The sequence below is a fragment of the Microcebus murinus genome, chromosome 3, assembly GCF_040939455.1.
Source record: "Microcebus murinus isolate Inina chromosome 3, M.murinus_Inina_mat1.0, whole genome shotgun sequence".
NCBI lineage: Eukaryota > Metazoa > Chordata > Mammalia > Primates > Cheirogaleidae > Microcebus > Microcebus murinus.
This window is the reverse complement of record NC_134106.1, coordinates 54539664-54611752: the sequence shown is the minus strand read 5'-3', so window position 1 is coordinate 54611752 and position 72089 is coordinate 54539664.

Genomic DNA, 72089 nt, shown 5'->3' with positions numbered 1-72089 from the left:
GATTTAGGCAGGTGTTCAGGATTATTACCTTATTATCCTCTTCTAGTCTAAGGCATTGCATTAACTCTTTCCAGCCTGGAGCAGCAAGATAGTCTAGCATGAGAAGCTGAAGAACAGTGACCCTACCTTCCAGAACTTTACACTGAAGAGTCTCCTGCCTCCCAGTCCCAGAGGTATAGGACCCAGACATCAGCATGGGATGGGCCCAGCCAGGGTGTCTACCTGGTGGAGCTGTTTGTCCCATGAAATGAATAAATATATGGAACACTTAAGATACATTTTTAGAATCTTTATAAACCAGATATGTTAGAATCACAGCCCCAAAGGGAAGGCTTACCTATAAATAACTTAGGGACCTTTAAAAATATTGACCTGAGCCTAAGTGTAATGGCTTAGGTCCTCCTTCTACCCAGGGCTGACTGTGTGACTTTTCTGGAATACTGCAGGTAATGCAAAGCCCTGGGGAGACCAGCTGCTGCCATAGACACTTGCTCTCTTAGGTAGATTGGAGAGCTCTATTGCTATCGATGGCCCCCGGACCTGCGGACATTGCTCCAGCCTCTCCCTGCTCTCAAAGGAAACTGCAGATGCCTGCTGCCCTTCCTCCACATTTCATCTAGCCTTTCGAGCTCCTGCTGGGCACCAAGCATTTCTGCTTCACCTGCGCTTGACCGTAGGTGGATCTTTCTGCTCAGATGACTCCATGTGCCGGAGAGCTCGATAACAGCCACTCATCGCCAGAGACACAGCTGGCTTCTTTACACGCTGATCCCAGAAGGACCGGAGAGAGAAGCACCTGCTGGCGCTTTGCTCCGTCACTGCTTGAGAGCCTTGCCTGCTTGGCCTACAGGCCTGCGACAGGAACATCTCCCCTTCCCTCACCTGCAGGGCCCACGTCCAAGGCGGCTCTCTTGGCTGTGCAAAGACCGTTGCATTTTGGGGACAGCCAGTCCCATTATAGGGTGGCAAACACCAATCTGCAGCATAACTCAATTTGTATCAGTGTTGAATGGCCTCCTCTAGGGTCATTTCCTAGTTTCCTTATTTCCCTGGGGACGAAGCTCAAGTCCCTGTTTCCAGAGGGAGTCAAGTCCCCTGTCTGCTTCTGCAATCTGAGTGAAGTTTTAAACTCCATGCCCTATAGATCGTGCAGGAATCTGGTGTGATTAGATTGATGCACTTGACAGAAATCATTTTCAGTGCTTGAAACACTCATTTAAATGTCTGTGATCCTGGAAACCCTCGAGGGGCTGATAGTGACGGCAGCCCTGGCCAGCTCCCCGCTTCCCACCTGGCTCCCTTCTAAAGTCGCTTAACCCACACACGCAGGCTCAGTTTCATGGTGCCCAAAGGAAAAATTCTGATCTTGGAAAAGTAGAGTTTAAGCTATTCTTACTCAAGACTCTGATTACCTGCAAATCACTTGCTTCTCCTGTGGCTCCCGACTTGTGTTCCTGTTTTGCCAAGGTGGGACATTTTCTCGTTTCTGAGAGCCAGGCATCTCTCATGCCTGTGTCAGGTAACTGGGCCTCTGCCTTGCTCCTTACACCCAAGCCTGAGAGCTGAGCTGTTTCCGAGGCCCTTCAGGCCTGCCCTCCTCCGCCTCCTCTCTTCTTCCTCTCAGGAAAGGCCCTGCTCCCGAGCCTGAGTCCATGGCTGGGCTTTGAGTTTGCTAACAGCATTTCTCAGTTTGCAAGGCCTCCTCCACCTGACTTCTGGCCATAATGGGCAAACCCTCTGTTGCCTTGTTCTTCCGATGCCACATTTCACCCACCACCGTGGAGTTCCTAGCACTTGGTCCATTCTAGTAGGCAGGTCAAAACTCAGTGCTGGCCTTTTCTAGGCTTCCCTATCTGATTGCAGTAAAATGGGTCCCACCCTGCCATGCCATAGACATGACAATAGATTATAGGCTTGAGTGGGTATCTCTTGAGCAATCACACACAGAGCATCATCTTGAAGACATTTGCTGTGGCACAAAGTAGCCACGGAAGAGATGTTGGTGGAATAAGTTAATGAACAGAGCTTGTCTGCCCATCAGAAGCTCTTGATCACTCAAGGAAGAGGGTTTAGATATAACTGTGTGTCACAAAGGACTCCTGTAGCTTGCTCTACACAGAGGAAGATGGCCCTGAATAAGTACAGGATTGTACTGCTCAGGCCCTGTGAAGGTCAATTTTATGTGTCAATTTAGCTGGATTAAAGGATACCCAGATAGCCAATGAAACATTATCTTTGGGTGTGTTTCTAAGGGTGTTTCCAGAAGAGATTAGCATTTGAATTGGGTAGACTGAATAAAAGAGATCTGCCCTCACCCATGTGGGCCTGGATAGAACATAAAAGAGGAGGAAGGGCAAACCCATGTGCGCTCTCTCTCTTCTTGAGCTGGGACATTCGCCTTTCCTGACCTCAGACATCGGAGCTCCTGGTTCTCTGTTCTTCAGCCTCAGAGTGGGAGATCACACCATCAGCTCCCCTGGTTCTTGGGCCTTCAGGCTCAGGCTGAATTATGCCACTGGCTCTCCTGGGTCCCTAGTTTTCAGACAGCATGTCGTGGGCTTAATCAGCTTCCATAACCAGGTGGGCCAATTTCCATAATAAATCTCCTCTTCCATGTCTGTCTCTATACCCTTTTGGTTCTGTTTCTCTGACTAATACAGGGCCCTCAATCCACCTCTGGATCACAGACATCCTTGGGGACAGCCCACATCACAGGCAAAGCCGAGTTCCTCCTGGCAGTGGACTCAAGGACTTGGAGGTGAGGGTGAAGGTGAGTACTCAGGGCGATGGGGGAAACAAAGACAAAAGCACACACCGACCCAAAGACCTGGTGTGTAGGGTTGGAAGGACATTAAAGCCAGGGATTCTTTTTCTTAAAGACAAGAAAAGGAAAAAATGAACTGGAAAAAAATAGCTCAGCCAGTCCCTACCAGTGGTGGCAGCAAGTTCCTCTCGCAGCTGTTCCGCTCTGCCCTGTTTCTGCACTGTTGAGCTGCAGAGCGATGGGGACAGAGCGGGGCACGGGGGAGCAGGCAGAGAGGCTTCGGTACGTGTCCAGGAGCCTCTAGGCCATGAGGAAGGGAGCCCCTGAGGGACCTAAGGCTGCCAGCCTCCTGAATGGTATCCCTGCTGACACTCAGCCTTGGGAGAGAAGAGGATCCCAAGGGCTCCTCTGCTTTTAGTGCTGGCCCGAGGAAGGGTGCACAGCAGGGGGAAGGAAGGCTGGGTTCTTTGTCCTCTCAGGCCAGAGGAAACTCTATGTAGGTGTTCTGAGTGAGCCATGTGTCAAGAAGTAAGGAACAGCCAAGGTGTAACAAGATGAGGCTGCTGTCCCCTCAAATCTCTGCACCCAAGTTCTAAGAGATTCCCCATAACATACAGTTGCCAGATAAAATATAGGACACAGTTGAATTTGAATTTCAGACCAGAAATGTGTAATTTTTAAGTATAAGTATGTCCCATGCAATATTTGGCATATACTTATACTTTTTTTTTTTTTTTTTTTTTTTTTGAGACAGAGTCTCACTTTGTTGCCCGGGCTAGAGTGAGTGCCGTGGCGTCAGCCTAGCTCACAGCAACCTCAAACTCCTGGGCTCGAGTGATCCTTCTGCCTCAGCCTCCCAAGTGGCTGGGACTACAGGCATGCGCCACCATGCCCGGCTAATTTTTTTATATATATATATATCAGTTGGCCAATTAATTTCTTTCTATTTATAGTAGAGACGGGGTCTCGCTCAGGCTGGTTTTGAACTCCTGACCTTGAGCAATCCGCCCGCCTCGGCCTCCCAAGAGCTAGGATTACAGGCGTGAGCCACAGCGCCCGGCCCATATACTTATACTTTAAGCAATTTTGTCATTGACATGAAATTCAAATTTCGCTGGGCTCCCTGTATTTTTATGTGCTAAGTCTGGCAACCTTACCCACAAGCAGACAGCTCATCCAGTCCCAGAGGCGTTTGACAAGGGGGCCAGCACAGAAAAGAGGGCTCTGGCCTATGAAGGGGAGTGAAATCACGAATATATCTGTTTCTGTGGTTGCACCCTTGCTGTAATCTACCCTCACCATTCCTCACTCCTCGGTCATATCCCTCATCATTGACTGCCCCTCCCACAGGAAGCTGTACGACTGACCCCCCTTGGGGAGAGATGCTGAATTGTCACTTTTTCCAAATGTGTCATGTGAGCGTATTTTGATTTTTCAGTGTTCAGGACAGAGGTGCTCCCTTATGCTTCTACAGCCTTCTACATCCACTGTGTGTCCCCTCCACACATCCACCCCACAGCACAGTGGTCAGGTACAGTGTGAGAGTTAAACTGTAAATTCAGGAGTGTACAGAACTAAAGGAGCCTCAGAGATCACCAAGGCTCATCTCACTCCTTATGTTTGCTAATAGGGAGATAACTGAGCTCCTGAGACTGAAGGGACTTACCCAGGAACACAGCTTGTAAACAGAGAGAACTGCACACAATTCTGGCTTCTTCGCTCCAGAACTCTCGTTATTAGTACCGTGTTTCCCCCAAAATAAGACAGGATCTTATATTTATTTTTCCTCAGGAAGACACCATAGGGCTTATTTTCAGGGGATGTGTTATTTTTTTTTTAAGTACGGTACAACAACCTACATTTATTCAAATATAGTTAAGTCGTCTTCTTTTGGAACATCATCATAACTCTCCAAACCCCGAATTCCATCCTGAATTTCTTGCTACTCTATTTCATTTAGAACCATTGGCCCCAATCTCTCATGTCGAGCAATAGAGCTCTCGTGGGGCAGATGAGAAGGGCCGCTCATCTTTACTGCTCCGTGACGAAATGCATGCGTTGTGCAGATACGCTGCGTAGCCACGCCCATCACTAGGTCTTATTTTTGGGGTAGGGCTTATATTGCGCAAATGCTTAGAAATCCTGCTAGGGCTTATTTTATGGGTAGGTCTTATTTTCAGGAAAACATGGTATTAGTACCTTGCACAATGGTCAGCAAATACAGTTGTGCTCAGAAAATATTTGCCTAACAAATGCATGAGTAAAATATAAACCAACAAGATCAATGCTGTATGACTTGACTGGCCAGTTGTACGGTGCCTCCTCTGTTCTGGGTCAGCTTCCTGGACCCTGAAATGCGAAATGTATGTGATGAAATCCAGCCATCTTTCCAGAGAGATGTTCCCTGATGGGAGAGAACATGTGGCAAGAATGCCATTGTCCTTCCACAGAGCAAGACTGAGTAAGTCTGGGCTGAGTTCGGTGGTAAGAAAAAGCAACCTCCTCACTGCCCAAAGCCTACCTTAAATTACTGCTTGTGTAATTATGGAAACTAAAATAAAAGAATTATAAAATATTTTAGCTGGCTATGTGATCTTTAACAATGTAATGACTGCTCCAATCTTTGGATTTCTCATTTGTAAAAAACATTGGGGGGGCGGAGCAAGATGGCGGACGAATAACACCGCCAGACAGAGGGTCTCTACAGAAAAGACCAATTCTAGCAGAAACTAGAGGAAAGAAGCAAGAAGACGAGCATACAGCGGACAAGGGCCGGAAGGAGGGGTACCTGAGACCCCGGGAGACTCCACGGGAGGAGGCTGCGGAGGAGAACTGGAGGCTGAGACCACCGGAGCAGCCCGGAGACCAGCGGCAAGGGTAGGTGGAATTGCTGTTTCCCCTCCCCTGCATTCGGGACTGCTGGCGGGCTCCCCAGTGGGTGGAGAGACCTGCGGACATCAGCCCAGAGACTGCCGCCGCTTGCCAACGGTGAGCCTGTAGCAGACGTGGCACCAGGTTCCCAACTTCCTCCGGGCACCTCCGTGTGCACGGACCCGAGCCGCGCGGCAGGCGCCATATTGCCTCCTCCCCCCCTCCGCCGACCCTACCGCAGCTGCCCAGAGAGACAATACAGCCACCAGCCGGAGGCACCTCCAGGGAACGGGACCTTCCCGTTTGGGACCCCGCCCGCCCTCCCAGGTGCTGCTGGCACCGTGTTCCCAGGAAAACGGTGCCGACTCAGAGGCTGAGAGACATAGATCCAGCTTGGGCTCCCTGTGGGTGAATTAGGACCGGAAATCCTCTCCCTGGTGGGAATACAGTTTGAACTCTGGGACCCAGAGGTCGGACCTGCAGACCAGATCCCCTGCACCGAGGGCTAGCATTGCCCCGGGCACAGAAGGATTATACCCGAACAGCCTACTGAGGGCTGTGTGCCTCCAGGGGCGGATCAGCGTCCTAGAGGGCAACCCTCCTCCCAGGAGGAGGCCGTGCGCCCAACCCAGGTGGCGTTCCTGTGCAGGGAACCTCCCCGCCGGCACCACAGTCCGGGGAGGCCTGGTGGCTTGTGGTCTGGCCTGCTGGCAGAGGCCCAGGAGTAGCTGCAGAGTTGGGGAGGGTGGAAAGAAGCGAGGCCTGCTGCAGACTGCGGGTCTCAGACAGCCCCACCCCCACCTCCAGACTTTCTGGCTGAGCGGGACCATTCCAGCCCTGCCCTGACAGCTTTCCCTGTAAGCTGAGAACAGAACTTTGACCCCTGCTAACGGCCTGAGGGCAGGCTTACCCAACCCAGCTCCGCCCAGAACGAGAGCTGATAACAGGACTCAAAATCAACACCATAGCCTGTTCCTCCAAGCAAACGCCACCTACTGACAGGGGCGGCATCTTGCACAGCCTTTCCACGGCATCCACTGACTCAATATACAGGGAGTGGTCCAATTTCACCCACAGGCACCACCTAACGCCTCAGAAACTAAACAAGGTGTGTGAATACCCAAACAATAACCTAAGGAAAGAAACAACAACTGATCGACATGGGAAGAAGTCAGCGAAAGAACTCAGGAAATATGAAGAACCAAACGGAAAACACACCCCCAAGGAGGAGCACCAGCCCCCTAGAAACGGACACCGACCAAAATCAGGCAACCAATATGACAGAAAAGGAATTTCGTATGTGGATCATAAGAACACTCACCCAGCTGCAACAACAACTCAATAACCAACACCAAGAAAACACAAAAAACCTCCAAGAAATGGAACAAAGGTTCAACAAAGAGATTGACACAGTGAAGAAAACTTTAACCGAAGTCCTGGAGATGAAGAATCAACTCAGAGAACTACAAAATACTGTGGAAAGTCTCAAGAACAGGGTAGATCAAGCAGAAGAAAGAATCTCAGAGCTTGAAGATAACACCTTCCAATTAAATAAATCAGTCACAGAAATACAGCAGAGAAACAAGAGAAAAGACCAAAGCCTACAAGAGCTGTGGGATTATGTGAAAAAACCTAATGTGAGGGTCATAGGTTTAGCCGAAGGGGAGGAAGACAACACTCAAGGGCTGGACAAGCTTTTTGAAGATATAATAGAGGAAAATTTCCCAGGCCTTGCTCAAAATCTCGATATACAAGTTCAAGAAGCCCAGAGGACCCCTGGGAGATTCAATGCAAACAGGAAGACGTCACGTCATGCAGTCATCAGACTGACCAAAGTATCAACTAAAGAGGCCCTTCTAAGAGCTGTAAGACAAAAGAAGCAAGTGACATACAAGGGAAAGCCAATTCGAATAACATCAGACTTCTCTAATGAGACTTTACAAGCAAGGAGAGACTGGGGCCCCATTCTCACTCTTTTGAAACAAAACAATGCCCAGCCTAGAATATTATTCCCTGCAAAACTAAGCTTCATATATGAAGGAGAAATAAAAACATTCTCAGACAAGCAAAGGCTCAGAGAATTCACCAAGACAAGACCAGCCCTACAAGAAGTACTTAAAACAGCGTTACGCACGGAACATCATAATAATAACCCACGAATATAAAAACAACCAAAACCCAAAGACATTAAAGGCCAGATATTACAATGGCTCAAGACAGAAATCATAGCAACAACATCCAACCCAACAGAATGATCAGTAATCTACCTTACCTATCAGTTCTCTCAATAAATGTGAATGGCTTAAACTCTCCACTCAAGAGACATAGGCTGGCTGAATGGATAAGAAAATACAGACCAAGTATATGCTGTCTTCAGGAAACACATTTAACCTGCAAGGATGCACATAGACTAAAAATAAAAGGGTGGAGATCAATATTCCAAGCAAATAGAAACCAAAAGAAGGCTGGTGTGGCAGTTCTAATTTCAGACGATTTAGTTTTTAAACCAACAAAAGTAGTAAAAGACAAAGAGGGTCATTATATAATGGTGAAGGGCACAGTCCAACAAGAGGAGATAACAATTTTAAATATATATGCACCCAACTTAGGTGCACCCAGATTCATAAAGCAAACCTTACTGGAGCTAAGCAAATGGATTAATAGCAACTCCATAATCGCCGGAGATTTCAACACCCCACTGACGGCACGAGACAGATCCTCCAAACAGAAAATTAATAAAGAAATAATGGACTTAAACAAAACTCTAGAACAATTGGGTCTGACAGACATCTACAGAACATTCTACCCAAAATCCACTGAATATACGTTCTTCTCATCAGCTCACGGGACATTCTCTAAGATTGACCATATCCTAGGACACAAAGAAAATCTCAAGAAATTTAAAAAAATAGAAATCATACCATGTACTTTCTCAGATCACAGTGGAATAAAACTAGAAATCAACCCTAACAGAAACTCACATTTCTACACAAAAACGTGGAAATTAAACAACCTCCTACTAAATGATTACTTCGTAAATGAAGAAATCAAGACGGAAATAAAAAACTTCTATGAAGAAAACGACAATGGAGAGACAAGTTATCAACTCCTCTGGGACACAGCTAAAGCAGTTCTGAGAGGAAAGTTTATCTCCATAAATGCCTATAACCAAAAGGCAAGAAGATCACAAATAGACAATCTAATGAAACGACTCAAAGAGCTGGAAAAAGAAGAACAGACCAACCCCAAACCCAGCAGAAGAAGTGAAATCAACAAGATCAAATCAGAACTAAACGAAATTGAAAACAGGAAAGCTATTCAGGAGATTAATAAAACAAAAAGTTGGTTCTTTGAAAAAATAAACAAAATTGACACGCCATTGGCTAAGCTAACGAAAAGCAGAAAAGAGAAATCTCTAATAAGCTCCATCAGGAATGAAAAAGGAGATATCACAACTGATCCCAAAGAGATACAAGATACAATTTATGAATACTACAAAAAGCTTTATGCACACAAACTGGAAAATGTGGAGGAAATGGACAAATTTCTAGAAACACACAGCCTCCCTAGGCTCAACCAGGAAGAAATAGATTCCCTGAACAGACCAATCTCAACAGCTGAAATAGAAACAGCAATTAAAAATCTCCCTAAAAAGAAAAGTCCCGGTCCAGATGGCTTCACACCTGAATTTTACCATACTTACAAAGAAGAACTAGTACCTATCTTGCAGAAACTATTCCACAACATCGAGAAGAACGGAAACCTCCCCGACACCTTTTATGAAGCGAATATTACTCTGATACCAAAAACAGGAAAGGATGCAACAAAAAAAGAAAACTACAGACCAATATCCCTAATGAATATAGATGCAAAAATTTTCAACAAAATCTTAGCTAACCGAATCCAGACACTTATCAAAAAAATAATCCACCACGACCAAGTGGGCTTCATCCCAGGGATGCAGGGATGGTTCAACATACGTAAATCTATAAATGCAATTCACCACATCAACAGAAGCAAAAACAAAGACCACATGATTCTTTCAATAGATGCAGAAAAAGCTTTTGACAAAATTCAACACCCTTTCATGATACGAACACTTAAGAAAATAGGCATAGAAGGGACATACCTAAAAATGATACAAGCCATATATGACAGACCCGTAGCCAACATCATACTGAATGGGGAAAGACTGAAATCATTCCCACTTAGAACTGGAACTAGACAAGGCTGCCCACTATCTCCACTTCTATTCAACATAGTGCTGGAAGTCTTGGCTACAGCAATCAGACAGGAAAATGGAATCAAAGGTATCCAAATAGGGGCAGAAGAGATCAAACTTTCACTGTTTGCTGATGATATGATATTGTATCTAGAAAACCCCAAGGATTCAACCAAGAAACTCCTGGAACTGATCAATGAATTTAGTAAAGTCTCAGGATACAAAATTAATACACAGAAATCAGAGGCATTCATATACGCCAACAACAATCTAATTGAGAACCAAATCAAAGACTCAACTCCCTTCACAATAGCAACAAAGAAATTAAAGTACCTAGGAATATATTTAACCAAAGAGGTAAAAGACCTCTACAGGGAGAACTATGAAACACTGAGGAAGGAAATAGCAGAGGATGTAAACAGATGGAAATCCATACCATGCTCGTGGATCGGCAGACTCAATATCGTCAAAATGTCTATACTACCCAAACTGATCTACAGATTCAATGCAATACCTATTAAAATCCCATCAGCATTCTTCACAGATATAGAAAAAATAATTTTACGCTTCGTATGGAACCAAAGAAGACCCCGAATATCAAGAGCAATTCTAGGCAACAAAAACAAAATGGGAGGCATTAATATGCCAGATATTAAACTATACTACAAAGCTGTAGTAATTAAAACAATATGGTATTGGCACAAAAACAGGAATATTGACCAGTGGAACAGATGTGAGAATCCTGATATAAAACCATCCTCATATAGCCGTCTCATCTTTGACAAAGCAGACAAAAACATACGCTGGGGAAAAGAATCCCTCTTCAATAAATGGTGCTGGGAAAACTGGATAGCCACCTGTAGAAGGCTAAAACAGGACCCACACCTTTCACCTCTCACAAAAACCAACTCACGCTGGATAACAGACTTAAACCTAAGATATGAAACTATTAGAACTCTAGAGGAAAAAGTTGGAAACACTCTCCTAGACATCGGCCTGGGCAAAGAGTTTATGAAGAAGTCCCCAAAGGCAATCACAGCAGCAACAAAAATAAATAAATGGGACATGATCAAACTACAAAGCTTCTGCACAGCCAAAGAAATAGTCATGAAAGTAAACAGACAACCTACAGAATGGGAGAAAATTTTTGCATCCTATGCATCCGATAAGGGACTGATAACTAGAATATACTTAGAACTCACGAAAATTAGGAAGAAAAAATCAAATAACCCCATTAAAAAGTGGGCAAAGGACTTGAACAGAAATTTTTCTAAAGAAGACAGAAGAATGGCCAACAAACATATGAAGAAATGCTCAACATCTCTAATCATCAGGGAAATGCAAATCAAAACCACAATGAGATATCACTTAACCCCAGTGAGAATGGCCTTTATCAAAAAATCTCCAAACAATAAATGCTGGCGTGGTTGCGGAGAGAGAGGAACACTCCTACACTGCTGGTGGGACTGCAAACTAGTTCAACCTCTGTGGAAAGCAATATGGAGATACCTTAAAGCGATACAAGTGAATCTACCATTTGATCCAGCAATCCCATTGCTGGGCATCTACCCAAATGATCCAGTGACACTCTACAAAAAAGACACCTGCACTCGAATGTTTATAGCAGCACAATTCATAATTTCAAGGCTGTGGAAACAGCCCAAGTGCCCATCAATCAAAGAATGGATTAATAAAATGTGGTATATGTACACCATGGAGTACTATTCAGCTCTAAGAAACAATGGTGATATAGCACACCTTATATTTTCCTGGTTAGAGCTGGAACCCATACTACTAAGTGAAGTATCCCAAGAATGGAAAAACAAGCACCAGATATATTCTCCAGCAAACTGGTATTAACTGAGTAGCACCTAAGTGGACACATAGGTGCTACAGTAATAGGGTATTGGGCAGGTGGGAGGGGGGAGGGGGGCGGGTATATACATACATAGTGAGTGAGATGTGCACCATCTGGGGGATGGTCATGATGGAGACTCAGACTTTTGGGGGGAGGGGGGGAAATGGGCATTTATTGAAACCTTAAAATCTGTACCCCCATAATATGCCAAAATAAAAAAAAATAATTAATAAAAAAAAAAAAAAAAAAAAAAAAAAAAAAGAAATATTTCAACAAAAAAAAAAAAAAAAAAAAAAAAAACATTTAAAAAAATAGTTACCAGGAAAATAAATATGATTTCACTATTCTAGGCACCTTCTCCCAGTAGATACTTAGCAAATGCCCATTAGCTTCTTTTCTTTTCTCAAAGAGCACCCTACCTTCTTAGCCAACAGTTTTTAAAGGCATATTTTTTCTGTGTTTTAGTAGGCCACCATCGTTTCTGAAACATTATTTCTCAAACGATGGTCCCTGTCAACAGCAGAAGCAGCAGTACCTGGGAACCCACTAGAAATGCAGATTCTTGGGCTCTACCTCAGACGTACTGAATGAGAAACTCAAGGGCCTGGCTCAGGAGTTGGTGTTTTAATAAGCCGGTCAATTGGTTCTGATGCATGTTCAGGTTTGAGAACCACTGTGCAAGGCTGATGTCCCCAAAAGTGAAATTTATATCTCATGCATCAAAACCCACTCCTGGCTCTTATTAAGATTGCAAACCTCTAGGCTTTACCCCAGACTTGCTAAATCAAAACCTCTTCTAAGGGAGCATGGGAATCTCCTTTTTTAACATGCCACCCAGACAACTCTGATGCACTTTTAGGTTGAGAACTACTTGACAAATTGGTGTTGAAATAGCAGGTGATGGCACCTTAGCATTTGTGGAGGTGGGGTAAGAATCCCTGTTTCCTTTTCTTTGTGTCCCTGGAGACCTGGCAGGGGGGATAGCTGCATAAGCAAAGCCAGTTGGCTCTAGAGGAGTGGCCTCCTCTAGTGGCCTCTAATGGCTGTGCGGTTCCCCTGTCACATTGGGGGAAGCATATTTGTTGGTGACCAATGGGAACACACGACACTGCCCAACCTGCTCTCTAAACCTGGCTGGGTCAGACCTGGTCACCTGTCCCTAATGGCCAAACCCAAGTTGGTCTAATGGATTATTGTTTTTTTGTTTTTTGTTTTTGAAATGCACAAATATGCAAGTCAAAATAGCATCCTAAAAACATTTCTCTTGCATATATAAGTCCTCATCTTATCTGGTTAGAGACAGCCAAAGGAAGTCATAAAGTACACCTCCAAAGCTAATTTGAAAGAACTGACTGCTTTCATGGAACCTGGAATGCTGGTTGACAAGGAAACTAGGAAAAAAAATTTTTAATCAAATTCTCTTGGGACTTTGGGACTGAATTGTTGGTCTTTTTTCCTTTCAAACTGTCCGTCTTCTCACAGGTGATAAGGTATGATGGTAACTCAGATATGGTCTCTATCTACAAATTCCTTAAACCCATCTTCCCCTGGGGGCCTATGTACAGCTCTCACCATGTAAAATAAAATGATAAAAGTGAATGATTCAGGCCTGCCATAATGCACTAGCTTAGACTCAGAAGTCAATGCCCACCTGACATTATCCTACTGGTAAACACCCCACTTGCCACATACTTACTTACATTTGGTTCTTAGCAGTCTGTGGAAGGGTTGCATTGATAGATGAAAATGCAAGATCACCCTGGGAAAGAAGAAGACTTGAAGGTCTTGTGGTTCTCTGAAGTCAGTCCATCATGATTAGCAGCTACTTTACTTTGGGAATAAAGAATGACATCAGCATTGATATCAGTAATAGCAACAGCACTAACAATAGTCACCTTGATTGAGCATTTGTTGACCAGTCTGGATGCCAAGTGCAGAACATTGGTCATACTAATTTACCTTCAGGACAATCCTTAAGGTAGGTGTTACAACTTTATAGGCAAACATAAAAGTCCCAAGAAAGATGGACAACCTGTTCAAGTTCACATAGGAATAGACATGGGCTTTGAGCCCCAATGCTCTACTGACACCCCTTTGTTTCATTACACCCCCTTCCTTTTTTGGACTATTTGATGCTATAACATGATGATGGATTTGTTAATACCACTTTTCAAGTCTAATCTCTGTTGAATCCAAGGTTAGGACATCCATTCATTTATTCATTCACTAGAATCAATCATCTTGCCTTAGTACCTGGGCTCAGGGAGGGGCTGAAGTCACTCACAGGTTTCCTTCACAATTTGACATCCAAACCTGTACAGTAGTTGCTGCCAATTGCTGGTTTAGAGGTTTTCAATTATTTGTTGTATAATTGAGTAAATGCATCAAAGATCTCTTATTTAAATATAAAACATCAGGACATAAATATCACTAAGCAGTGACTTGGTACCCAATTCCTTACTGCTTGGGCCAAAGAATCAAAACCCCTTTCTTTCAGAGAAGAAAATGTATAAATGCCCATGAAAATCAAGAGTCTCTCTAAGCTCTATTTCTCCAATTATTCTTTCCTCCATTTAACCCAGTGAATTGTGACAGGTTCTGAAATTTTCCTTCCCATCTTGCTACCAGCATCCTAAATGGTAAAATTATTTAACATAGTCTTATTTTGGTGGAAGTAACAAGGTTATCTCTTGTGAGAGTGTAGAAGGCATTTCATATTTTTAGATGGAAAACTAACTGCTAAACTCAAGCTGGCCTAGACTTTTATGATAATGTGGGCAAAGGTGCATCTGTTCCTGGCATGATTGCATCCCCCCTGCTATCCACCGAGTAATGTCACATAGGTTTTCATCCGGCTTGCAATGGAGGGTCCCCAAAACTTAGATCGTGCCAACCTACTAAAACAGGGAAAGGAGGTGGATAACTTTTAAAAACTTAAAAGAGCACAGGGAAATGATAAGAGCGATAATAAGGTACTCCAGAGATGCGCTTTTCTTTCTTTCTAGGAAATGCAGAAACCAGAATAGAGAAACAGTTTGTCTCGGTGGATGCTAAAGCCAGAGGAGAGAGAAAAAGACTAGCTGCTTCCCTTCTGGCCAGTGTCTCTAGGCAAGACGTAGCACGGCAACAGAGGACAGAATGAGAGTTGGCTTTTTTCCCACCTAATTGATTCACAGCAGCATCTCTGCCCTTTTTCTCCCCCTAGTAATCTCTCAGATGGCTGGCGCCGAGGGTTGCCTGGGCGACGTAGCTGTGCAACAGAAACAGAAGTGAGTAAGAGCCTCCTGCCCTGAAGCCTGTGGTCTCCCAGCCCTACAGCCATGTCCCCACCTGCTGCCACCTCCCTCTCCACTCCCTCCACACCCCCAGTGAGTCATGAAGGGCTTGACTTGGGAGAACATTTGTAGAACTTGTTATGTTTTGCATTTGTAAAAAGCTCCCCAGGTGACTGTGATGTGTTGGTGTCCCCCATCCCCAAGGAAGAGCCACTGACTGAGTTCCTACTTGGCACCCCTACCCCTGTCTCCAGAGGGGTGATGCAATTTGCCCAAGATCACACAACTAACTATGGTTTGGGGGAACCCAGGACCCCTGAATCCCAGTTCTGTGCTTTTCCTGCCTAAGCATTGCTCCCTTTGTAAGACACGGGCTTTGGGGCAACACCAAATAGACAAATATCACATGTTCACACTCATATATGGGAGCTACATAAGTGGATCTCATGAGGGTGGGAAGGAGAATGGCGGTTACCAAGGGCTGGGAAGGGAAGTGGGGAAGAAGGATGAAGAGAGGTTGGTTAAAGGGTACAAAAATACAGTTAGGAGGAATAAGTTCTAGTATTTGATGGTACAGTAGGGAAATTATAGTTAACAATTATTTATTTATATTGCAACATAGCTGGAAGAGAAGATTTGCAATGTTTCCAACACAGAGAAAAGATAAATACTTGAGGTGGTGGATATCCCAATTACTCTGATTTGATCATTATGCTTTGTAGGTAGGTATCAAAATACCACACATACCCCAAAATATGTATAACTAGTATATATCAATAAACGTAAATAAATAAGAAAACAAGAGTATAGAAAGAGAGCATCCTGCAGGGTTCCAAGAGAAGGAAACAAATAAAGAAGATTAAATGTTGATTTAGCATTCCCCACCTCTGAGGCAATTACAGCTGCTTCTAAAGACTTGCAAACTTAAGGACGGGGACTATGGGAAGAATGTGGCCTGAGCATCCTCCTGTGGAGGAAGAAGGGCCCCCGCATTCCAGCTTTGAGAAGCCTCAGCTGGGCAACCAGGAAGCAGGGCCCCAGACTCCTGAGCCTCCACCCAGTCCTCTAAAAGTTTGACCCACTCCCTGCTCCCTCCCCACTTCAGTTGTATCTGAGGCTTTTCCAGCTGGAAAGAAATGTTATCAAGAGGTCAGGGAGTAGCACTAGAGATGATTTTAATGGTTTGAAATACCTCTTGTATTTTCCAAATTTTTTCCAGGAATTTATATTGTTTTTATAATTAGACAGAGACTGAAATGCTCTTTTAAAAACAAAGGCAACGATTCTTAGCATAGTTCTTAACAAAATGAAACACTCCGGCCTTCAGCATTTTCATGGCTCTCCCGAGTGGGGCAACGGCAAAGCGGTGGAGAGATGCCTCATTCCACCTAAAGTAACGGAGCCACAGGATTGAGAGAGGGTCAGAGGGGGAAAGTCTTCGCTGTTGCCAGCCTGGTTTCTTTCTAGAAGATATTTCTTCTAGAAGGGGGTTTTCTTCCTATCCACCATCTCTCTCTCTCTCACACCCATCTATTACTTTCTCTGTATTGAAGCCCACTGACCTCTCTAAACTGTCAGGTTGACGTCTCAGAAAGATCGATCGATTTCTGGTGTTTTTGTTGGTGGGAGGGTGAGATGGGTTATGTACATTTATTTTAAGAGGCGAACCTGTGAGTATTCGAATTGCTTAGAATGTGAAACAGACGCCCAGGCCAAATGCTGGCTCTTCCTTGCAACTTGGCCCCTGAAACCATTTTAATCTGCCCCTTTTCAAGACTCAGAGCTGAAACAAAGGATGTAAACACGTAAGGAGGTGAAACCTTAGCAGCTATTTTCAATCTGAGTTAATTGTTTCTTGAAGTTCTGCAAGTGATTTATGCCCTCTATAAGCATGTTCCACTGCCACTTGGCCCCCCCAGGAGCAGAAATGTATCTGATTTCACAGAGGGGGTGGCTTTTGCTGCGTGCCTGCTCCCTCCTGGAGCCCTGTGGGATGCTCTTTCCCTGGCGTGCCTGACCCCGCCTGCGGCACAGTCACGACGTGTGGCCAGGGAGGCCTGAGCAGCCCAGGCAGACGCCCACGAAAACTGCAAGGACCCCAAGTCTGCAGAAGAGCCTCCTAAGGGACAGGGACCCCGGTCCTTTGGGTATGAGAAGGGCTTCTGCCCTTGAAATGGGAATAAGGGACGTGGCTCAGTATGGAGTCATTTTGGCCCTGGTCTCCGTGTGCATTTAAGTAAAGGGCTAGCTCTTTGTGCACCTTGTCCAATTCAGAAGAAGGGATAATGACATGGTAGGTGTTAATTCAATACTGGGAGGAGGGTAGAGTAGGAGTGGTGGGTCTGAGATTTATAAACAGACATCATCACGTGAATTAGAAAAAGAATAGAAAACAGTCATAAAGGCAGGAGGCTTGGGATATGAATTCTTTTGTCCCTACAGACACAGCCTACATGTAGCGGAATGTTCCCTCTTGGAATCTGCCTCGATTTAAATATCTGAATTATCTATGGATGAAATATCAAATGGCAGAGTTTTAAAAATATCCCTTGGAGAAAGCTTCATAACTAGTAAGCACCAGTTTTCCATAACAGGTACACACAGTATGGCAGGAATTATTGTGAGTGCTTAGGAACATTACTTATTCCTTTGACATAGGTATTAGTCCTACTTTAGAGATGGGAAAACAGAGGCTTCCACATGCAAAAAAGAAACCCTCACACAGTTATCTAGCTACAGAGCTCCTGCTCTTTGAATTGCCCCAGCTTGTCTAATTCTAGCAATCTAAGTGGAAAATTAACTGTTCACTGCTGTCAGCTCTTTTAGACGGCATCGTGTCTGCATCCTAATGATGGTGAGTCCCAGGCCCCTGTGCGAGGCACCTGTCCTTTATCTCCAGGAAAACTGTTTTCTCACCTGACCATGGTTCCTGCTCTCTGTAAGACACAGCATGAGGATCTCCAGAGCCGCCTGCTCCAGTCATTGTCATCTGAACAAGCACATCGCAGTGGCGAGTCGGAGCCAACCGAGGAAGCGACAGAGAATGTGCAGAAGCAAATTGCCACTAATTTTAATGTGTGGTTAATGCAAATGGAATATGTGCTCAGAAAAGGCTTCATTGCTTTTCTGGGAAATACCCTTTCACGCCAATTGTTTTTAAGTGTTATTTCTGATTAATTATGTGCTATCTTCTCTCTCCCTCCCTCTCTTCTTTCCTCTTTCTTTCTCTCTCTCTCTCCCTTCCAGTTTCTCCTCCTTCATTAAGGGCACTATATAAAACCTTGTATCTCTTTCTCTTCCTATATCTTAATTTTTCAGCATGTCTACTGTTGATAAGGGTGAGGAAAGGGGGGAAAGTCTGTGGTTAATATGGGCTAAACTCTCTCTAAGCCTGGAAGGCGCATCACCACCTGCGTTCCAGCTTTGGCACGTGCTTGGCAGCAAATTGCAAGACTGGGAGGTCATAATCAGGAAAACAGAAACACATTACATTTTAATAATCACCTACCTTTTCAAGAGCTTTGAGCTTTCAAATGTCACCTCCAGTTACAGGGAACTAAAATCAACCTGCAAGCCCTCTCCCCTTCCACTCAGCAGAAAGAACAGCAGACAACTGGTGACAATTGTGGAAAGGAAAGGACCGATAAATATGAGCTGCCTGCTAGAAGCAATTCAGCAAAATCAAGCTCATCAACTTCCCAGCATGGATTTTATTTTATTCTAAATCAGATACTCATTAATGGGGACCATTCTTTGAATCATCATTTTATTTACACTAGAGAAATGCAAGACACATTGCCTGACCACAGAATGATGTGGTTGTCTCTCCCTGCTCAGTTGTAGGTATTTCCTTTTGTAGCCTCCTGAATTTTCATGCTAATGGAAAACACCCAGGCCAGATGCTCACTAGTAACAAGTTAAAATGGCACTGGAAAGTAAACGATTTTCTTACATTTTTTTATTAAAAAAAAAAAAAAAGAATATAAAGAACTAATGGGATGACAGGCAAAAAGTGAAAAAATCTTACCTGCCTTAGATGTCAGAATCAAGCCATACAGATTATGCTACTTAGAAGGAGAACCACTGGCCAGCCCTTTCGGGCTTATGGACAGCCTGCCTTCCTACATCAATAAGTCCATGGAATTCTCGTCCTCCTTCAGCACATACTAGGTGTTCAATAAATGTTGGCGGTGTGAAGAAACATCTGCATTCTGGGAGGTGCCCAATCTTTGTTCATTGTTAATAATATTTTAATTCACTTATAATTGACATGATTTTTAGTCTGTAGACAAAAAACAAAAACTAAGTTCACCTCCTACCTCTCCTCTGCTTGGATGTGGGTACCAAGTCAAGTGAAATCTTCCCCACCCATTCCCTCCATCACTCAGCTGCTTCCTTTCTTCCTCTCTTTGTCCTTGGCTGGGCAGAAACCCCAGCACCACAGTTGCTACCACCTTCCAGCCATTCACATCTATGGAGAGTCCGTCCCATCTTCAAGGTGCACGAGGAGACATTCCTCTGAGGATGCTGGAAGTTCAGGCATTATGCAATAAGCAGCAGATACATCATTTGCTCTTTGGAGGTTCATTGTTTCGATAACTCAGCCACTCAGAGTTGGTGCCTACTCTTGGAGGGGGCTGTATTGGTGCTTTGTACCTTCTGTGAAGTTATAAAGAGGAAAGCAGACCAAGAAACCTCGGGCAAATCAGTGAATAGCACTGATACACCCTGCCAAGCATCTCTTTTCCACTCTTCCAGGAATAGCACTGATACACCCTGCCAAACATCTCTTTTCCACTCTTCCAGGAGGCTGTGATGTTTGCAGGGTTTTGAACAACCTCTTTTGATCCTATGTTGTATTTTGATAGCATATTCCAGTTCGTGAAGTATTAAATATAATTATCTCATGTTACCCTGACATCAACTCTACAACATTCTTCCAGATGAGGAAACTTATTTAACATTATTGCCTTTCTCAGTAACAAGTGACTCTTTCCACACAGCGTGGCTTCCTGTGAGAGACTTCCAATCTACTGATTAACACCCTCTTGTCTCATGACCCCCAGGGCTTCCCTCCCTTGCCTGTCCCATCTTTGCCAGAGAAGCTTTCTTGTTACAGGGACTACTTTGTGCTTTTTTTCTGTGACGACTTCATCTAATCAGAGAGAAAGTCTTCTGAATCTTTAAAAATAAATGAATATCTAACAGAAAAGGGAAAAATAAAACCAGAAAGGGAAGAGAAATGTTTCAGAACTTGAGGATTTCAGAGAACAACCCACATACAGATGGTGTATGATGTTCACCAAACACCAAATGCTGTTTTCCATGTAACTCCTTGTTGCTATTTCCTAGTCACTTTGAACTGACTTATCAAATTGAATAGATTCCTTGATACATATGTTGGTATTTTAAGTCCTGGTGGGAACAAGGCCTTGCATTTGTTTCAAGTTTTACTCTTAAGAAATGTTTATAAAAACTCTACTTAGAAAAGGAATCTCAATCAAAACCTACTATGACTTTGGTCTTCACCCATTTCAAAGCATGATGCCCCAAACTAGACTTCTTATCAAGAATAACTACAACTGGCTCCATTCTCCATAGGGGAATTGGTTTAGATTCAGAGGTGCCAGCAGGCAGACTGCTGGTAATGTAAGTTCTAGAAAATAGGATGTTTTGACTTGGTGTATGAGAGCACCCAATAAATAACAAGTCCTGAACCAAATGAAATGAGAAAAACCAGTTCACATATGGAGGCTACCCTACATTCTTATTGCTGGTAAGGTCCAGGGGAAGGATATCGTGGGGGTGAGAAGCAAGCAGACTTGATAACTCCCTGCATGTCCCTTTCTCTACTTTCTAGACCTGGGGACAGTTGGCTTAAGGGAGGTTTTAGTCTGAAGAGCAGATGCCTTGACCTACAACCTGGTCTTAGATGAGTCCAGGTGGAAAGGGAAAAAGGAAAATAGACAAAGTGAGCTCCATCCAGAAGACTGTGCGGGCAAATCATTCAACTTGTGTGGGCCTCGGCGTCTTCAGCTTTAAAAGGAAGGGTCAGGCTGGGCACAGCTATGACCCAATGTAGCTCGGAAATTCTGTGCTTGGCCCCAGCAGTGACCCCAAGGAGACCCCGGGCGAGCTGTGCTTTCTCCCTCAAGGCGTCAGTTCCCTTTGCTGAGGTTCATGGCCAAAGATCGCACCCCTGAGGCTCACCAATCATCTCTCAAACGATGGCGATCATGATGGTGACTCAGTGCACATCTGTCCCCCATCAGAAAAATCACTCCAAGTGCACAGGTCAGTGGGAACATCTCAGACCACGAAGAGCACTTTATCATCAACGCTAGTCCCTGCGAAAATGTAGGCCTGCTTCCTAATGATTCCAATGCAATACTTGAGAACATTAGGAAGATTATATTGCAGCAGGCTGGTGAAGAACGATGAAAAAACTCGTGGATTGGGAGTCCTGACTTCTAACTTTGGCTCACCACTAACAAGCCCTGTGACCTTAATATCTCTGGGCCTCTTTTCTCATGTACAGGGTGGTGGCAACAGTGGCTTTCAAACTTATTTTCCCCTCTTTTATATAAAATCTCATATGGAACCTCAATACATAACATGGATAGAAGTAAAACTGCTCTTATCCTGGGTGGGGAGAGTCTCAGATCCATCCCACTTGCTTTCTCCCTCCCCTCTGGATATCATTCCCACCCCAAACCACGGCACAGCCTGGCGCATCACTTGCCTGAGAATTTTCTCTGTGCCAGGCTGAGTTTGGGGACAATGTTGTGTTCTGATGTCCTATCATTTGAGAGCCCACCCAGTTTTCCTGAGGCTACATCCTTGATATTTCTGACACACCACTAAAAATAATTGAGTAGTATGTCTAAAAGTGATGTGGGCTAATTATCATCAAATTTGGAAAATAAAAGACAGACAAAATGCACTTGAGCCCTTGTTGCAAGATGATTTTATCTCACTAGGGAAAGAGAGAGTAGGTTAGAGCATGAAGGAGCAGCACTGTTATAAAGTGATTTACTTAAAAAGATATTCCTCTCACTGTTCTGTGATGCCCAGTCCAGACGCACGGTGTGAGGTTTTTACCATGAAGTAGTGTGAGAGGGGCTAAGTTCCCTCCCGCCAGAGAATGCCTCTCTCTCACGCAAAACATGAAGAGTTTGGCCTTCAGAAGGGCTGGCCCCACCCTCCGGTCAGCCCCTCGTATATCTCCTCTGCATGTGTTAATTCTTTTGAAGGTGATGGGGGTTCTTTGCATGGAAGATATATGCAGCTTGGTGGCGGGAAGTGAGATCCTAATTATCTGCCGCTGACAACCTTTCAGGGCCCATTATAAAAGAAACGTCTGCACCAGGCCCTCGGAGCCCTATATCCCAGCTCCAGGGAGTTGGAGGGAGCAACAAGGAGTGATTCTGAGAGCCTGATTTATCAGGGAAGATTAGGAGAGTTACATCTATAGTCTGGTGGAACAATGACAGAGGGGGAGCAGGCTAATGGTTGACAAAGGGACCGGGGAGAGAGAAGAGATTTATGCAGCCTGGTATGGGGGCTAGCAATCAGAGGCATGGAAGGAAATGAAGACGGGGAAGAAAGTTCCGAGTAAATATCGGGAAACTTTCTGCACTGATTTATTAGATAGATGAGCAAATCTTCCAAATGAAGCTTCATGCTCACCCAGAGAAAGAATGAGCCTACGTAAATGTATCATGGCCGTTTGTCTCTGTCACTGTGGGACCAGTTGTGATACTTGGCGCAGCTTTCCATCTTTCTCTTGAAGAGTGTCCTTAGAAGTCAGAGTCAACCCTTTCCTGAGTCTCTGTGGGACTTTGGGAGGCTGTTAAAGGGCATATGCCTCTTGTCTTCTAGGTTTGGCTACTTGCTAACCATCACCAAAACCTATCATCTACTTTACAGCTTTTAGAGGAGTCAGAGTGCACTTGTCCATGGTACCCAGTCCAGCATCTCTCTGGGGATGGAGAGGGGTTTATGCTTGGGAGAAAAGCCAGGAAGATATGTCAAAATTCCATTGATGCCCCATCATCAGGGGCATATGGAGACATTCTGGTGAATTTTACTACCTGCTGAGTGGCTCCATCTGATTCCGACCTAGATAGACACACTGTTAGGTACCATTTTGGGTCCGCTCAGACTCTTCTTCTTCTAGGCACCCCTGTAGCAACCAGCTCTGCATGGGCTCCCACGACCATCCCTCAGGCTCCACCTGGCCCTCCTCACCTCCTGTCCAGGGCTTCTCTTTTGCTACCAAGAAGCAGAATGCTCAAGGGTCCACCAACACCCAGACATATGCAATCTGAAAGTGGTGAGGATTTGATGCCCAGTGGGGAAGACGTTTGCTCCATGTTCCTTTCTACTTCTAGAGAGACTGTCCAGTTACACAGTTTGCATGGTTTCCTGGAAGTACAGTCCTGCAAGAACAAGCAACCAGTCAGACTCAGTGGCAGCCCGTCGGGTAAGATATCCTTATATTGCCTCCCCTTCTTACCTGCCTCATTCTCCTTTCCTCTCACTCCTGCTCCCTGGGATTGCACCTCCTAACAGAATAATAGCACACAAATGATTGCTTCAAGTTCTGCATTCTGGGGGAACCCAGGCTAAAATATGACCAAATAATTGTGGGAGAAGAGATACCAAATTGTCTGAATAATGGCATGAATGTCTTTGATCACTGGGCCTGGGCACCTGGTCCAGACATGTATCCTAGGCATTGCATACAATTGTCTCTTCCAAAATCAGCCCCTGTGGGGACCCCTGACTGCCCCCATTACACTGCTGACATTGTAAAGGCCTTTTAGGGGCCCCATCTTGTGTTTCAGTGTCTCCACTGGCTTGCTCTACCGGGGAGAGCTGGCAAGCTGCTGGCCCAAGCCAGGTTGGTGTGTCCTATTCATCTCCCATAGCTAAGGCCAGTCAGACACCTGGGGAGTCAATGATCAGCCCCCTGGAGCTAACCTGGGAGGTCACTGACTTGGGGGGGGTTCCATTCAACTGTGAGGTCTCCCTGTCACCGCTCTCTTTGATCCTATTCTTGTGTTGCAGGCATTGCTATTCTAGTCAAACACTGGTAAATTCAGAATCTTAAAATGATCACTTGATATTACTAAAAACCCAGTCCTTGGCCCTTGAAAGAGAGACTCTGCAACCCTACATTATCTGTAAGTGCTGGAGGCTTTTTTTTTTTTTCTTTGTTTTGTTTTCAGTGTGTGTTTTAAGTTGAACTGTTTTTATGTCCCTCCACCAAAAGAAAAAAAAAATTCCTTAGTAACCCATTATGGGTTAGTGAATTCCCAAACCGTTCAAAAATACTTTAAAGTTCTTTTGGGACATAGCCAGATACTTAATATTGTATTACATTTTATAGTTGTCACTTAATCAAGCTATTTAATATTATAGTACATTTTAAAACTGTCACTTAATCACATTTTCTTGACCCTTTTATGGGAATTAAAGATCACTGTAGATAAAAAATGGCATGCTTTAGTTTAAATAGATTCAGTATGTCCAGTTTGACAGTTACTTCTGAGACATTAAAAGAATTTTCTGTGATTAATGTGACCCACACACGTTAAATGGTGTAATGTTCCATTTCTTCAGCCATTAGCGGAAACAGCATCAGACAGAAGGAGCCAAAATGTAGCCAACTGTATGTAAAGCCGGGTGCCGGGGGTGGTGGGGGGAGCCTAAAGATAATATAGAGCCGGGCAGACTGAGATAAGAGAGAGATTTCTACTGATTTAATATTTGCTTTCTCTGGGCATCTTGAGAGTGAAGTCGAGAAACACAAAGGTCAGACCCTGGTAATGGAGTGGGTGCCACTCTGCGGGAGTGTTCTGCGCAGGGGGGACGCGTCTCGGGCAGGCGAGTGCAGTTCTTCAGTGCTTATTATAAATGATTGATGAACATTGCTTCTAAATTTAGAAAAGCTCTCTAAATGGACATTTACTCACAAGGAAAAGAAAAAAAAAATCCTCTGAAAGGTCTGTCCCCGGAACGGTTTTGTTTATGGCACTGCGATAGTTCTGGGCAATTAATCTAGAATTGCGTCACCGAAAGATTTTATATTCTTAAGTGTTCACTCATGTAGTTAAAGTAAATTATGTCCTTTTCCAAACATGTTTCAAAGAATCGTACTGGGCTTTAAAAAATCCTGGTCCCTAAATCCTACTTGTTTGTTTAATTAATCTGAAAATAACTGCTCCTGCTTTGTTCCTTAATCACAGATCAGATACACTGTATTTGTTAGCAGCTGCGAAGGAAAGCGTGTCCCAGTGTGTTTTTCTTGATTGTTTAATAAGAGTTGAATAATACCCTATTTAATCCATCAAGTAGGACATTACAATAACATTGATCTTTTGTTTGACAGCAAATTTGTTTGATAACAGAATGGAATATAATGTAACCAAATCAGTGTCAGAAATGCATTTCAGAGGATCCAATTAAACACACCCATACACATGCCAGACACCACTGAGCAGGAGGGCAAAAAAAAAAAAAAAAAAAAAAAAGGCACAGCATGACACATTGGTGAGGAGGGTATGAAGGAAAAATCTATCCTTGCAAAATGCCCAGACCTTACCCAGCTGATGCAAGTCAAATACTTCATTGCAAAAAAAAAATACTTCATTGCAAGTGCTTCGTGCCTTAGGAATGTGGCCATTTTGGCTGATGGAGGTCAACCTACTGTGAAGTCAGAATGGACATAGCAGTGACCCTCAGATGGAGACCTATTGTGTTCCTCCTTTGTTGGTTCAAATGCTGTAATTCCTGGGGTCAAAAATGCCGGATCCTGACATCATTGAGCACCCCTCCTTTGCTACCACATAGCAGGGGCTCTTGGGAGATGCTATTGTTCACATCCTGACACCTTGTCCTGTTTCCAAACCTGTATACAAGAGACCCTTCTTTTCAGCATCCTTTATCTCCAGGAAGGATCTGGTTCTGAGGATTGTGCCAGATCTGATCTTTATGGACATCATTTAGGAGGACAAGTGTCAGCCCTGTGTTTATTCATGTACATGCTTATTAGATGTTTTATAATTGTACCCTTCCCTTCAAAACGCAACACAGGGGTGTAACAAAGCTTACCTCTAGACACCAAGCATTTGTACCACATAATATGGTAAATAAACCCAGATAATGTAGCAAAGAGGAGAAAAGATACATAGCAACAAACAAAAATTCTCAAAGTGCTCGGTTTTGAAAGTCATAGATCTTGTCCTGAAAGTTCAATCAGCTGTGTTTCACACAAAGCTGTTCTTAATACACACACACACACCACACATACCTTGGAAAAAGAATTATTGAGATAGACTAGTTGTGTACCAAATAGCCAATTGCTTAAGTTAATTAAACCTTTCTTTCTCCAGGATGATTTATGTGCAGATGCTAACCAGATTCAGCGTGTTGTCCTTCTCGTGGACAATGTGCAAGTGCAGAGACCCAACAAGCAGTGGAAGAGATGCAGAGAATTCTCTTTATGTCATGTTTGGAGGGGCACAGTTGTATTGGAATATACTCCTAAGAAAACAAATAGCCATTAAAAACACCTGCACTCTCTGCAGGAGATTTCTGCCCATTTTTTGTAGATAATCTAAACTTCACCTTCTGATGAGAGCAGAATGAGAGCTCACAAAGACATGTTCAGTCCTTTACTGGCTAGTACAAGCTGAGAGAGTAAAAGTGTTATCAAACTTCCCAGATCAACTGTAGAGCTGTGCTGATGGCTTTCTGCTAACCTAGATTGCATAGAGAAATTTAATTGTTGTTACATTTTAAAAACATTTCCATCTAAAACCCAAATTTTCCTGTCACTCAGACTTTGTCTTCACTCACACTTTGTCTTCATTGCCTCAAAGAGGGGAAATATCCAAGATGATCTCGTGGATCTAAAAAGTTGAGGAGCCTTTGTTTTAACTCCTCCTTGGTTTCCACTTGCCAGCCTCTCCCATCTGACATTATTATAATTCCTTCCCTGGCTTTCCATGCTACCTCTTTCCTTATTCTTTTGTTCTCTAACTAATCTTCCCTTTTGTATTAATGAAGTCCTTTGTAGTTTCTTTTCAAATCTTCAAGTAGATTCCTTTGTGACTTCTGTTTTTTTTCTTTTCTTTTTTTTTTTTTTTTTTTTACCTGATAGGGCCTTTTTTAAAAACCCATGAAAATTATTAATACTTCCGTCCTCGTTGGCACTGTACCATGGGCCTTAAAACATTCTATTACGTTTCTGATCTGAAACAGCTTTCTCTTGACCCAGAAGTATTGGCAAATTACAGACCCCAAGCCAATCTTTTATGGAGAAGGTCTGAGAGCAAGCAGTAGCCTTTCAAGTGCTTAACCATAGAGTCATAATCTTTATGACAAATAGCCTCTTGCTTTGCAGTTAAGGCTAGTTTACTATGCATATGGCTAAGAGAGGGCCCCTTAAAGTAGTCAGGGACTTTTTCTGAAGCCCCTCCCAGGTGTCACATCACTCCTTTTTACTGGTCTTGTTAGAGGGACAGCATTAGCCCCGCACATCAGCCGAGCTTCCTGACCAGCTGCCAGGCTATAAAGCACGTGGCATGGGGGTGGTCGATCCAAAGACATCAACTTGTCACTCTTGAGGATCATTCATCTGCAACAGAAGTAGCCCATGGTGCCTCGGAGGTCGATGTGAAGACCACCGCTCTTCCACATTATTGCCACTAATTATTAAGATGAATGCGGTGATTAATGGGAGCGATGCTTTTTCACTTTATGCAAATGGTGAGCTCATGCATATACATGGTGGAGGGGGCTCACCAACCTGGTGCCCAGAATGTTGCGGCTCAGCCCCGTTATTCAGCTGTCACTGTGACCCAGGTGCACTGACTTAGAGAGATTTAAAAAGAAATGCTAAAAATGAATTGTTGATCAGCAGCCTCAGGCAGCTTTTTGGAAATTCCCTTCCATGAGGGCTGTGCTTTGATTAGGGAAAACTCAATCAAGGCAATAACCAGGGTTATTTAGGATGCTGCATTAGCCTGTGGTCCTGAGTTAGCATTGTCTGGAGCACAGAGCTGGGGAGGAAGGAGATGTGCAACTTAGCTGTGATGACGTGGTAAACCAAGGCAAGCCAACATCTCTGGGTCTCAATTTTCTCCTTGGTAAACATGAGAGGTTCAATTAAACACTATAAAGCAACTTCTAACCCTAGAATTACAGGATCCTATAAGGCACAGGATCAGTGGAATATGAGCATGCAGGCTTTGTCTGTTACCCAAAATGAACACTTGCTAACACAATAATCCTTACTATAAAACATCTTTCATTACTTGTTAAACTCTACAGGCATATATTTCACTCATTCAGCAAATATTTCATTGAGTATTTATGCTTTGCATAATACATGCCCCCTCCTCTTTCCCCCATAGGTACTCTACACCCATGATGTTAATCACAGTGGACCTCACTTACTTGCTTATGTGTCTAAAATGTAAGCTTGCTAATGGGTAGAGCTGAAGCTTATTCTGCTTTAGAAGCCCAGTGCCTGCCACATAGCTGGCACTTAATAGACATTTGTTAAATGTATGAATGTTAGGTATTGGGGAAAAATGATTGTAAAAGATTTTAAGAAATATCCCCTGCCCCGAACTACCTTACGATCACGTAAAGCCAAAAACTACACTCATGAAACAGTCAAGTAGCCAACAAAATGTCACAATGCGGTAGTTCTGTGCAGCCACTGGTGGCTCTTGAACAATGAGTATCATGTTCAGAGGTGTTTAGGAAGAGTAAACTTTGCTAAGGGATTTCAGAGCACAAGTGGGAGTTTTTTGATAAGACATTCTAGGACTGGAAGGGAACGTGAGAGCCTGACCCCTACCCTTAAGGCCCACGCCAAACAGATGGTATGCCCTCCCTCCTTAAAGATCCTCATGTAGAGTCCATATTCTTTTTTGGCCGCCCATACCAGCCCTCTGCCCAAGAATTCCTTCTTACAGTCCACTTGAAGCTTCTCCTTCACATTGACTGAATCTAGATGGGCGATGGCCACATGCTTTTCTGATGCCTGACACTGTTTCCTAGTTGATGGCCCAGCATGGACAGTTGATCTGATTACCCACAGTAGGCACTGGCTGTGCAGCTCAGCATGCTGATGGCTTGGTCAGCGTCACTCTCAAAAACAAACCCTCTGGAGAACTGAATCACAACTACAAGTGACGAATGAGCCATTTCGTTTCCTTCTCAGAGATCCCAGAGATGAAATTTTAAGTAGGACCTCATTGACAATCCTGGGATATGAGAATCTAATCCTCTGTTCTCATCTTCCGTCTTTTTCTGCTGCAGGAATGGCAGAATTCTAGGTGGGGAGAGTAGTATCCCATGGTTGGAGCAAGAGTTCCGTTCCTAGGCCTGACTCTGAGTCCTGCATCTGCCCCTACCAGCTGCATGAGAAAGCTCCAGTACTTTCACTTGCCAAATGGAGAGATTAAACTGTATGTGCCTTGCAGAGTTATTCTGAGGAATGAAGGGGATAAAGTGGGTAAAGTGCCTGGCACATGGAAAGCCCTAGATAAATGAAACATGAATATAATGTTTCCTTCTGTCTGCACTGGCTGGGCTGAGGAATAGAGATGAACACTTCAATCGTCATCCTTATGGGACCACAGAACATCTGTAGGTTGAGCTCTTGCTTTCCAAAGATTCAAAAAGAGACTCTCCATGTTGCAGTTACAAAGATGCAATGACTACAACAATCATTCCCGCTAAGGTGTTATTTTTATTTATTTTTTTTTATTTTATAAATGTTTTGTCCTGACTTCCAGATTTCTGGATGGACAAACTAATTGAGTAGACCGTCAGTATACATGCTACTGGGATATGCTGCACAGAGGTTCACATTTCAAATGCTACCATCCCACCTGCTACTGCATCTCTTTGCCCAAAACTTCTGCCTATGGCCTGGATCCCAGGACACGCTGGCTCACTCAGGTCCATGGCGAGGAGGACTTGTGGGGATGCTGAAACCCACTATTGGCTGAAGGTATAAAGAGTCTAGGATTGGCAAATGCTAAAGAGGGGTTGGGAAGTTATTCACTGTCAGAATCGCTTTGATGGACACGGTGAAAGTGGGCCTGGATTTCATAGTCAGCTTCAGTCCCTGCAGATATCTGGCCTCTCAATGCACACTGGGCTTCAGTTATGACTCCACGTACTGTACAATAGGAGGCCTATCCTGGACTCCCATTGTCTACATACATTAAAATGCGTTTTCCATTATTTAAAGATAGCTTTTAAGAACGTATTTGTGGGTATGATGGATGCCTCCCAAAGGACCTCCTTCCGCATTCTTCCTGTAGGCACCTCCCTGCTGGCTACGTCTGCATCTGCCATGAGGAACCCTGCTTTCACAAGCCTCTCCAGCTCATTTCGATTCCTGATACAGTCACTGCTTCTCAAAAGACCGAGTCTCCTAGGCCTCTGCTGGAGAATTTAGTTAAGTCTTGGATCCCTTGCTTGGCTGAACTCCTGGTAGCCCGACTTAGCCACGTTGCTAAACCTGGCTGCTCCAACTAATGTTCTACAAGCGCTTTCTCTCCAGAGGGCTCCAGGCCAAGGCAGGGAAAAACAATCAGGTGCTTTTTTCCTTCTCCACAAAAATCTAGAGAGTGAAGCCCCAATTTTAAATACATTGCTTTGTCATAGGGACCTTCGGACCCTATGATTGTGGGAAGTTGCCACTTCTGGAGGAGATCATCGAGACCTCCTATGATCAGACTTGAGCACACTGGGGCTCAGAGAGGGGCATCTACAAGGTCCCAGGCTGGTCAGTGGTGGAGCCAGGAGGACCACTGAGTCAGCTATTCCTTCCCTGTTCCCTTTGCTGCTCAGCCAGGGCCTCTCAGAGTGGACAGAGGGCCAGGTTATGACCACTTCTTCCCTTCTCTCTTAGTTTCCTTTCTTCCTTCCTCCCTGCCTCCTTTGTTTCTTTCTTCCTTTCTTTTCTTTTCTTTTTATTTCTTTCTTTCTTTTTTTGAAGAGGAGGGCAGGGAGTTTGGACTATATTATAATAAATACAGGAAGAAATATCAAAAAATTATTAAAATTCACATATTTTATACATTTGTGTTTACACTGTGCTTTTTACAAGATAATTAGAATTAAAAAAAAAAATTAAGGCATGGCACACTCCAGGCAGGACCATACAGTCATGTTCTCTGCTATGGTTTGAATAGTTTGTCCCCTCTAAAACTCATGTTGAGACTTAATCCCCAGTGTGGCAATATGAGAGATGGGGCCTTTAAGAGGTGATTGGGTCATAAGGGCTCTGCCCTCATGAATTAATTAATCCATTCATGGATTAATGGATTAAAAGGTTAATAGATTAATGAGTTATCAAGGCAGTGGGACTGGTGGCCTTATAGGAAGAGAAAGAGAGACTTGGGCTAGCACACTCATCCCTCTGTGTGATGCCATGTGCAGCCTCAGGACCCTGCAGACCACCCCCACCAGCAGGAAGGCCCTCCCCAGGTGTCACCCCTGCCCTTAGAAGTCTCAGCCTCCATAACCATAAGAAATAAATTCCTTTTCTTTGTAAATTATCCAGTTTCAGATATTCCTTTATAAGCAATAGAAAATGGACTAAGACACCTTCTCTTAGTCCACTGCTGTCTCTCTGTGATGTGTGCATGACCTTCGTTGGAAGATAACCTCTGAATCTATGGGATTGTGAGGGCAGCAAAGTGACCATCCTGACTCAGTTCCCTGCCTCCTTCCCAGGCCTCAGGATGGGATTTTTTCTATGCCACAGAGCTCTCTGTGTTGAACAGAGGAAGAAATTAGGACGTGAGAGAAGGTGAAAACAAAGGGAGTGGAAAGGAAAAGAAGTGAGTGGATGGAAGAAAAGAAACACACAGTTGTCTTGCTGTTATTATCACCCTTTTAAAAATGATTCTCAGATAAAACATTAACAGGGGCTGGCAGGGAAAAGGGAATCAGAACTGGAGAGGAATTCTGGAAACATGCACTCCCCAAAGACATGTAAAGCAGAACTCAGGCCACTCGAACAAGGCAGTGTGTCTCTGCCCTCAAATGGTCCTCCTGGCCTCGACTGTAGCGAGTAGCTGATGAGTGCTGAGCAGGGGCTGCTTGGGACCTCGGCTCTTTACTTACACCCAGACACAGCCCTTCACTGAGCACATTAGCCATAGATGATGTGGGTTCATTATATTGTTGTAGATAATTGTTAGATCAAAATGGAAATGAACTGGGAAATGCATTAAGTGATTCAGCATATTTTCCTTTTTCACAAAAGTTATTTTCAAAGGAAAGAGGAGCTATAGCTACACCATAAGAAATCACAGAAAACCTCGGAGAGTAAGCAAAGTCTTTTTGATGAGGGTGTCAGCCTTGTCTATGCATTGCTGTGTGTTTAGAGAGGTCTGTGTTTGGTTGGATGGTAAGATGGTCAAAGAGGTGGGGAGACAGGAGGGACCATAGAAGGGTCCTCATTGCTAGGAGGGTTATGGGATACACAAGAGCCGTGGCCAAGTGACCCAGCTTTGCAGTCACAGAAACTGCAGGTCGAGGGAAAAGAATTCTTATGATTGGTAGGAAAGATGTAGAGCCCAACCCTCCAAATGAGCAGAAGCTAATTCCAGATGAACATGCACAAGTGATTGAACATGGGTACACCCACAATCAAAATTTGAAATTTCTGCTGTATTTGAAACCTTTGAAAAAGGCAACAATAACAAAAGCCAAGGTGGGAAAAATCTAAGCGGTACATTCCATCTGGGAGGAGGTTCTTTTCTTACACAGAGCATACTTATAATAACCGGGCAGTGTATTTGGATCTGAACATCTAAGCCCAGAGTCCAACGTGGAATTTTGTACTTTCAAAGAATTTTTCCTGCAATATAGTTTGTGACCATAGTCCTGACATTACCTAGAAAATAAAAAGCATTTTCCACTGAAGCTAGAAAAGAGATTTATTTTTTAACCCCAAAGAACAGGAGTTGCTATCTAATGTCCCTTCTGACTCTAAATTCAGTATCTTTGAAATTCTAGTGCTTGTTCTGGTCCATCATTATAAGCAAAGGCTAGGACGGGAGGAGTTTGTTAACAGCATAAATATTAAAACAGCATTGGTCTCCTGCATACTAATAGCATAAACAGTACAACCTAAGAATTAGGCAGAGCACATCTTGCAAGTCTACACAGATGTGCAGAAGTATGTAAAGTACTTTCTCTATTTCTGGAAGCTAAAGAAATCTCATTTGAAAAGCAGTTTTTCTTTCCTGCCCTTTTATTGGTATATCCACTCCCAAACATCAACTGCTGTTTCTCTTACTGCAAATGCAGTATTGCTGTTCATTGTTTCTTTTCTGCTGCAAAATACCAAATTAAACCCCAGCCCCTTCTCTCATGACACTGTTTGCACTCAGTAAAGTGAAAGAGTTACTTTTTTTTAAACTGAAGATCCAATTAAATTACAAAAAAGATATTACATTTCTATGTCCCCTTGTTATGGTTGCTAAATAATTCCCCATGTTGGCTAAATTTTTGGAAAAGCTATCATTAAAATCCCAAAAGTGTTTTGGAGAAGATCTCCAGGGGGTTCCCAGGAAAGTGGCTCAGTTTTATATCTGGATAAGATACACAGAGTACAACAGTAAGCCTGCTCTGTAACTGCATTCCATCTAAAGGTTGAACCAACACGTAGACATTGGGTGTTACATCTGGTGATTCAGGTTGTGAATTTTTGAGAGCTCCTGCCTTCTTTCATTTCCTCTTGGCTGACCTTTCTCTGACCACTAACAACCTCAGATTCAACAAACATTTTTGAGCAAGTACTGTATATGGCAGGTACTTGCTAGGAATTGCCTCGTTTATCTTCTCCAAAAGTCTTTGGATTCCAAAAGTCAGGCTCCTTTCATTATATCACAGCCATCCCTGTCCCAGGTAGTCAGGACAGAGGAAGGATGAGGGTGACCCTCACATGAATTTATGTGCAGTGCCGGTGAAGGACTCAAAGAAATTGAAGGCTAAACTGAAACTTACAGCCCAAATGAGGCTTCTGGATTAACTGTGCCTTATGTTCACCCATGATGTGGAAACAGAAAGGAGGTTACCTTTGTTCACGTAATAGATGGGAGATTTTCTGCAGAGGTAATTCTCCATGACCAGTCACTTTTTAAAAAGGTATTTCAAAGCAGACAGGCTCTGAAGAAAGCTGTTTTTAACAGCTAGGATCTCTAAAATTCATGATCATACATGGATGAAACTGATCCTAATGTATGGGAAAGGGACTAAGAGGCACTGTTTGAAAAAGCTTAAGAATTGTTTACAAATAACTTAGAGTTTATTAGTTGCCATAGTTTAAAAATAAATATGAAAACCTCAGAACTAAATGCTTCCTAAGGTCCCTGGAATCTCAGACCAGCCATGACCCCATAAGATCAAGGCTGATATTTGGCCAATACATACTGGTTGTTAAAATATCAGAATACTTTCATATCAGTTCTTGAACAGCTGCTGTCTGGAATACACTGATGCCTCCCCACCAACCTGGCCCTTCATGACAGGGGGGTTCCTGGTCTTGTGCTGTGGCTGGTATCCAGGCCATGATGGTTGTTCCATATTTTTAATATCACTCCTGCATGAGATATGAAACACATATTTATTCTGACTCAAAATTCTTGGGTGCTTAAATAGCCTTTTGATCATCAGCATCATTGGTGTCTTATTATAAACCTACAGAAATATTTAGCACTTCCAGTAAAAGGATAATCATTTGTTCATTCATAATCAAAAATCAAATGTGTAAGTTTCAAAGACACTTCCATAAGTGAGTTAATGACTTCCCTGTGACCAGAAAGACCCTTTCCAGTGTTTTGGGAATTTGGAAGAAATTCGGAGATTCCTTTGTAGCCACAGCTGCAAAATTCTAAAAACTATCTAATGGCATTGAACTATGCATTAAAGAAGAGCTCACTCCACTGCATCCCTTCCCTAAGGTTTCCCTGGGGTGCCAAGGGAGAGATTAAATAAATCATAGTTTTTGTTTGTTTGATAATGCAAGGGGTGCGGGCTGTGCAGCTAGACATGTTTTCTAGACTTACAATACAGTTATACACAGGCATCCAAACTAACACACACATACAAAGGTTGAGTATGGCTCTTCGTGGTGACCTTACTATAGTAGCCTGGCTATTGTGACTATGAACATGGCCCTGGTTTCCAGCCTGCAAAAGATAATAGGGAAGTAAAGACTAGGGATATTCCCCAACCAACCAAGAAATACTTACTTTTAGAGTGTCTATGGGTGCCAAGCACTTTTCCAGAACAAGATCCCTGCCCTTAAATAGTTTACATTCTAGGGAAATAACACATAAATAAATAAACAAAATAACTAGGTTCTGGGAAGTTCTATGTAGAAGATATGTTAAGCCAAGATAAGAGAAAGTAACTGAGAGTGATCAAGGCAGACTCTGAGGGTGGAACATTGGGGCTGACAACTGAATGGTGATAAACTGCGACCATGTGAGGAATTGGAGGAAAGAGGCTTTTGAGGAAAACAAAAAACAGGTGAAAAGACTCGGAGACAGCTGTGAGCTTTTATGTGTTGAGTTATAGAAAAAAGGCTGGTGTCGCTGGAGCAGAGGGAGGGAAGTGAGCCTGAAGGAAGATGAGGTCATGGAGCTAGGTAAGGGATTTTGCTTCCAGCAGCGTGGCAGATCGGCTACTCCGAAACTCCTGCTACAGAACCCCTAGTGCAGAATCAATTACAACACATTTTCTAATGCACAGTTGACATTGCGTGAAAGTAAGGTAGATCCACATGGGTGAAGAGCTGCCTAGTGAACTGAAACCAGAGTGGTGAGCTAATGGGGAAGCCGGTTCTCCCCTGGGGAAAACACTCTTAGGAGTCAGAGCTTTGGGGATCAGTGGCACATGGGGAAACAAGAGATGAGACTGGACACAGAGGATGGGGAGAAGAGCAAGAGGACCCAGAGCTCAGGGAAGCCATCGGCTAGAAAAAGCAGCTATAATGCAAACTTGCATTTCACAATTGCAATTCCAGATGGAGAAAAAAATAGTCTGGGGTTTGAATGTATTCTATACTAGATAGTAAGGAAACCTCAAACTGAGAAATGAAATTAAGATGGCCCTATATCTGTCCACTTGAATCCATATAAAAGGAAATAAAAATTTCCCTAGAGGAATGTGCCTTCTATTTTTAAGTCCCTCTAGTTCCAACTAAATGAAATGGGAGCTCTTGACAAAAAACTACTAAATTTGTAAGGAAGCAAGCTACTTTAAGAGCCATCAGAAACAACAAACAAACATTTGGACTTCCAAGAACATCAGATGATGGATTCCTTAGATACAGAATATAAAATAACTGTGTAAAAAATATTTAAACAAGTTAAAAATGGAATAGAAAAAAATATGAGTAAAGAACAAGCATTTCAAATGATCATTTGGATAAAAGTAGAATTTCTCAAAATAAAAAATATAATATCATTAAAAACTTGGCCAGATGCAGTGGATTATGTCTGTAATGCCAGCACTTTGGGAGGTCAATGCAAGAGGATTGCAAGAGGCCAGGAGTTTAAGACCAGCCTGTGCAACATAGTGAGACCCTGTCTCTAATAAAAATAGAAAAATTAGCCAGGGCATGGGGGAATGTGCTTGTAGTCCAAGCTACTTAGGAAACTAAGGCAGGAGGACTCCTTGAGCCCAGGAGTTTGAGGTTGCAGTGAACTATGATGATGCCACTGCATTCTAGCCTGGGCAACAGAGCTAGACCATATCTCAAAATAAAAACAAAAGCAAAAACAAAACTCAATGGATGATTTCCCATTAACAAGTGGCCTGGATAATTCAAGAAAAGGTCAATATCACAAAACACAAAACAAGAAGAGAGGATTGTTTTAGATTAAAAGAATCTAAAAAAGATATGATAACCAAATGCAATTTGTGAACCTTCACTGCATCCTGGTTTTTGCAAAATGCTATAAAAGACATTTTATGACAATTGAAGAAATAAGAATAAGGACTATGATTTATATTAAAGAATTAAATTACTCTTAATGTTTTTGTTAGAAAGATGTAACCAGTAAGTAAAATGTTGTAACTGATTCTTTATATCTCTTTGTAGTCCCAGAAGGAAAGACTAGAAAGGGGGAGAATAATTTTCTGCAAAGTTTTATTGAGATACATAACTTGCATACCATAGAATTCACCCATTTAAAGTGTATAATCAGTGGTGTTCAGTGTATTCACAGATGTATGCAATCATCACCACAGTCAATTTTAAAATATTTTCATCACCTCAAAAAGAAACCTCATACTCCTTAGCTATCAACTTCTTATCCTTCCAATACTGTTCCCCTCAGCCCTAAGCAACCACTAATCTAAATTCTGTCTCTATAGATTAGCACATTTTCAAGATTCATTCATATCGTATCATGTATTAGTACTTTATTCCTTTTTATGGTCAAATAATATCACATTGTTTGGATATACTAGATTTTGTTTCTGTATTCATCAGTAGACAGACATTTAAGTTTTTTCATTTCTGGCTATTATAAATAATGTTCCTATAAACATTCATGTACAAGTTTTGGTATACACATATGATTTTATTTCTCTTAAGCATACAACTAGGAGTGGAATTGCTGGGTCATATGGTAACTCTACCATTTGAGAAACTGTCCAACTGTTTTCCAAAGTGGCTGCACCATTTTACATTTCCACTGGCAGTATATAGGATTCCAATTTCTCCATATCCTTGTCAATACTTATTATTGGTGGATGTATTAATTATAGCCATCCTGGCAGATGTGAGAGAATAAATTTTTGAAGAGAAAATTTTCTAAGATTAATGGAAGAAATGAATCTTCATATATAAGAAGCAGAATAAACATTTTTTTTTCAAATGAACATGATACATTTACCAATATAAATATTTTCTGGGCAATAAAACAAGCCTGAAAAAATTTAATTGTACTATTGAAGTTGTACAATGTTATGTTCTCTGACCACAGTGAAATTAAACTAGAAACTAATAGAAGAAAAATATTTGTAAAATGCCCAAATATTTGGATATTAAACAATGCACTTCTAAATAACTCATACTCCAAAATGGAAGTCTCAAGGGAAATTAGAAAATATTCAGAATTGAATTAAATGAAAATATAATATACCAGAATTTATGAGATGTACTTTATCAAAGAAAATATAGGGATGGCAATTAAGCACATAAAAAAGATACTCAATATCATTAGCCATCAGGGATTTGCAAATTAAAACTATAATGAGACATACTAAGTACCTATTAGAATAGCTAAAAAATTGAGCCCTAAAAACATTAAATGTTGTCAAGGATGCAGAGCACTGGAGTCTCTTGGTCATTTGTTGTGGGGATGCAAAATACTATAGCCATTTGGAAAGTGGTTTGGGAGTTTCTTACAATCTTAAACATGCACTTACTATATAACCCAGCAATCTTACTTCTAGGTATTTACCCAGGAGAAATAAAAAAATATGTGCACATATAAATCTGTACAAATGTTTATATCATTTTTATCCATAATCACTCCAAAGTGGAAACAACCTAAATGTCCATCAGTTGTTGAGTGTATAAACAAACTGTGGTTATTTCACTCTGTTCAGGCTGCTGAACAAAATACCATGAACTAGGTAGCTTATAAACAACAGAAATTTATTTCTCAAAGTTCTGAAGGCTGGGAAGTCCTAGATAAGTATAGATTCAGTGTCTGGCGAGAGCCCACTTTTTGCTGAGTTCTCACATGGAGGAAGGGGTGAGGGGGTCTCTTTCAGGCCTTTTTTATAAGAGCACTACTCCTATTCAGGAGGGCTCTGCCCACAAGACCTAATGACCTCCCAAAAGCCCCACCTCCTGATACCATGACCTTGGGGGTTACAATTTCAACGTATGAGTTTGTGGGGACACAAACATTCAGGCCACAGCAGTGGTATACTTATACAATGGAAAACTACTCAGCAATAAAAGGGAACAAACAACATATATGCAACAACATGAATAAATCACAAATTTATTATGCTAAGTGAAAGATCCAAGATTGAAAAGGCCACATTCCCTCTAATTCCATTTAAGTGATATTTTGGAATAGGCAAAATTATGGAACATGAAACAAATCAGTTTCAGCTAGGGGATGGATTGGACCTGAAAAGATCATGGAGTAACTTTTAGGGATGACGAAAATAATCTGTATCAAAATATTCTGTGGATCTTTCATGACTGTTTACATTTATCAAAATTCATAGAATTATATAGCTAAAAGAGTGAATTTTACCTCAATATATCTTACTTTTAGAATGTGTTAAGATGACTAGATATAGAGAGGATAGCTTCCAAAGAAGAAAGAAGAAAAAATGGAACAAACAAAAACAACTCAAACAATCTAAGAAACAAATATGCATAGAAAAATTTGGACCAATAAAAAGCAAAACATAAGATTGTAGAAATTAATCAAATACATTTATAATGATGAGAACTAGAATAAACTAAATCAATCAGTTTTTAATAGACTTTGGCAGATTGAATATTTAAAAAACGAAGAAAATCCAGTCATTTGCCATTTCAAGACACTCACCTAAAATATAATGGCACAAAATTGTTACAAGTAGAACAGAAAAATATTTTCTAAATATTTTTCAAATTCAAAGATATAAACAAAAACTGAGCAAAAATCAAAGCAAAAATCAGATTATAAATCATGACAAGAAGTTTGGATGGTATAGGGCTCAGAGGCCATGGGAAAGCATTGAAGGGCTGAAAGGAAAGGAGTAAGGTAGGACTGGTTATGTTTTAGAAAAATCTCTCTGGCTGTGACAGGAGAAAACAAAGGCAGAAGTTAAAGGAAGAGGCAGGGAGACCAATTAGGATGCTGTTGCAATCGTTTAGGCAGAAAATGATGTTGCCTTGAACCAGATTCATAATGGTAAAGACCATGAGAAATGTTCTGATTTCAGAGATGTATTCAGATGAAGGTGATGAGATCTATTAATACTTGCAGAAGGTAGGAGGGAAAAAAGGAATTAGCCTAGATTTTAGGTCTATGCAACTGGGAATATGGTGGTCCAATATACCCAGATGGAAAAGGCTTGGGTTAGGGTAGAAGGGGGTGGAATAGTTTTAGAATTTAAAGGAATCATATTAATTCTTAGATGCCTATTTGGTATCCTAGTAGAGATATTGAGTAGGCCAAGAGACATGAGAGTCTAAAGCTAAGGTATTTAAATTTGAAAGTCATTTACATTTGACTGGGATTTATACCTGAGATAATTAATGAGATTGCCAGAAAGACAGTGAAGAGATAAGAGAAAAGAACAAAAGACAAAGCTCTCCAGCATTTCAGCAGTTAGCAGTTCAGAATTTGAGAGAAATGAACAGAGTAGGAAACCAGTAATGCAGAAGGAAAACCAAATGAATGTGGAATTAGGGTAATCTAGAGAAGAAACGCTTTCCAGGGAGAACATGTGGCCCACTATGTCAAAATAACTATTAAAATAAACTAAAATAAGGATGAACAACTGATTATTAGTAAAAAAAAAAAAAAAAGTAAATCATTTGTGACATTAATAAAAGCCATTTCAGAGTTTGGTAGGAGGTTACAGCAGTTTAAAGAAAGAATGGGAGGTGAGAAAGCAACTTTAGAAAGTACTTTGGGGAAGTTTTGATGTGAAAAGGAGTTTAAGTGTTTTTTTAAAATAAATTATATGACAGTCTTTTATATGTTAGTAGGAATAATCCAGTAAATAGGGAGAAATTGATGATTGAAGGATGAATATAGTACAGTTGATCCTTGAATAAGTGTAAGCTGTGGGTTCACTTATACATGGATTTTCTTCTTCCTCTATCACCCCTGAGACAGCAAGGCCAACCCCTTCTCTTCCTCCTCCTCCTTAGCCTATTCAATGTGAAGATGACAAGGAGGAAGACCTTTATGATGATCCACCTCCACTTAATGAATCGTAAATATATTTTCTTTTCCTTATGATTTTAATAACATTTTCTTTTCTCGAGCTTACTTTGCTGTAAGAGTACAGTACGTAATACATATAACATACAAAATACGTGTTAATCAAATTTACATTATCAGTAAGGCTTCCGGTCAACAGTAGTGCTCCAGTTTGGATGTTTGTCCCCTAAACCTCATGTTGAAATTTGACCCCAATGTTGGAGATGGAGGCCTCATGGGTCATGGGGTGTATTCCTCTTGATTAGGTTAATTCCCTCCTAGGAGGGTGGTTAGTGAGTTCTCATTTTAGTTTCCTCAAGAGCTGGTTGTTAAAAAGAGCCTGGCACTTCCCTGCTCTTTGTGTCCTCTCTCGCCATGTGATTCCTACATGCCCTTCACCTCCCACCATGAGCGGAAGCAACATGAAGCCCCCACCAGAAGCAGATGATGACACCATGCTTCTTGTACAGCCTGTGGAACTGTGATCCAAATAAACCTCTTTTTTTTCTAAATTACCCAGCCTCAGATATTCTTTCATAGCAACATATCAACGGACTAAAATAAGCAGACTATTGGTAGTTAAATTTGGGGGAAGTCAAGAGTTATACATGGATTTTTTATTGTGCCCCAACCCCTTCATTGTACAAGTCAATTGTCATTTACAGAATTGAAGTGTCTGAGCAGATGACTGATAAACAGAGCACAAGAGAAGCTGGCTTTAGACGAGGTCAGGTGCTTGAGATGGGAGGCTGTCAGTGTTTATATGAGCCGTCCAGTGTGGCTACAGGTGAGCCCAGAGTTGGGCTAGTGGCACCTGGAGCAGCAGCATCCACGGCATCTGCTTTCAGGGGTCTTTGCCGAGGCTGGAGCCCCTGCGTTTCTGGCCCAGCCCTGCTAGTGTCTCTATGCACCAGTTCCCCTTTGGGGTCCAGCTTAGCCCTGTGTCACAGGCTAGGGGGGATCACTGTGGGTCTCATTTAGGCCAAACCTGCCAAACCAAGTGCTGTCCCTTCTTTGGGGAATCTCCCTAATCCCCTTCCTCCTCAAGCTGCTTTCATTCCTCCATTGCCTAACTTACAAACAGGTTAATTTCATATCCTCCCAACCCAGAACTATTTCTCCTTCTACGGATGCATGTGTGCGTGTAGAAGGAGACCCTACCACCAGTTTGTTTCCTGCTAATATATGCCATTGTCTAATGACTAGTGGGACACTTGTATCACAGGCTTGGACTGAGCATGGAGTCAGTGGCCAAGAGACCTTCACTGTCTGCCATCCCCGTTCTGTAAGAACTAAAACCCAACTCACCCAAAGAAACCAGTTGTGTGTTATCTCACCAGAGCTCCAGCCTATGATGTCTTTTTCTTGGCTGTTCTCTGGAGGATGGAGGCCAGACCACCAAAGCTGGTGTCACAGGGACAGAGAGGCAGGACTCAGAGTGCTCAGTTCATCTCCAGCTGACTCACAACCCAACCCTCTTGTAACAAGGGCTCTTTGGTGAAAAGTGACACACTCTTTTCACTGGATGTCGGGTGGATGAATGGTTACCTTTGCTCCATGAAGGGGTGAAAATGGTTCCCACTGCAAGCCCTGGGAACCAAGCAAGAATGAGGAGAGGAGACCTGTGCTTGAGGATAGAGGCCCCATTCTCTGCCTAGATGGCAGCAGAGAGTGAGGTGCCCGTCCAGCAGAGTCGTGCACCTCGCCAGGTTTGTGTCCTTTGTCAATCAGGATTCTACATAAGAATTGTTTGCAAATGTGTTCCACTTCCAAATGAGCTTGAATACCTCTTGACTCTATAATCCCTAAGGTTATTTTGTATAATCATGAATTATTTATATTAATTTTATAGGTATATTTTCCAGGATAACCACTCTTAGATCTAGCAAGTTTAACTGGTTATATTCAAAATAATCAAACTGCTAACAGGCACAAGGTACCAATTACCCTGGATCTTGAAAAATAAAATTTAGTGTTTTGAGGACTGATCGCTGTCTGACTGGAGTGGTTTAAGTCAGTGGCTTGCAAGTGTTTGCAAGCAACTACTCTTATCACAAGCTGCAACAATGCCCTTCTCTGCTCCATGTGCCCTTTCTCTGTATCCATGAGGCCTCCTTCAAATCTTAGGGCTCTGGGGAACATGATCTGCAGAATACTAATTAAACTAGTTTCACCACAGAGAGATTCCCAGCTATCAGCTGATAGATCCCAGCCACCCAAAAGACACTTTCTGCATGGCTTTCTTCTGGAGGTTTTACTGAAAATGTAAATGGATCCCTAGAGACCTAATTTCTACTTCCATAGAATGGGCATGTTATTTACATAGCAGGGATATCATGAGAATCAAATGAGATATCTTAATGTAAAATTATTAACTTGGTGCCTGATAAATGTTATGTTGTTTGGTTGTTCTTCTTATTGTTTTGTCCTCAAGACTAAGATGCCAGGAATCTAAAAGGACACCATTAATTTAATAAAAAGGAAATACTCTATTTTATTAACAAATATTAGTATGTATATAATGTATATATTTCTGCATAGTGACACATAACTTTTTTATTTAGTCATAATTTAAGTTTGAGTCCAAGCTTTCTTCACATTAGGAATGGAAGAAATTTTGGGGCACATTCTTGGCCATATGAAGCCATGATAATGTGTAGCTTTTCTAACCTGTGCTCATGTCTTTGACCTCTGCACCCTCAGGGTTGGCATGATTTGGAGGCATACCAAATGAAACCAAGATTCCATCGGCATTTTTGACTTTGATAAACTTATAGTTTTGACATCTCACTAGATGTGAAACAACATCTCTGATCTCTCCAAGCTTTGAGAAGTCTATGGTAACTTCTAAGACGTGATTTCTTCTGCTTCACATTGATGGATGTGCACACAATGACATACTGCTTCTGTGGTCTATACTCGCATGATTATTGTGAAGATATTTTAACACACAGGGATACTCAAAGTTTGCCGCATGTTAGAATCATCTGGGGAGAACAATTGCATGATGCTCTGGGTACGGGACCCAGGCACTGATATGTTTTAAAGCTTTCCAGATGAACTCAATGTGGAACCAAGTGTTTTATGAAAGCATTAGTGAGCAAATTTGACCCCCATGTGGTTCCACCAATGACAGATAACTGAGGTGTCAAATGGATAAACAAGTTCTACAGATCACACATTTCACAAATATTCAGACAACCCATATGTCAAAACTTAATCTTTTGCTTAGTAGCTATAACATTTTTTGATAGGATTGCTACACACCAATTTCAGAAACATTAAAATGTGAATAAACATGTGGCTTAGAATTTGGGAAATGCAGCATTATTAGTAGTGTTGCTGAAACCTCTTCAGCCACAACATCCTTATTCTAACTTAAAATTTTGATTCTGACTTCAAAGGCCTCATCACTTAGTGTGGTGGGAGGACCTAGCAGCATTACACCACCTGAAAGTTTGTAAGAAAAATAGACTCCTGCCTCATCCCAGACCTGCTGACTCAGAATCGGTATTTTTAACAAATCTCCCAGGTGACGCAAGTGTACATTTAAGTTTGGGAGGGACTGATTTAAGGCACTACAGGGAAAAGAAAAAGTGGGCAAACAAAACCAAGTGTTAAAATTTACCAACCCAACAAGTTGGGATATTTTATAAACTCACTAATCAGACCTTTTAAAACAGGGTGTTTGGATTTTGCTGCTCAAAAAGAAAGATCAGTTTGTTGTGTTTTCCTCTTCTATCTCTTACCAGCTGTGTTAAGGAGACACATATCTTTCATGGAAAGCTTTGAAAATGACCACAGTGAGCACCACAGTGGGAGGTGACGTGCCAGTGCCTTACATTGTATATCTCTTCTGTAATTTTGGTTACTAAGAATATTTACATGATAATAGGATCTTTGTTGCTTAGAAGTCCATCTGTTCCTTCCGTTGATCACCCACCTTAAGTTATTGTGCTTGGCTTGTGACATCATGATTGCTTCCATGGCAATTGACTATGATTTCATAAACTGAGAATTCAGATTGTAGGTGAATGGTAAGCAGCAAGAGCTCCTGTGTTCCTAAACAGCAAAGCTCCCATGTTCGTATAAATAACCTTAATAAATGGGCAAATATAACTACTAAACATCACACACACACACACACACACACAGGGAGGTGGGAGGATGAAAAAGAGTTTGAGATCATCATGATTTGAGAGGGTGCTTTTCAAAGGTGCAAATAGTCTTTAGAGCTTCTGGCTTATGAAACTTCTAAAACAATGAGAGGACCTACCTTTGCACATGATTATACCAAAGTTTGCTTTTTGCTTTCTCTGGGTTTAAAGGATGTCAGCATTTGAGCCAAAAGCACACGGTTGTAGGGTCTTGAGATGGAAGCAGGCTAACCTGCTAGAAGAATTGGTTTTCCTGAAAATTCTGGAACAAATGGAGCACACCAACCTCTTCAACAACCAATGCACACATGCATGACTGTGCATCTGTGCCTTTGTATAGGACATCTCCCCAAATATTGATGTTTTGTTCAATTCAGCAAATATTCCTCAGAAACTCACTGTATGGAAGGCACTCTGCAGGGCTCTTCAGGGAGCACCCAGATGAGTCACAAAAATACCCACCGATATCTCACAGTACATTACATTTACATGGTGCCTGCCACATTCAATAAAAGCCTAGAGCTTCAAAAGAACACTGTGCAGGAGCAAGGGAATAATGACGATAAGAGTAGGAAATATATACGGAGGGCATGACTTCCATGTGTTCTTGCATTTGACATTATGATTAATTATCTAGGTTCTGTTTTCATCCCCTCATTTTGTAGATTCTATTTTGAGGATGGAGGAAACTGAAGTGCAGAGAGATTAGATGACCTGCCCAAGGACTCACAAAGAGAAATTGCTAGAGCTAGGACCCAGACCTGATCCCCATGCTCTGACCATGAGCTTCAGAATTTATAATCCAGAGAATTACCCTAAGGTCTGGAAACATTGATAACAGGATTTGATCATATATGTTGATGTAATATCAATAAGCCACATATTATTTGTAGCAGTGCATAGGCTGGAGAAAGTTGCGCCTTGGCTCCTCTTGGCTGTTTGAAGTCATTGTCCTAATTGAGGTGGGTCGATCTGCATGAGGCCAGCTAAGCCAGATCCTAAGCATGCCAGTGGATTCAGCCTTATGCATCACCTCTTCTCACCTTCCATTCCATTGCAAGATTGTCCTGAAGGTTATGGAGAAGGGTCTCTCTGCATACACATGCCGACCCAGGGAGCAACGGAAGGGAGGAGTCGGTGGCAATGCTTGTATGGTATGTTTACAATCTTGTGAAAGGCAATGGTAGATCTTTGCAAATGTGGCATAGCAGGCAGACTTGGGAAGAGCACAGGAAAGCCCTTTTTAAAAGTTTAGAAATTGTGACTTTCCCCAGTTGCCCCAGGACCAACCCGGCAGTGACTTGGCTCTGATCTTTGCTGTGTCCAAGTCCATTAAATCTCATGATATAACTTCAAGAGCAACTATCCAGTGAACTCCTTTATTGTACTACATGCTTGACATGTCTGTAATATCTCACTATCTCTGCTTTCATGATGAGCTAATGGAACAGGCATTGCTATGGCTTGCTTTATAGATGGGGATACTGAGGACTGGGGCAGTAAGTAATTCCCTGTGCTCCCACAGGCATTTCATGCTGGATTCAGGAGTTAAACCCCTTTTGTCTGACTCTAAAGCCCATGCTTTTTTTGACTATGCCACGTTACCAAGAAATTTTATCCTTCCACTTACCATTTTCAGCTAGGTTCCTCACATCATGGGGTTATTAGGAAACTCAGAGGTCAGCTGATCTTTTACACCATCGAGCAAACCCATTTATATTAATAGTATCTCTGAACAGCGGCCACCATCCGCTGTTTGCAACTCATCAGCGATGGCAGCTGAGCCCATTATGCTGGGCAGCTTTGACAACAAATTCATTGTTGAGCTGTGATCTTCCCTCCTGTAAGTTCACTTACTCATCTTTGTTCTGTGCTCGAGAGCAGTTCAGAGCAGGTTCATTCTACCTTCTTTGTGATCGCCTTTAGATATTTGAAGGCAGGTGTCTTCATTTGGCTTGCGCTTCCCTCCTCCATGGTCAACACCCCTATTTTCTCACAGAGCACATCCTCAGATTGTCCTCTTACTTGTCAATGACCCTCTAAATATGTGATGAGCAGAGTGGACCACAGTACTGCAGCTGTGTACTGGCCACAGACTGAACACCATGAATCGTTAATGTGTCGTATGTCCCTCACTGGATTCTGGAAGATTCTGGAAGATTCAGGATTTTGGATGACCCATTGCTCTTTTTATCCCACTGCCTTGCAAATAGAAGGTGTTCAGTGCTGTTTCTTGCTCACCTGACTCATCTGTTCAGGAATATGTTTCTCATCATTCCTTGGGGCCCTTCATATGCTCTTCATTTCCAAAGAGCAGGCTTGAGGAGTTGGAACCAACACAATAGGGATGCTGTCTACAAGCCTTGTGCATCTGGGGACCTCTTGGAGGCAGTGATAAATGTAATGAGGTATATGAAATACTTGTCAATAATGTACATAAAACTGTTTCACATCAGAGTTTATTGTACTTTCATGATAATCTATCTGGACCACACTTTGAAACACCAGTCAGAATCAAATGCTTTTTGCATTAGTTACCTGTTGTGGCATAGCAAATGTTTAAAAAATATAGTGACTAAAAACAACAATAATTATTTTTCTGAGCATTGCTCACTCTTCCTGCACATCGGGAATTCAGATGTGGCCTGGCTGAGCAGGTCTGACTCAGAGTTCCTCTTGAGGTTGCATCAGATGTCAGCCTAGGCTGTGGTCATCTCAAAGCTTAGCTGGGGCTGGAAAATTTGGTTCCAGGGTAACTTATCTACATGGCTGGCAAGTGGTAGAGGCTATTGGCAGGAGTCCTCAGTTCCTCTTCTCATGGGATTCTCCACAGAGCTGCAAGGATATCTTCCCAATGTGGTGACTGGCGCCCTCCAAAGCAAGCCATCTAGAGACTGAGGCATAAACACTAGTACATTTTTTTGACCAAGCCCTGGAAGTCATATACTATCACATCTGTGATATTCTACCAATCAGCTGTGATTCTACAGACCATCTCTGACTCAAAGTGGGAGGGGCTACAAAGGCATCACGAGGATCAATGGAGATCATCTTAAAGGCTTTATCAGGTATTTTATATGCAGCCCTCAGCTCCAATTCCAGATGCAAGGCAGTGCACCATTCACACAGAGTTGATTGCCCAAGGCTGGGGATTAGTTGGAAGAGGCCAAATCACTCAAATTCATAAGGTTATGATTATATTGAGAGCCATCCAGAAGTCTACAGTTCATTCATTAATTTGACTACTTATTGATCCTTTACTGTACGTGAAGCACTTTTCTAGATGCCAGGAATGTATCAGTGAGCAAAACAAAACAATAGGCAAAGATATTGCTGTCATCTGAATGTGTCGCCTAAAATTCCGATGTTGAAACTTAATCACCGATATGATGGGCTTAAGAGGCAGAGCCTTTAGAAGGTGATGAAGTCCTGAGGGCAAAGCCTCATAAATGAGATTAGTGACCTTATAAAAGAGGTTGAAGGGAGCACCCTTCCCTTTTGCCCCTTTCCCTCCTACCACGTGAAGACGCAGCAACAAGGCCCCATCGTGAAGGCAGAGACTGAGCCTTCGCCAGACACCAGTCTGCCGGTGCCTTGATCTTGGATGCCCCAGTCTCCAGAACTGAGAGACATACATTTCTGTTGTTTATAAAATTACCCAGTCTCGGGTATTTTATTACAGTGGCACAAATAGACTAAGGCATATATCCATTCATCAGCTGTCCTCTTTCTAAATTTTGTACAGGAGGGATTGATATCTTCCGATTTCTGGGTTTCTTGAAAGTCATTCTGCTAGTTGCAGAACCTGGTCTTCATACCTGTGGAACTAAACAACAATAATGACAGTTATAATAATTATATAAATAGCATTTTTTGGACATTAACTATGTGCCAGTTGAGTGCTAAGCAGTTTACATTTATTATATCATTTGATACTCTTAACAGCTCTATGAAGTAAGTACTATTATTATCAGAATTTTTTTCTTTTTTTGCAAATGAAGCATCTAAGGCTTAAAGAGGTAAATAACTTATGCAAAGCTAATGCTTGCAATTAGTAAGGGGGAGATCTAGGATTCAAACCTAAAACTATCTTATATCAGTGTTCTGTGTTCTTAAGATCTGTGTTCCTAAACTTGATGAATTATCCCTTAGCAGACTTTGAAACTCAAATGCCTCTAGAGGCAAAGTAAGTGATATAAGGGGAGAGAACTAATGAGACAACAGGGAGTAGTGAAGACATTGGTGAGCTATCAACTCATGTCTGCCTCAATGTGTAAAAGTTCACATTTTGCTAAAATATCATGTTAGCCAAATAAATACATCCCAGGGACATATTCAGCTAGCAAGACCCAGGTTTAAAGTTTAAGTGTTATACATTAATTTCTCAACCACAAGAATCTTTAACAATCTTGTGCAGCTTGGTTTTTATCCAAAGTGTGTATTTAAAATATTGGTTTCTCATGATGAATGAGACGGTGAGGATAGAAAACGACTAACACTTCATTCTTCATTTATTCACTCAATGAATATTTGAGAGCCTTTTATGTGCTAGGCTCTGAGGTTAAAGCAGTGAACACAGTACACATGGTTCTTGCCTTCTTAGAGCTCAGGTCTAGTTAGCAAGTATTGCATGGATACTTTTCAAGAGACGGATACACAATGTTTCTCAAACTTATTTCAGTATTTTGCAAGATTCAAGTATTCCAAGGAAAAGAGTTTGGGAAGTTTGCCCTAAACCAGGAGATGAAGGTGCCAGCACGATTTGCTAAGTAAACAGGCCTCATTTGGCCAGCACGGTGATTCATAAAGCTTTTGGAAATGTCGTTAGGAAGAGCCTGCACTCTGCTGTTGGCCACAATGTCACCAGTCCTCCTTCAAATGTTAATACTGTCTAATGGCTCCTGCATGCATTTGCACGTACAGCCCCATTCTCAACACAGAATTCCTGATGTTCTGAAATCCTCATGGTATTCAGGAATAGTTAAGAAAGAACAAAAATTGGTGATTTAAAATTCCAGGAAGAGATAAAGCCTAAGCAATAACTGGGAAGCAAGAAAGCACATGGCAAGATAGCAAAACAGCAGAGACTCTAGGCGTCTCTATGGAGTATCAGAAAACAGAAGTGATGTCATGGAAAAATGACTTGGGAGACAAACCCACAGGCAATAAAATGAGACCTCTGCTCCATGCTGTCCTAGGGTCCAGTCAGCATGGGGCTCCTCAAGGATAGGGTTGCCAGATAAAATATAGAATTTCCAATTACATTTGAATTTCAGATAAACAAGGAATACTTTTTTAACATAAGTATGCCCCAAGTGTTGCATATGATATACTTATACTAAGGAATTTTACATTCTTTATCTGAAATTCTAATTTAACTGGGTGCTATGAGTTTTTATTTGCTAAATCTGGCAACTCTACACAAGGGACAACTAGCCAGTAGCCTGGTGGGAACTTGTGGGTTTTATTTCTTTTCTTATATGAAAGAAAGAAACTAGAGGTCATCTCTCATCTTTAGATGCTCTGTCATTGGCCTGATTTTGGTAGTGAAGACTGTGGGATGCCACAGCCATCAGAAATGCAGGGAGACTGAAGTCAAACTACTTGAGAAGAGAATCAGTGGCTCTGGGCCTGGAAGGAGACTTTATGAGCTATCTAGTCCCACTCCCCAGAGGAATTTTTCAGAAATGGCCAAAGCAGTGGCTTAGTTGTAACCAGATTGAAAAATCACCACTCTGGGGCTGGACATAGGCCTCTGGGTCTGTATTTTGTTTCTAGACAAAGACAAAGTATCCAGAGGCTGGCCATACACAGCAGCAGTCCAAATCTTGGCCAAAAGTCAGAGGAAGACAAGAAAACCTCCAGGTAGCTTTTGTTGTTGCTGTTGTTGTTTAACATCACCAACATTTCCTGTGCTTTCTCCTAGATGCTTAGAAAAAAAGAAAAAGCTTTTTATTCATCATTAAGTTTTATCATAAAGTATATCAAATTCCACAAAAATGTGTGTGTCTTCAAGAACACAATCTTGGTCATTTCTCAGACCAAGGTTTTCTTCCTTGGAAACCTTGGAATTAAAACAAGGCCCACTGTTGCACTCTAAAATTAAGTTGGGATTCACTGAAGAGAATTCTCACTACGTGATCCATCATCCTCAAGGATGCTTCCCTGGACATATTGACATTTGAGCTGCAACAGTCTTAAAACATCAGACTTTCACCTTAGGAAGTTCTAACAGGAAAGAGAGAAGGTTGTGGAGAGTTTCCAGGGCCAAGTTTTCCATTTCTTTTCCAGACATAGGAAACATATGAGACATAGGGGGCTGTGTACTTCTGATTCCCTCTCTTTACAAATTGATTCTTTGTCCTGAAGCTCGTGTGCACAATCCCATGGTTGTGTTTGGGCAGTAGGGATACGTGTGCGTGTATGTGTGTATGTGTGATAAATGCATTTGGTTCTACCGTCTCCCGTGATGTGGAGACTTATTCCTTTGCATCCCAGTTCTTTTGCCTTTCAGGGAAAAAACAAATATAAATATTTTCATACTAAGATCTTGTGATGGTTAATTGTATGTGTCAACTTGGCTAGGCCACAGTAGCCAGATGTTTGGTCAAGCACCAGTTTAGACGCTGCTGTGAAGGCATTTTTTAGATGAGAGTAACATTTAAATCGATAGACTTTGAGTTAAGCAAATTACCCTCCATAACGTGGGTGCGCCTCAGCCAATCAGTTGAAGTCCTTAAAAGAAAAAAACTAAAGTCCCTCTAGGAAGAGGCAATTCTGCAGCAGGCTGCTTTCAAACTCCAGCTGCAACGTCATCCCTTCCCTAGGTCTCCAGGCTGCCAGCCTACCCTGCAGATTTCAGACTTGCTAGCTTCCAAAATTGCATGAGCCTAACATGATTGTGTTCTTTAAAATCTCTCTCTCTCTCCATATACACACTTATATATGTTATATAAACACATACATATATCCTATTGGTTCCGTTTCCCTGGAAAACTCTAACTAATACAAGTCTTTTTCCCAAAATTTGATTATGATCTGTAATCAGTTCCTGGAATCTCCTCCGAGTTCTATATGGTTTTCTGGGCTCTTTGTCTTGACTTAGAGGAAGCGTGCAGAAGTCCACATTCATACTCAGCCTTGGCCAGAGATCTCAGGTTGCTGGATGGGCCCCTCCTTTTTTCTCTTCTGCCACTTCCCTCAGGAAAGGTGAATTCGCCTATTAATACAAACATACCTTCTCCCCTCACAGCCGGGAGCGAGGGTTTCAGTATCAGAGAGGAGACAGCGAGTTTATTTGAAAAGCTAGCCAAGAGGCAACTGCTGCTGCTCTCACTGTATGTGTGAAATTTTTGCACAGCTGCAGGCTTCAAAGCGCCTTGGTGTGAGGAAGAGGAGCAGTAGGCTGCATCCCAGGCGCTCCAGAAACATCGGAGACATGAGTCGGAATTCAGCTGTCCATGCTGAGTTGGGGAACCTCCACAAGGACCATGGAGCCAAGCTACGGAAGAGCAGGAGTCTGTGACCAGGCCTCATGGATGACGTCACTGTCACCCCACGTCATTAAACAGTTAGGCTTGCTTCAAGGGGACACGGAATGACGTGTATCCATCCCCGGGGTGTGTTAAAAATCCACGGGTGAGGTTAGCCCAATGCTCACATTTTGCTTTTCTATGCATAAATATCAAAGTGAGTACAGGCCCCTCAACACCATAATCCATTATCAAAAACTGAAAGCAGCTGGTTGGATTTTTAAACTTTCTGCACAGAGAAACGCATCTGGTCCCAGTTTGCTGTGAAGAAATCAGTTTCGTTCTTTTACCCAGTCCAGCCACAGAAACCATCAGGAGCAGCCTGGCTCTCAAATAAAGGGCCGTCGTGCTGGTCTCAAGGCTTCATTCACTCACGCTAAAGAATTTGCATCTCTTCCCCACTGCTAGAGCCCTTCTACCTCCAGCAGGGAGTCTGAAATTCCACCAGTTCTGAGTGCCGAGGCTGGGAGCAAAGCAGCAAAGCAGCTCTGGTCCCTCAGAGAAATCTCTGGACAGATCATGTTTATAAAGGAAAAAAAAAAATCATTTGTAATGGATTGTCTCAGAACCAATTTTTTAGGATTGTGCAAGTTGAAGTATCGACTAACTTCCCGTTCATTTCAAAGGCAGGGCTCGGCCATAATTTATCTCTTTGATTCCACTGACCATCAGCAGTTGTGGCCGTTTTCTGCCCGGCGGTGGAGAACAGTTAAATGATGATGTCGGTACCCCCCTTGACGTCCCTTCCAGCCTGCTTCAGCAGTCTCACCAGGCACTTCCTGTCTCCCCAGCTCCACTGTCTGGCACTTATTCCAGACAAGTCAATATGTTTAAATTATATCTGAACTCAAGGTAATTAATCATAAAGCTTTATGCTTTGTAATGTGTTTTTTTTTTTTTTTTTACTTCTGGTTGGCATTCCACTGAATCACAATTAAAAACAAAAAGCTATCCGCAATGCATTGTGACTATCACTTAAACATTCAGGCTGGGAATCCTTTCTGAACAAGGCTGCACATGGAAAACCTCTGTTCTGTTAGGAATCCAAGAAAGACGGTCATGAAGGCATTTCGGGAAATGTTAAGCAGATCAAAGGAAAGGCCCCTATGAGCTGGCTGGGTCCCAATGTATAGAAACGATCTAATTTGAAAATGTAAAAGTCAGGTGATGAGTTGTCTCCTTAATGCATTTTGCAAACAGAGCAAAGGCTTTGAAGCTCACAGCATAATTATGCCACAGGACTACATTGGGTACGTGCTCCTGAAGATTGATAGGTGCATCCTTTAAACAGATCATGGCCACCTCCGGTTTTCATGGCCACCTTATATTATATCACATGACTTTAGTATTCAGTTTCATCATTCTATCTAGCCCAACGCTAGTACCCATAGAATGTAATGATTTTCAACTCTATTGGAGGTAGACTGGCATGCGAGCCCCAGTAAAAAATTTCCCATCTAGGAAGTTGAGTGAGGATTACCATCTGTTTTGATTTGTTTCTACCTACAGAACACTTCTGACACCAAATGTGTGGTGTTTTTATTTTTTCCCCATACCAACCACTTCTCTGACACCAGCTGAGTACCCTACAATTCAATTCTATTTAATTTTGACATTGACTACCTGGAGTTTATGTTAGATCCCACAAGGTAAGGGTTCAATCCCACAAGACTGCTCCTTACCTCAGACACCAATTCCAAGTCCCAGGCCCCCATACTTGTGACCAACTGGCTATAGACCTTGGCTTCCCAGAAGCCCTCTCAGGCTTTGCTAGAACAGTTCCCAAAACTCAGAAAAACAATTTACTTACATTTACTGACTTACTGTAATGGATACAACTCAGGAACAGACCATGGAAGAGATGCACAGGACAAGGTATGGGGGCATCCTGGAGCTCTGCCCGTCTCTGGGGTGCCACCTTCCTAGAACAGGTGCTCTCCACATCCACAGGTTCTGAGGGAATTTAATCAACTGTGGATGAAAGATACTCATGGAAAAAAAATACAACAATAAAACATAATATAAATTTTGAAAATACAGTATAATAACTATTTACATAGTACTTACATTCTATTAGGTATTATAAGTTTAGAGATGATTTAAGTATATGGGAGGATGTGTATAGGTTATATGCAAACACTACGCCAAGGGACTTGAGCATTCTGGATTTTGGTATCTGCAGAGTCCTGGAACTCCCATGGATTCCCAGACTCCCATGGACACTGAGGTACGATTGTCCATTGTTGTGCATACTAACCCATACAACCCCTTTTGGAACTCTTTTGTTTAGAATTTCTATAGAGGTCCCATTACATAGCCAGGGTTGATTAAATCATTGGCCATTGGTGATTGGCTCAATCTCTAGCTACTCTTTCCTCTTGGGAGGTCAGGGGATGGGGCTGAAACTTCCAACCTTCCAATCACATGGTTGGGTCCTCAGACAACCTGCCTTCATCCTGAAGCTATCTAGGGGCCCGTCGAGAGTTGTTTCATTAGCATAAACTCAGGTATGGTTGAAAGAATTTATTATGAGTAACAAGATGCTCCTATCACCCATATCACTCAGAAAATTCCAAGGGTATTAGAAGCTCTGTGTTAGGAATCAAAGAGAAGATCAGATACATATTTCTACTTATAATGTCACACCATCCAAGACACTTCAAAAAGCAAAGATGTTCAGAAAAATGGAGTTAGAGACTCATTTAGAAATAAAGCTTTCCAAAAGATGACTTTAAATGCATTTCAGAATGTATAAAAATTATACATACTATGACATCTGATAGGACTCTGTATAGCAAATAGTCTAGGTATTTTAAACAGGAAGAAACATAACGCAGGGAATCAGGTGTTTTCAAAATGACTGGAAGGGCTGTTGGAATGGGTTCTGGGCTGGCCTTCTGGAATGACCCCCAGAGCCATGCAGTGCTGATATACAAGGGGAATATATATCAGCAAATGCACAATAGTGGCCATTGCAGGGCAGTGGCCTATCTACTTAAAAAGCATTGTGAAATAGGGTTAGTCTTACTAGTTGAAGTACCATCTTCATGAAATGCAGGCATTGTTATAACAACAAAAACTAAAGAAAAAGTACAAACAACAAAACACCCCATCTCACCCTGAGGTCCACCACATTCTCTAAGGTCCACTTTTTTCTATGATTCTTGCTATTCTAAGGTTGGCATCCTAAGAAATGGGTACAACTATTAATAAAAATAAAACCATTTTTCTAACATCAAAGATAGACATTGTAGGGAGGCTAATGGTATGGACCTATCTGGGCAGATACCAAAGGAGGCAAATTTAAAATGGTCTACGTTATAATCACAATGCCATAGTGAAAATGCATTAGTTAGTCTCAGCCAACACATTAATTGCATTGTTGATCAAATTCTGAGACATGAGGGACTCACTAAAAGCATTCTAGGATTGGTGTGAGTAAACCATCATGCACCTATATTTGTCAAAAAAGTTTCATTGGGACACAGCTACATCTATGTGTTTACCTGTAGTTAATGGGAGCAGAGTTTACCTGTAGTTAATGGCAGAGTTGAGGAGTTGCAACAAGGCTAGCATAGCCCACAAAACCCAAAATACTTACTATGTACTCCCTTTAGAGAAAGGTTCACTGACCTCTGGCTTAGGGTAGCAAAAGCCACCTACAAGATTCATATCTGCCAGTTCTCAATACCAAGACAGATTGGCACAAACCAATTCTTACCATACCATTCAAACATTGAGTCGCAATAGAGAATTATGTTTTCCACAAGAAAAGGGTATTTGATATTTTTCTATTTGACAACGTGGATTTGCTTATTGGTTATCTCTTAGACTGAGCAAGAAGCACTGTTCTTAAAAATACTGGCTAGCAAAAGAAAGTAGTTTTCCAAACAATCTAGGTTCAAAAGAGCAAAGAAGCTTTCTAGATCAGAGCTACTCAATACAATTTTCTGCAATGATGGAAAAATTCTATATCTAAGCTGTCTAATACACTTGACCTGAATTTTTAATTTTATTTCATTTTAATTACTTAAATTTAAATAGTGACATATTTCTAGTGGCTACTACATTGGATAGTGCAATTCTAGACCATAATCTTTAGTCTTATATTCTCCTGGTTGTTATATCAGTCACTAAAACCTGTTTAAAGATAAAAGATTTGAACATAACTGATAGGAATATGAACAGATTCATACATCAACAAAGACCTGAACAATATGTCAAATATCAGAATTCATCTGAATAAATTTTGTATAAATAATGAAAAACACCCTCTTATTTGCAGCACATAAAATCTAACTTGTGACGGCAGTGAAATCTGAGGGAGTGAAAGGGCATCATGAGGCCTGAAGTGCTGAAAACATTTCCAACTTCCAGAGGACTCTGGTTTCTATGGCTGTGACTCCCTTTTTGCATGAACTAGAGTTCAAGACTTTAACTGAGTTCATAAAGAAATATTTTAAATCATTGATCAGTTCTAAATATTCAGATTAACTGACCACATTTTCCTTTCTTATATCACGTTTATTCATTAGGTATGTTTCAGCATTGAAATGTTGTTCTTTCTCATTTGCATAGTCAATCATTTTGGAAAAGTTACGTCTTATCTGCTTTTCGCCCTTAACCATCACCACAATAGACAGTGTTTACTGTACCATCTCGAATTGTGCCTGGGTATGAGCAGACAACTCATTTCTGGTTTCCCCTATTATATCTGTCTGGATGTGAAAGAAACAGATTGGAAACTCCCAACACCCACTCATGACCAACTCAAAGGAACATGAGGAGCGACAACCCAGCTGCCAACTTCCCCTGTTCCAAACTCACACGTCTGGCAGATTAACAGGATATGGGCTACATTTCTGCAGCTGGACATCTGGGCTTTGCAGCTGCCACAAGGACCCCGTGTGTCTAGGAATGTCAGCTTAACTCTGAGATTGAGTCAAGGAAAGGAGAAGTGGCAGGGTGCTGTGTACCTGAGCCACCCCACCTGACCACTCCTTCCCATGTTTGGGAGGTAAACAACAAAAAGATGTCCCTGTGGCATTGAGTAACTTCTATGGCTATATTCAAGTTTAAGGCCATTTGTTCCCTTTGAAATTTAAAATCTAAGAAAGGAAAAATGACTTTAGGTCTGTTCAATTATGTCTGACACCCTTTCTTCTTTCACTGGGAACATTGACAAGGTGGGGTAGATTGAACACAGCGGCACTAAGTGATGTACCTCCTCAACCTTCGGTTGACAATTTTCGTAGCATTCTCCTTTTAGGATGATGAGGACTTCTCGAGGGAACGTCATGCATTTAAATCTCAAAATGATGGAGAAACCCGGAAATTTCTAGAAAGGAACAACAGAAGAGTTGTCGGCAGCAACACTGTCCACTACAGGTGAGAACAAGGGAGATCCCTCCCTCCACCAGCTCAGTTAGAAATCTAAAGGACACCACCAAGGCTGTCACTGACCATCTCATTCATGACTTTAAGGCCCTCGAAGGGATGGTCTCACTCTACATCAGGCTGAAACTCTTGTCTTAAGTGTGATGATCACTGTGGAAAGTCAAAACTACCAGTCCGTTCAAGTTCCAACAATAAACAAAACGTCCATGTGATGGATACAATTTCTGACTGTGACTGTTTCTACATTCGCCACGGCAGTGCAAGTTTCCAGAACTATCGTGGCTGGAATTTTGGTCTAAACTGATCAGTCATGGTCCCCAAAGTCACTGTAATCGGAGTAACCAATACTCCTGTGTTTCTGCCAATTGCGCTACTGTGTAGACAAACCATGGATGATAAGATTGGCTTAGTTGCAATTGGAAAGGTCTCCAGTGGACTAAACTGCCACATGCAAAAGGCCTGGTAATTTTTGTCCGGGCAAGGATGCCTGCTAGATTCCAGGGCTACTGTATCTGAGTATGTTTTTCCTGGACTCTCACCAGGAGAGTCCCTGGATAAGAACAGCAAGGCTAGAAGAGCGAGCACTGGAAGTCAGAGGACCCACAACCCACAGGCTCTTAACCTCTCTGTCCCTGAGCTTCCTTATTTGTAAAATGGTCATATGATGAGCCACTTTAAAACTTGTTTTAGGGATCCAAAGAGATAACATAAATGTCCCTGTTAAATGGTGAGCAATTAAAGAGGGTAGACTATAAAATGCCTTGAATTTACTATTGAATTGGAAATGCTATATGACACCAACCAAAAATTTATACCGAAACCCAATTGTTTTTAACTTCTCTGCTATCTGGAAGTATAATTTCCTCCCTTCAACCATTTCTGAAGCCACACAAACAATATTCATTCTGACTGCTCCATGTGACCGTGTGTGTATAAAGTCAGCCTTAAGACTCCGATTGCAGGGATGAGGCTTGTCCTGATGGCTCACTAGAAACTTATTTCCTGCTGTTGTTGCAGTAACTCCATTTTTCCCAGAGGGGCCATGATATCAAGGAAGTCGTGATGTAGCTAAATCAGCCTGCAGCTAACACACAAAAATCCCCAGATGGACGTTCAAAGTCCAATCCATTATATCATTGCTCCTCCACTCACCATCACACCCACTTGCCCTGTGGTATGGGACGAATCGTGCTCCCTCTCAAACTCACATGTAGACATCCTAGCTCCCCAATACTGCAGAACATGAACTTATTTGGAGGTAAGTTACAGAGATTATCAATTTAAAATGAGGCTATTAAGGTGGGCCCTAATTTAATAACAAATCAGTGTCCTTATATAAAGGGAAAATTTGGAGACAGACACACAGAGAGAATGCCACATTAAGATGAAAGTAGAGACTTTGGTGATATCTCTATGAGCCAAAAAACACCAAAGATTGTCAGCAAACCACCCAAAGCTGGGAGAAAAGCAGGGGACACATTCTTCCTCACAGTCCTCAGAAGGAGCCAACCTTGCCGACATCTCAATCTTGGACTTCTTAGCTTCCAGAACTGTGAGACAAATTTGTGGTTTAAGCTACTCAGTTTGTGATACTTTGCATGGCAGCTCTTGCAAACTAATACACTCTGGAAGCATTAAACTGAGAGAGAAGGGGTTATTGTACAGAAGAAAGGGAAGAAAAAGGGGGAAAAGAACTAACATTGCTTGAACACACCTTTATTTCAAGGGCTTTACATTGTTCTGTTACATCATTTGCTTCTAATCAAAACCCTACAAAGGAGATATCACCTCCATTTTGCAGATAAAGAAACTGAACCTCAGAGAATTTAAGCAACTTCCTCAACATGCTGCAGGTAGCAAATAGCAAAACCACGCTGTGTACCCAAGCCTGGTTCTGAAGATCTGTACAGTCCCTACCTCCTCACTGTGCCATCTGACCCTCGGATAGAATCTCACATCATCTCTAGACTTTTCAGAATTCCTGATCTTTTGTATTGTCCTGGGAGAAATTCCATTCCTTGATCCAACTACTCCTTACATTTGCAATACCTGGAAGCTAAACCAACTTCAAAAGAGAAGGTGATGTTTTTAATTTCACAGTATCTTTTGGTTGCATGATTATTTCCCAGTCAGCTCAATGGTACTCAGGATTTTCTGTCTTGAAGAAAGTAAGATGAATGCTTTCTAATTTTCCTCAGTTTGAGATGCAGAGGGTCAGCTTGTCATTGTGATGGTAACATGACTAAACCGCAAGGAGAGAGTGGACTTGCTTTCTGATTGGCTGGAGAAGCATGATGAAACCTGGCGATCTTTTACATTAAACCCAGTGTCCCATCAGATCTTGGAATTCAAGTGCTTTTTGCACTGACCATCCAGAGAAACACTTTAGCTATTGTTCTTGCTCTCACTCCCATGCCTTTTTTGGAGACTGAGGCCAGTGGAGGGGAGAAATTATTAGCTTTGTTTCTCACATATACAATATGAGTTTCCATGGAGACCTGTTGAAAACCAATCCAGAGAAAATACAAAATCATGACAACTCCTTTCTGCCATTAGCTGTTTGTGTAACTTCAGTTGCATGGACAACCTCAGTTTTCTCAGGAAGGAAGACACACGCAAATAAGGTATCTACAAGTAAATTTGTCCTTAACCCCTATTTTAGCTTTCATAGTGATGGTGCTCCACTGAGGAACTGCATGGAAAATGGGTTAGGATGTTAAAGTGGTTAAGAACTCAGGCTTTGGGGTCAAAACTGGGTTCAGATCCCAGCTCTTCTTTATCTGCAGGAAAAATACTTCACCAAATTAATTGCCTTAGATTTTTTAAAAAATTCATGGGAAGAAGGGAAGGGTTTTTAATTCAAACTCCATAGGACTGGAAAAAAGATTAAATGACACAGTTTATGCTAAGGGCATGGCATACAGTAGGTGCTCAAAAATGGTAGCTCTTATGATGATGAGGTTAGAGAGTGTGTTCCTTGACCTCCTCCCATGTCTGAGCAAGGGTGGACAAGTCATCCTCTCTGCACCATGGATGCCAACTGCAAGGTGGGACTGACTTTCCCCTTGCTTACTTAAACCATACTCACTGCTGTGTGCTACATTTGGGGAGGGATCTCTGGGCGAATTTTAGCCTTTGTCATCTTTGTTATGCATCAGTTATGCAGCAATGCACACTTATGCTTGTTGGAGCCCTCCCGGCAAGGACTGCAATGCACAAACTAGAGCAGCTGAGATCTGCACAACCAGCAGCTGCGATCTGCCACAACTAGCTACCACAACTAGCACAACCAGCAGCTGCGATCTGCCCTTCAGTCTGGCACTCACTATGTCAGAGCATTCAGAAATACCTCTTCCCTCCACACCCTAAACTTTCCCACCAACCTACAAGAGCTGAGGGCACCACCACTCCCCCTCCCAAGAGGACAAACAGAGAAGTACTGGAGGTCCAGGTTGTTGGCCTAGAACTATTAAGATGTTGGAAGAGTTGGAAAATGGAGCTCACATCTCAGAACTAGGGAAGTAGAGGTAGCATCCTTCCCTTAGGAGATGGTGGAAAACTCCAAACAGCTCACACCCAGGCACTCCTCCAGCCCTGAGTAGATCTCCTTATACCCTGATTACACAAAGCCCCATCTGGGTTTCCTATGGCTGTCATTGTCTTTAAGTGATTTGAGCCTGGACATTGCCAATGATGACTCCACAGCACAGAAGGAAAGGGAGGTTCATTACATACACTGTGAATAGGTACCATTTAGATAGCCAACAAAACAAAGAAAATAAAATGACAATCCAACTTGAATGACATGGTTGAATTTCTAAATTGAGATAATTTTTAAAACTTACCAAATCTCCATGTCTCAATATTCACTTATTTGTTCAACAAATATTTTTTATGTACTTACGATACATCAGGCTCTGTGCTAGGCACTGGAGATATAAAGGTGAATGATACAGATATTCTCTGACTGCATAAAGACTACAATCTAGGCCATACAGACAGACAAGTGCAATGTCAGGAAAGTGGCAGGTGACATGGATTATTCATTTCGGTTTCCCCAGCAGAGACTGTTCAGTGAGGCACAGAGCAAGAGCTCAATAAATGATGTACGAATAAATGGTTGAAAATAACTAACATTTATTGAGTATATGTTATGCACGGGGCACTGTTCTAAGCATGTAAATGTATTAACTCATTTTATAATGTAACATATTTAATAAATTAAATATATTTAAATATATTTTATATTTAATAAAAATATTAATTTTTAAATTTATTTAAAAATTATTTAAATTTATTATTTAATTTATTATTAAATTTAAATTATTTAAATTTATTTTAAATTAATTATTAAATTTGATTAAAAAATAAAAATATATTTAATAAAGTATAAATATATTCAAATATAATTAAATATATTTAATTCATGTACTTAGGAAATAAAAGTTGTAAATGAACAAGTGATGTATACTCAGCTCCCAAAACTTCTATCCTGAACACATTTGCATCTGTACAAGAAAGAACAAGAATAAACAATACTGCAGACGAGCTTTGGGTTAGGCATCAAGAGAGCTACACAAACATGAAAGGAAAATGGTTTTTGCAATCGCCATAAGAATGAGCTGAGTTTGAATCCCAACTTTACCTCGCAGCTGAGTGATCCCACACAAGTGCAGTCAACCTCGCAGCCCTCCAATTCCTAATCTGTAAAATGGATTTAAGACAGCCCCTTCTGGGACTACCGTGAGGGCTGCATCAGGTCGGGTACGCGAGAAAGCGCTGCGGAACCAGGGGGGGGGGGGGCAGCCTCCAAGAACAGTTTCTGTTACCGAGGACCTACCTGCTAAGAGAAAGCAGAACTCGGTGGGAAGCTAAACTTAGAAGCAGAGTCCGCAGTTCTAAATCTGGGCCGTATTAGCCAGCTGAAATATGTAAATAGAGGATTAATCGAGATGATGTGGGTTAAGACGCCTTAGTTCCGAGCTACCGTCTATAATGGGAGGGGGAAAGCCAGCCCTTGCTGGGGAGTGAGTCGCCGCAGGCTTTCTGAGAGCGTCTGGATCATCTCCGTGAGCTGGTTCAAATGAACCCAAGGAACTGGGTGAACTGCTAGGCCTCTCCCCTCCTGGGACCCTAGGATCATGCCATGTGGGCGTGAGAATCGCGTGACTGACTCTGCCGGGCTCAGGGTAAACCAGACCCACCTGCGCATGGATTCCTGGGGCCACCTGAGGCCAGCAGAGGGGTTACTCCTTGACAAGGAAGAGAGGGAGGAGTGGCCCTTCTTGCTTCTCAGAGCCTGAGTGTCTGCGGGTGTGGGGGGCAGTCCTCGGAAAGAAACTCCTGGCGATTTTCGCAACATCAGCCTTTCTGGGGAAAAAATTAACAAAATATTTCTGCAGCCAGCAGAGTGTCTTCCTTGAATAAATATACACCAGACATAGGTACAGTGGGTTGAAAGATCATGTGGGCAGCATTTAGTAGGCTTTACAATAAGTTCTTACTTTCTTGTCCTTGGCCCAGTGAACATGAGACATGTTTTTTATGTATTATTTTTAATTTTAAAAAAAGTGACTGCAGGAGTCAATAAACCCTCAATGCACTGCACGAATTAATTAGGTGTGTTTGACCCTTCACTTTTGAAGGCTTGTGTATTCCAAGGGAACTATGGTACATCTGTGGTTAAGTTTTAAATTAATTCACTAAGACCTTGGTTCAAGAAGAGCTAATTGATGTCAAAAACGATCTCTTTAGACGCCAAGCTGCTTTTGAAAATGGACTTGATACCACAAGAATTTCGACTTTGAGGTTCAAAACTCACAACCTCACAGGTTGTGAGTTTATAAACTTGGCCAAACCTGCTCTACCTCTGCTGTGAACAGAACATGTGCTATTGTGAAATATAAATCTACAAAAGCAGTCTGTGATTTTGACTGCCACAGCTGAAATTATGACCCCTTGGATTGAATGTTTGAGAAGTTATAACAAACTGGAAAATATGTGTAGCAAGTTAGTTCTTGCATTTACCAAAGAAAATTGTAAGGGGCCCCTCTTTCCTGTTGCCTTGCTCCTACTGTCCTGTTCAGGTGAGGAGAGTCCTCAGACCTGTACATATGGGATCCATATAATGACTCACCTGAGGTTGATTTTCAGACTGTGTGTGCTAAAAAATTAAAACCAAACCCAACTGCAGAAGTTCCGAGACATCTCTGTATACCATACTGCCCTTCATCACTTATACTGATGTACTTGTTACAAATTTTATCTAATCAACTGACACTTTAAGGAGTGGAGAATACAATAAGAATAGCAATGTGGTGACAATTTAATCTTCCACCCCCACCTTCGTAAAAACATCATTTTCTATTTGGTCCCCACCCGGGTCAAGGCATTTTATTAATTTGGGAGTCATTAAAAATATATTTTTATACCCAGTCTGTAATGTTATACTCTTCAGTGATTATCATAGCTCCCAACAGAATTCCAGACTCTAAAATGAAGTCTGGGAAGCTGAATTGCAATTATGATACTTTAAATAATTCCATAAAAGTAGAACCACCATTAAATAATTTATGGTCTTTGATCTTGTCACAGATCTACTGAAGTCTTTACATCACTCAAGCTAAATATTTTCAAACAGAAAAGGGATAGTTACTTTCCCCTCTACCACCCACTACTTCAGGCTGAAGATTCAAAAATAAAGTTTCCAGATGTTTGTCTTGTTTTGAGGTCAGACTCCAGAAGGGACATTTCTGACAGCCTTGGGTGACCTAGCAGGGTAAAAACACTTTGATTGACATTTAACTCTACTTGTCTGATTTGTATATCAAAAAAGTAGAACTGAGAAGAAGTGAGAGAATAAATAATTTCTGATTAAATTTATCTGAATTTTTTGCAAGAACTAGCCCTATGGCTCTCAAATCTCACCATGCATCAGACTCACCTACAGGGTTTTTTAACACAGATGGCCTGGCCCCAACTCTAGAATTTCTGGTGCAAAGGATCTAGGGTACAGCCCAAGAATTTGCCTTTCTAGCAAGTTCCCAGCTGATACTGATGCTGCAGGTCCAGGGGCTGCATTTAGAGAACCCATGAGCTAAACCTATGGCTTCTGTTTCCTTAGACATGTAAAATTGTGAGCTGAGTGCTCAGACTCCATCAAAGCTGTCTTGGGAAATAAAAATGAGAAAGAAAAGGAGTGGGGCTAGCTCTCCAAGGCCAAGTCTAGAGTTCATGTAAAGAAGCAATCCCCTGTCTTCACAGTGAGCCCACAGCCCACGTGTCCGGAGGAAGGACAACATAGGGAAATAGTCTGGAGAATCAGGAATGCTAGTAACTGGGAGCTAAAGACACCAAATTGTTAAAGTCATCAAACTTATGGAGAAAAACAATCTCATCTCACTAAGACAAAGGGAAAAAACAAAGAAATAACAGCTCAAGATGGCTCAAGCCCTTCCTGTGACCATGTCTTTTATCCTCAAACAGCTCTTTAATTGCCATATATTTCAGCTGCTTGACTTTTACAGATAAAATGTAAAAATAGGGTCTCCAAATTTAGTTTGGGTTTTCTTCATTTGCAAACATAGCCCAGGTCTTGCCCGGTAATTCATATGACAACAATAGGTGCATGGAAATTTTTTTTTTTGCTGAATTTACTTTCTTTTAAAAAAATTTGGGAGTATGGATAGGTGCCAAAGAGATTATCAGGACATTATTTAGCTTCAGAAACAAAGAGAGCTCAAACCAGATGGAATTTCACAGCCTTTCTGCTGATTTCTTTGCAAAGTCTGCACCAAGGAGTCCTAGTGAAGGGTTAAGCGGTGATATCACTGTTCCCTGATAATCCCCCTGAGTAATTATCCCCATTTTTGCCTCAGGGATATGGAGAACTCAGGCTAAAGCAGGTGGGTTTTGCAATAATTTCCCAGATAACTGCAGCTGAGAGTATCTGGACAGAGTAAAAACACGCCTAAGAGGACAGAAAATGTCGAATGCCTTTTGAAGGACTTTGAAAGACTATTACAATTGTTAACTTATAAGCAATCTTCAAAGGCAGCCTCTGCCTAGGGTGGAGGAAAAAATAGTAACTGAATTATTTTTAGCTAGTTTTTATTATGAAGGAAATGTTATATTTTAGCATTTCCCTATAAAAGTAAACTACCAGGAGACATCCAAAGGCTATGAGGCCAAGCGGGTAATAGTAATAATATCAAACATTTACTGAGCACATACTCTGACCTTCACAACGATCCCATGAGGAAGCAGAGGCCTGGAGAGATTGGGTAACAAGCCCAAGGTCACATGGTAAGTGGCAGAGCTGGCAAACTGCGTCTGTCTGACTCCAAGGCTCCTGCCAGGCCAGAGAACAGTTCAGAATTTGTAAAATAAAAACAATTTGTCTTCCATAAAGAGTGTTGTTGCCATTTGGGGGAAAAGTGAAAAGATTAATATAGAATATTCTTTTGTCCTATAGTTATGTACACAGGTGGAAGCTATAAGGTAAGATCTCCAGTCACTATGGAGACAGCAAATATCAGCGGTCAGGTGCCAGGGAGCTACACCTACATACCCAGACCTCAGAGCCCAATCGGCTCATTTCCATTCGCTGTCACTCAGGCAGTAATTGTCTATGATACTTCCTTGTGTCACGTAGGAGCCAGGTGCTCTGAAAACCATCTCCTAATGCTTTCTCTAAACGTTTTACTAAAATAAACATTTTGTCTTCCTTGTGATCCCACAAATCTCTTTCTCTGATCTTGATAACCCAAAATGAGAAACTACTCAATCATTAAATCTCCTAAACACTCTTGGCTCAGTAATTTTGATCATTTCTCAAAAGGCTAAAATTGTATTTAGCATCAAGTATGATACAGCTAAAGTTCCCCAGTTTCTTTCCAAACCTGCTCTTCTCCGCCTGTTCCCAGCTCTGTGGATGGCAACTCTCTGCTTCTCAAGCTGTAATGTAAAAGCTATCTTTGTCTCCTCTTTTGTCCCTCTTCCTCTACATCGCACCCACCAGCCACTCCTAAAAACTATCTCCAAATTCTATCTCAATTCCTTCCACTCTCTTTATCTCTGTTGCTACCTCCTATGTCCAGGCTACTGTCACCTCTCACCTGCACAAGTCCAATCGCCTCCTACCTGATCTTCATGCAGAAGCCAGGGGCATTGTTTTCCATCCACCCTTAAAAAATTTTGTTTTCTTTTAAATTATACAACATGTACATAAAGGCACCATGGTAGGCTTAAAATAGACCCCAAAAGATATCCACGTCTTAACCCCTGGGCCTGCAAATGTGACCTTGCTTGGAAAAAGGGTCTTTGCAGATGTGATTAAGTGAAAGATCTTGTGTTGGTGAGATGACCCTGGATTGTCTGGGTGAAATGCTTTCACAAACATCCTGATGAGAGAGTGGCAGAGGGACGCTACACACACAGAAGAGGAAGAGGCAATGTGGCCACAGAGACAGAGATTGGAGTGGTACAGACACAAGTCAAGGGACGCCAGCAGCCACAAGAAACTGGAAGAGGCAAAAAATCGATTTTGCTTAGAGACACAATCCTGCCAACACCTTGACTTCAGCCCTGTGAGACTGATTTCAGGCCCCTGGCCTCCGGAAGTGTAAGAGAGTACATCTGTGTCGTTTTTAAGCCAATCAGTTGTGGCGATTTGTTAGAGCAGCCACAGGGAAATAATGCATACATTATCAATATGAAATTGAAAAATTATCGATGAGGTTTTTTGACCACTCTCTCCCCTCCCACCTCTTTCAGTTCTTTCCATTTGGGGTGGACTTGTCATAAGTTTTGAGTTTTTATCAGTCCAGTGCTGTGGCTATGCATTTATATACATGAATGTACTAAGAAAGGATACCATTCGTTTTATGTTTTAGTGAACTCAGATTGCTCCCCTAAAATGTAGAGTGTAGTTTGGTCTGCTTTTGAACTTTGAATAAACTAGATCCTGCTGTGTGTGCTCTTCTGTACGTATCTTTCCCTAGACACTATGTTTTTGAGATTCATCCATATTGGTAAGAGTATAGACTTATGGTTCAGTTGTTTTCTGTACTGTAGTGTATTCCATTCCATGGACACACAATAATTTGTTTCTGCATTTACATCTGTACTGATTTTAGGGGAGGATAAATTCCATTCTGATGTTGCCTGTCTGGAGCCCTCATGGCTTGCCATTGCAGTTATGTAAGTCAGCTTCCTCCCCACGGCCCCCAGTCTCTCTTCCACCTCATTTCATCTCACTCTCCCGATTCTCTGGCTTTCATTGTGTTCCTAGAACACCTCAAACTCACTTCTGCCTTAGGACAGTTACTGGTGTCACTCCAATCTCTATACTCAGATATTTGCATCCCGGCCTCTTTCTTTCTATGCAGATCTTCTCAAATTGCATCTCACCTCTGCCACTTTCCCTGACCACCCAGCTCAAATTAGCACAATTTCCAGTCCTGTGTTCCCACAGCCCTTGTCTTATTTTCCACTGTGAGCCTCTCCCTAGCTGTATTTGCTCTGTGTATTAGCTTCCTGGTCTATCGCCTGTCTCTCTAAACTACAGCTCTGTGAGACCACGGACCTGTCTTATCCACCACTGTAACCCCAGCAGCCAGAACAGCACCAGGCACAGAGTGGATGGTTGGAATAGATTTGTTGGATGGATGAATAAATGAGTGAGTGCATGAAGCTGTAAAGAAATGAATATCTTGAGAGTTTTGAAACATCTTCCTTCACATCATAAGACAAAATTTACAGATAACGTAACCTATCTATATACCTACTTCAAAAATGTAAACATAATGTCTAGCTATGAAGGAGAAGTAAAAGATGGATACCTTATCCTAAAAAATATGTGAACTTCAATATATAAATGCTGGGACACAACCACCCTGGAAGATATGATAAAGCTGTCTAAGGCTTGTCCCTTTAGGGCAAAGTACTGGGGACCCAACAGCTACAAATGCAGAGTGATACAGGTATGCGGGTTGGTGACTCAAATACAATCATTAATAAGTGTTTCATCTACGTGAACCAGTAGGATATTTATAAGACATGCAGGATGCAGGACAGTGCCCTGTTGCATAGAACTGTCCCACAGGACTGTCCTCACATTGCAGACTGCTCCTGCATACTCATGATTGTGACAATCAAGTGTCCCCACGAAATTCCAGATGTCCGTCCCTTGGAGTACAGTGCCACCTCTGTTAAGAACCACTAACATAGACTGACCAACCAAAGGCACTAATAAACTTTAGTTTTCAACTGGCTGTATGATCTTGGACAATTTACTTGACTTCTTTAAGCTTCCTAGTCTCTAAAATGAGGAAGCAGTGGTACCTAATATATGGGTATTTTTGTGGCAGCAAAATGCATCAATACTTTCCACATGTTTAGATAATCAAGCTCCAAGCAAAGGTTAGCTTTTTGTGTTGTCATCGGGCTGGTATCAGATGGTAGTTGCTCTGAGTTATTCCTCAGTCTGAAGCTGTTGCTAATTCTAGGTATTTTTTTCTAGACTTTGTTCAGGAAGTGTGGGCAAAGAGGCAGGTCCTACAGAGAGGCAAAGCCTCCTTGGTGACCTTGAACAAAGTTCTCCATCATTTTGCTGATTCTGATTCTACTTAGAGGAAAGCCACAAAGATAGCACTATCTCAATTTTTTTTCAAGCTGTTTTTGTTTTAGCACTCTCTGTTTTTACTGCATAAGAAAATGTAAAGTGATATTGCTACCATATCATATGTGATAAATCAATTTTCTCAACTTAGCTCATGGTCTCTTCATAGAAGTACCCAAGCATTATATTTTTCCTATCATTTCCTGGTACCTAACATGGGACTAAGGACAGTGAGGGCTCTTAATGGACACATGGCGGTTACATGCTGGTAGTAGTTATCTATCTATCCATATCTATTTAGCCATATGCACGTGCACATGCACACACCCCTGAGGCTTAGGGCTTCTATTTCTTGTCCTCCCCAAGATGCCTGCACGTTCCCTGGCTTAGGTGGGGACTTCTAGCCTTAGTGCCTTCTGCAATGGGCTGGTCCTCCCCACTCTCACACCAGCCCTGAGTCTACGGGTGCCCCTTCTCCATGCTTTGTATCAGCCCTAGCTGGTAGGGAACTCGGCACCATTCTTGGCCACAAAATTAAAATATAAAACAAAAACCACACTCACAAACCACAGTTTGTACATTTTGCAGATTTCACAGAAGCTCTATAGAGATGCAAGATGTTTACAGCACAGAACTGCAAATAATATACAGTTTAATGTCTATTAAACCCCATTGCTTGAGGTTTTTTGGCCACACTGTCCCGTTGCTTCTCTCTCTTCTCTCCTCCCAGTCCCCTGATCTCTCGCCCCTAAAAAATCCTTTCATTTATATATGTAACCTTAACATTTGTACACCCATAATATGCTAAAATAAAAAAAAAATCCTTTCATTTTATTTTGAGGAATAATTCCAATGTCTACAGCCCCCAACCCCAGGCCAGACTCTGGCCACATCAAACCCCCTGCACATCCAGCACCATCTGCTCCCCGTCTCCCTTCACTGCCCCCTCCCCCATGAAGCACGACTCATTGTAGAGGGACACAGTCAATATCCCTAGCCCTGCCCATACAAATTGAGCCACCCCTCTCAAGAGATAGAAGAGGCTAAAGCCAGCATTGGCTTTGAATAATAATTTCCCCCTCTACTTTAGAGCACATTTGTCACTGAGACACGACAGCTTGCACTCAGGTGACAGAGTGTTCAGGTTTTTACTTCCTTGTGAGATACTTATTTAGAAACCGCTCTGTGCCCATGGTAGGTTCCCATAACATAACACATCATTATTCAACTATTCGCTGTAGATGATAATTCCAGGCTTGATTTGTGAGCAGAATTTGTCAACCTGGCCCTGTTGCCACATGAAGAAGGTGGCTGCTTGTGAGCCCGGCACAGATCTACGTCTCAGGTTCTTATTCGTTAAAGGGTGAGAGAAGGAATAGATGAGCCCAATAAATCCAGGACAACAAATCGTCATTTGGTAAAGTGCAAAAAAGGGCTGACGGGGACTAAGTATGTTCTGATAAATACCAGCAAAAATAAAATCATTTATTTCAGGATATCCCAAATCAAAGGTGTTTTATAGCTCTGTATTTACATTTTCAACATTTCTGTTATTTCTTATAAGGGACTTAAGTCTACCAAACTAAGAAAACAAACCAAGATAAAATGCAGCAAACACAAATATTAACATTTTCAGTGAAGTCACCAACTGAACTATTTCCTCCCCCAAATTTAGGCCCAGTGCCATAAATTGATTCAGTTAGTATTGACCTTATATATTTTTCTCACATTATTGAGCCAGAAAACATCTGAAACAACAGAACACTCTTTGAGCTAAGCCTAAAACAAGCTAGTAGTTTATTTAGTTCAACTCAAGGATTTTTCATGTTAAGAACAAACAAAAACAAGCAACCAAACACAAAATATCTCCCTGATATTGAAATATTTTTCTTCTCTAAAGGAAAGTAAATATCCACATTTTGCCTCACTTAAATTCTGTGACCTAGTGATTAAAGTGCCAAAAGAGAGAATAATTTCCCTGGTCTACAGAAGGTTGATTAATCATAACTCAGGCTTTTTTCTACTTACCCACCAAAAAAGGGAAGAAAAGTGACAATTTTAAAAATAACTCAAATATAAGGTCTACACATATACAAAAGTAAAAATTTGAGGCAAAAACCCAAAGTAAATACATAAAGTTTAAAGATTTAGACAGAACATAGCAAGAAATCTCTTCTAGCCCTGTGTTCATTCTTCATAGTACAAGAGATACTTTATATTTTCTTGGCCATGTTTAAGCCATTCAAGCACTACTGCTATAACATTTTTGGCACTCCATAACCTTTATTTCACAGCTTCAACTTTTAAAAAAACTTTATTCATTATCCCAACTCAAAAACTGATAGACACATTTTAAGTATGCTGCCACCAAGTGGCAGTCCTGC